Source organism: Coffea arabica, chromosome 1e (genome assembly GCF_036785885.1).
Source record: "Coffea arabica cultivar ET-39 chromosome 1e, Coffea Arabica ET-39 HiFi, whole genome shotgun sequence".
In the NCBI taxonomy this organism is placed as follows: Eukaryota; Viridiplantae; Streptophyta; class Magnoliopsida; order Gentianales; family Rubiaceae; genus Coffea; species Coffea arabica.
This window is the reverse complement of record NC_092311.1, coordinates 9,582,549-9,654,637: the sequence shown is the minus strand read 5'-3', so window position 1 is coordinate 9,654,637 and position 72,089 is coordinate 9,582,549. Positions and strand designations below refer to the sequence as shown.

The following is a 72,089-nucleotide window of genomic DNA, read 5'->3' as shown; positions in this document are numbered from 1 at the left end:
AAAAATACATTTTTTGTAAGTAGAATCCCTCGTTCATCCTTTTGTTCGTTCATCCCTTTTCCGGACGTTGACCGGACTCCACCCATCCGGACATTGGCCGGACTCCACCCATCCGGACGTGGCCGGACTACAAGGTAATACTCGAGTATACCAAATTCACCCAGGATCACCATATCGCCCGACCGAGTCCGCTTCTGGCTCGAGTCGATCGGTAACGAAGGGCAGGGCCCAATTCAGCCAAACGTCTTACATTCATGCGCAACTAGCATTTAATCATTAATCATTGAAACTTTCACATTTATTTAGGTCGAGTGCGATAAAGTACACACTCGCCTAGAAAACTCGTTTTAACAATCATTGAAAGCACTTAACACATTATCAATCAATAATAACAAGCCAATAAGTCAAGGAATATAGCAAACAAGGAACACTCACCTAGTTATGCAAAATAACGTGCAAAATATCCTTCCGGATATTACCCTTAGTCACCAGTGAAACCTAAGATTGAACAAGAGAACACATTACCGTTTATCGAGCAAAACCAAGCTCAAAAGGCTTAAAATCATTCAAGTCATTTAGCTAGGAAAATGACCGGAAAGGAAAGTCAAGCCCTAAAATATTCCAATAAGCACAATAAGACTCGATTACAAGTCATAAACTAATGCCAAATACTACTGAAATAGGGTTCCATAAGCATATACAAGCATTAGGGGAAACCAGAAAATCCGGAAATGACATTAGCTTTAGCCCTGAAAAAAATAGTTTTTGACTTCATTTTGCGGTAATGGCACCAAAGGAACTACAATTATCGGATGAAGGTCCAAGACACACCGTTTCGAAGCTAAGAGATAGGGCTACAATATTACAGAAGGTCACTCAACCCAGTTTCGAGTGTAACTAGGTCAAAAATGCAATCTACTATACCAGAACCGCAAAACCAGATTCACAGAACGCATTCTAGTACAAACATCATCAAACAGCCTACATAAGTCCAAATCCATAAATTCCAAAGCCATCTGAAAGCTAAGAAACAGGGATACATTTTATCAGAAGGCCTCAACAACCAATTCGGAATCATTCCTTACCAAAATAACCAATTACAGAAGCAATTCCCAAATTCGGGTAAAACCAGGACAGCAAGGGTAATTTCGACTTTTCTCAAGCTACGCTACTCCGATTGACCTGAAATTTTTCAGGCACCTCTAAAATATCATTCCCTACAACTTTTATGTTTTAATCCAAGGCTAATTCGGCCGCTAACTATGAGCTACAAAACCGGGCAGAATGTAATTACATAAACCCTAACTTTCCAAAATTTCTTCCAAAACAGAAATTGATTGCAATTATCCACTTTTTCCACCTCCCAGGTCCTTTACACACCCACTAGTGCGAAAAGTTTGGAAAAATTCGGTCAACTAGGTTAAATTTTGGATACTGGATTTAATTTACCGGGTGTTAAGAGATAAGTAGAGGATGTTAAGTGGATTGGTATAAGAGAGACAAAAGTTAGGCAAGCATTAATGAAGGTGACAAGTGTCACCATGGGATTTGGTCTTAAGTAAGACCACTATTCACCTTTTGTCCAATTGACCAAATAAATCACAAAAATCACCAAAAAATCACCATTTTTCTCTTCATCTTGGCCGGCCCTCTCTCTCAAGAAGAAAGAAGGAAACTCTCCAAGTTCTTGATTCCATCTTGCTCCAAATCATCAAAACAACCACTTAATCTTACTTTTGTTGCATAGAAAACCTTAAGTGAGTGTTTGTGTGGGGTTTGGTAGAGTTGTTTGGAAAGCTAAGAGGACTTGTTGCTCTCTCTCTCTTGTTTCTAAGGTGAGTTATGAAGAACCACTCTCCTCCCTCTAATGATGCTTAATTTATGCTTAGTGGTGATATAAGATGCAACTTTATGGATTATATTGTGATTTTTGGTTGAATTGATGAAGTTTTGTAATTATTGGGGATTTTTCTGTTTTAATATGAATATGATTGTGTGGATATACACTTTTAATTTCACATGAACTAACTTATACTAGAAAAATAATTTTAAAACTATATTTTGCTCATAAAAATTATCTGGGGAATTTTCTAATAAAGAAAAGGTATAAAAGTGTGCAATTCAATAAAATAAAGCCTAGAAATTCGGAAAATTTTCGGATCCTCATAAAATCTCAATCTTTCTCCTTTCCACCAACCCAAAACATCCAGATTTGCCCTTGCATCACAAGCATACCTACTTTCCTCTAAATAAACATCTAAATCTGATTTTTCTGGTGAAGCCCTATCAATTTCACTCACATGCATGTGAAACTTTTCTTTGCCAGTTAAAACGGCGGGTGCAGTCATTTTCTGTTTCTTACTAGAAGAAGTAGAACCTTCATTTTGTCTCCTTTTTACAACCTGCCTCTGTTGTTCAGAATGGGAAACAACATGACAATCAACATATTCATTGTAAAGCTCATAAAGAATGTCTCTAATCTCAGCCATGAATCTAGGAGCTGCATCCTCACCATAAATCACCGGAAAAGCATGATTAATAAGGAACATTTTGTATCTCGGATCCAAAATTGCACCCAAAGATAGCAGCACATTACTTTCCCCCCAATACTTATCAAATTTAGCAGACATACTTCCAGCCATTGCCCGAATATGCTCAAAAGGATCAAGAGCTTTTTCATTAAAAAGCTCTTTAATCCTATAGAGCTCCACAAGAAAAATGTTAGATGTTGGATACTCAGACCCGGAAATCATATCAGTGATTTCATGAAATATTTCTAGAAATTTGCACACTTCTTCCACTTTCATCCACTCAAAATCAGTAGGAACATAGTGAAATCCAGGGTCTATGTCTGCATATCTTGGAAAGACATCCTTGAACTCTAAACCTGAAGCTAACATCAAATAGGTGCTATTCCACCTTGTTGGACAGTCCAAAATTAGTTTTCTAGAGGGCAACTGAAGCTGTTTTTTAATTTTGGCAAATTCAAGAAGCCTAGATTCTGAATTGTTCAAGTATTTTATCCCTTCTCTAACAACATCAATCACACCACCAAGTTGACCAAGACCATCTTGCACTAAGAGATTAAGTATATGTGCACAACATCTAACATGAAAAATTTTTCCTCCAATACTTAATCTCTTTCTTAGAGAAAAATCCTCTCTAAGTCTCCTAATGCACACATCATTGTATGAAGCATTATCAACAGTTATGCTAGAAACCTTATTCTCAATCCCCCAATCAATGAAGCACTTACTTAGAGCATCAGCTATAATAACTCCAGTATGAGGAGGAGGAACATTGCAAAAATTCAACACACGTTTTTGAAACACCCAATCAGAATCAATAAAATGACCAGTCACAACCATATATTGAATTTTTTGACCAGATTTCCACAAATCAGTTGTAATACTAATCCTACCAGCACCTTTCAACAATGATTTCAGCTTCCGTTTTTCAATTGTATAAGTACTCATACAATCTTCCTTAACAGTCTGCCGATTAATCTTTTTATAAAACGGAGAAACTGCTTTCATGAATTTGTTGAAAACTACATGCTCCATCATAGAAAAGGGGTACTCATGTGCAAGAATCATGTGTGACGCAAGCTCTCTTACCTTGGCATGATCATACGAGAAATTTGTGATGGAAGTGATACCATCACTTCCACCTTCGGTGAATGAAAGCACTTGTTGCTTTTGTTTGCTTTGCTCCCCAATGGCCATCTTTCTTTGGAGGCAAGAAGTCAGGTGTCTCTTGTGCTGAGATGTGGCTCCGGTTGTACTCTTGGTGAAAAGCTCCTTGCAATGGTTGCACTTCATTTTGACCGTCCCATTATCTAGCACTACTTCAGTCATTTCATCCCATATGCTGGATTTCTTCTTCCTTTGCTTTTTCTCAAAAGGACCAGCTCCTCCATCTCTATCTACTTGCTGTCCTCCTTCATTGCCATCATCTTCTATTATTTCTATTTCTTCTTCACTCATCTCATCAGCTCTTTCTTCGTTGTAATTTAATTGTTCCACATCTTCATTATTTTGCTCCATCGCAGGACTTGATGATGAACCTTGAAATGAGTTGAATGGAGAGCTGTACATTCCTTAATCAAAAACATTTAATAACCAATACAGATTCTGATTAGTTAAAACAGAAATTTAGAATAACATTTCTAAGAAATAAGGTACAAAAGTAATAAAACAGATTTCAAAAAATAATGCCCTCTTCAAGCTAATTTTAACATTTCTTTAACTTGTTCCTATCTCAATTCTCAAGCTTACATTCAGATTAATGAAATAACAGAGAAAAGCTCTTAAAAACTCTTAAAATGGCAATCCAAACAAGGGACAGTGATGAATTCCAGGGAAATACTGAATCCATAGTTCCAATTAGTTTGTGCATGGGGACAGTAATGAAAGGACAGTATAGTGGCATTTCTAGTAGACATTTATATTAAACAAGGAAAGAAATGATATATCCATCTAAGAAATGTCAATTCATCAGCTCAAGAACTCTTAATATGTGTGAAGTTCCCAGGTTGAAGGTTGTCTCTTTCTTTCTGACCTGTGGAGTTGATAGATGGTAAGTTAAAGGGTCAAGTAAGGGATCTTGAATTGGAACCCACAAGAAAGTGATAAATGTATAAATAACCCACAAGAAAGTGATAAAGATAAAATAATATTAGGGTCAAGGATTAAAAAATATTTGCTAATCGAATTATTCCTCAGATTCTGAATTGACAAATGATAAATGAATCTTCCTTTTTTAAGGAGTAAAATTGAAAAGGGCAGAGAATAATCCAGGCGCGAGGTGCCAATCAAATGTTGAAAGAACCTATCTGTTCAACTATCCAAGATGGATGGTAGACATTTATTCACATGCTAAGGCCATAATTAATCATAATAAAAAGGCTTCTAATAGTCAATTTGCTGCATAAAAATCCATCTGCCATGGCTGGATATTTAACCATCACCAGTTTCAAAACAACAATTTGGGCAAGTGATTTAAGGTTCCAGAAGTATGTCTACACCCGTCACAGTAATCGAGTTCCAGAAGTATTTGTTGTTTTCTTTGCTGCCTTGTTCTATGCAAAGTCCCAATCTTTTTTATTTTCTTAAAAAAAAAATCCCATGGGAAGCCTTTGGCTTTGTTAGTAAGTGATAATGAAGAAAAAACTACAAGCAAAATCACAATAAATCTGCAAAATGCATACTCGTGCGGTCTCCGTGGCTGGCAGTTGCTAAGACTTTAAAAATATAATATAATGGATCAGTATACAAAGTCCTGAAATCTTGCAGATTTTGCAAGATATAAAATGTAGGAAAGTGAGCGAAAGTGCAAGAAATGTTTTTGATTTTCCTAGTAAACAAGCGTATATGAAAGAAAAAATAACTAATTTTTCTTTACTTTCTCACATTTTTCCCTGCAACAAACACTACTCCAGAGATCAAGATAGGCACTATGGCGAAAATTTTTTACTGGGGTATGGCCTATTTCAACGGCTCTCACTCAGTGACACAGTAAACATGTGAACAGAAATCAACCACGGCAAATAATTATCAAAACATCAAGGCTACGATAAAAAACCATCAAGGCTACTTACCAGAATGCAGTGAATCGGGGTATGGTAGAGGCCCCTGGCGGCTGGCTCTACCGAGATGGCTCCGTATGGCGCTGCTCCGTATGGTGGCTGCAGCTGTGGAACGGGAAAGAGATGACAGAAAGGGGAAATCAAAAATTAGGGATGGCGCTTGGCGGTGAGAATGGAGGCTGAGGGATGCGGCGTGAGAATGGAGGTTGAGGGATGCGGCGTGCGGTGGTGTGAGAATGGAGGCTGCGGGGTGACGGCTGTGGGAGGAGAAAACGAAAGACCAAAGGACTGAAGGAGGAAAGCATGAATTAGGGCTACAGACGGACAAGAGATGCCTTTGACTAGATTACCACATACACGTGGAAATGACGAAAATGTCCTTATTTTTCGAGCCGACCGGGCTTAAACGAGTCGAGCCCTGCTCGGTTCGTATATTAAACGAGTACCTATGAGAGCTCGAGCTCGGCTCGTTTCTCTCTGTTAACGAGCCGAGCCGAGCTCTTATCGAGCCGGGTCGAGCTCGGCTCGCGAGCTGCCCGGTTCGATTAACAGCTCTACTTAGGAAGGATAAAAGCCTGCACCCAATATAAGAAAACACCATTTAGCATAGATTTTATAAGTTGTATCCTGCCCCCTGTTGGGAGTGGGCCAGCCCATTTGTGGGCCAACCCACTTATGCAAAAGCTTGAGGGCTTCTCAAGCTTTAAATAAAAAGCAGAAGCAGCCGCAAAATGAGAATTCAAGCTTCGGTCCTCGTGCGAGAAAGAGAAAAAAAAGGCCAGCCGCCACCTTTGAGTGAGACAAAGAGAGAGAAAAGGCTAGAGAGAGAGACTTCAAGGTCTTAATTGGAGGGCGATTCGAAACCCGATTGAAACGAAATTTTACCCACGCAATCCTCTTGTCAAGCTCTACTTATCTACCGATTCAAATTTCGGATTTTCTCTTCGTTTGGTAACACCTTTCCAAACTCACTTCTTTGACAGTTATAATTTTTGGGGGGTGATTTTGTAGCAGATTGGTTTGGTTGGTATTGGTGATATTATTGTCATCTGAATATTTCGGATAGACCTGTGTATTCCCATTATTGTAATAGTGGAGATTTTTTGACTGGACTAGGTCCCGTGGTTTTTCCCAATTTGGATTTTCCATGTAAAAATCTTGGTGTCCTGTGCCTTTATTTTTCCTTCCATTTTTATTATCACTATTGGTATTATTACTTGGTGATTTGGTTTATTCCTATTTTAACTGGTACTTGGGAAAGAGAAATTTATCCTGGGCTAACTCTGATATTTTGTGCCTGTACTGGTACCCCTTTCCCAACAAGTGGTATCAGAGCAGTCAGATTAGGCTACTCAATTGTACCTGTTAAAAATAGATTATTCGGATAGTGGTTGCGTGATAAAATTGAATGCTACTAATTATTCGATTTGGAAGTCTAGAATGGAAGACTACCTGTATTATAGAGATTGTTTGAACCTATTTTAGGGGATAAAGGCAGACCCAGTGATATGAGTGATGAAAAATGGGCTAATATGTACAGGAAAACTGTTGGTAATATTAGAAAATGGATTGGTCAAAGTATTTTTCAACATTTTTCTAATGACACCAGAGCTGATATATTATGAAAAAAACTTGAGAGTATGTATGAAAGGAAGACCGGTTTGAACAAAGTTAGTTGTCTGAAGCAGATTACTCGAATGAGATATATGGATGGGGAAGATATGACTGAACACTTGAGTAATTTTCAGAGGTTGATAAACCAGACAACTACATTAAATATGAATCTGGATGATGAAGTGCAGGCTTTATTATTATTCAGTTCACTACCGGATAGTTGGGAAACCATGGTGGTCTCCATCAGTAATTCAGCTCCGAATGGTGTGTTGAACATGGCTATTGCAAAAGAGACCGTGATGAATGAAGAGTTCAGAAGGAAGGAACAAGGAATTGTCTATGAGTCCCAGGCCCTGGTGACAGAAAAGAAAGAAAGAAGAGGGAGAAGCAAAAGTAGAGGACCCCACAACAGGAATGACAAATCCAGAGACAGGTCTGAGTCGCGAAAAAATGTTGCATGCTATTATTATAAAAAAAATGGACATTATATGAAGAAGCGCAGAATCCTAAAACGGGATCAGACTGAGAAAAAGGGTAAGGTGAAGGAAAAAGATGACGAGGACACTACAGCAGTTGTGGCAGCTCATGATGAAATGTTTGTGTTCTGTGATGATGGTCAGGTGAATATTATTCATTATGACAGTGATTGGGTAGTTGATTCAGGTGCATCCTACCATATTACTCCTCATAGGTATTTCTTCTCAACCTACACCGAAGGAGATTTCGGATGTGTTAGGATGGAAAATGAGGTCTCATGCAAAGTTATTGGCATGGGAGATATATACTTGGACACAGATACCGGGTGCCAACTGATATTGAGAAATGTTCGACATGTTCTTGATATTTAACTTAATCTTATCTCTACAGGAAAACTTGACGATGAGGACTATTATAGCTCGCAAGGTGGAGGCAAATGGAAACTCAGCAAAGGAAATCTCGTTGTTGCCAGAGAAAAGAAGCACAGTATCCTCTACGTAATACAAACCAAGTTGAGGAAGGGAGAAGTGAACGCAGTTCGTGATTCCTCAATTGATCTTTGGCATAGGCAACTTGGACACATGGGTGAAAAGGGAATTCAGACACTTGTTCGCAAACAACTCCTACCTGAAATTAGAGGTAATGCACTTAAACCTTGTGTTGACTGCATTTATGGGAAACAACACAGAGTTGCATTCAAAAATTTTCTTCCATCTAGAAAATTGAATCCTTTAGAATTGGTGCGCACTGATGTTTGCTATATGAAAGATAAGTCTCTTGGTGGTGCTGTTTATTTTGTAACTTTTATTGATGACTTTGTTAGAAAGGTTTGGTGTTTTGCTTTGAAATCCAAAGATCAGGTTTTGGATGTGTTTAAACACTTTCATAGCAAAGTTGAAAGAGAAACTGGTAAGCGGTTAAAGTGTGTACGTGCTAATAATGGTGGTGAGTACAGAGGATCATTTGAAATCTATTGCAAGTCCCATGGGATCAGATTGGAGAAGACTGTGCCAAAAACTCCTCAAGAGAATGGAATAGCAGAGAGGATGAACAGATCCATCACTGAGCGGGTCAAATGTATGCTCTCTAATGCTAAACTACCAAAATCCTTTTGGGGTGAGGCAATGAGGACTGCAGTCGATTTGATCAATCTTTTCCCATCAGTTCCTCTAGATGGTGATATTCCAGAGAGGGTATGGACGGAAAAAGATGTGTCCTTTAAACACTTGAGAGTTTTTGGTTGTAGGGCATTTGTTCATATTCCCAAAGATGAAAGGTCAAAACGTGATGTAAAATCAAAGCAGTGTATCTTCTTGGGTTATGGACATGAAGATTTTGGTTATAGGTTATATGATTCTATTGAGAAGAAGGTGATCAGGAGTAGAGATGTTGTCTTCTTTGAAGATCAAACCATTGAGGACATTGATAAAGGTAATAATTCAAAATCTTCAGATGACATTTCTGCTAGTTCAAATTCAGATCCAGATCCAATTCCAGTATCTGTTGATTTTAATCAAGGGGGAGCTGAGACAGAGCAGAGAGAGGATGTCAATGATGATGATAATCCTACTGGTGATGAACCTGAGCATGAGGCACCACCTACACCACCACCACTACCACAAGAAGAGTTTAGAAGATCTACCAGAGAGAGAAGACCTTCTAGCAGATATAATCCTCATGAATATGTGTTGTTAACAAATAGAGGAGAGCCTGAGTCATACTGTGAGGCTTTAGAGCATGAGAACAAAGAAGATTGGTTGCGAGCCATGCAAGAGGAAATGGTGTCCCTACATGAGAATCATACTTATGATTTAGTGAAATTACCTAAGGGTAAGAGAGTTCTGAAGAACAAATGGGTTTACAGGTTGAAGACTCAGGAGCACAGCTCACAATCAAAGTACAAAGCAAGATTGGTTGTGAAGGGATTTAGCCAAAAGAAGGGCGAAGACTTTGAAGAAATTTTTTCTCCTGTGATAAAAATGTTATCAATTCGAGTTGTTCTTGGTATTGCTACCAATTTGAATTTGGAGATCGAACAACTTGATGTGAAGATAGCCTTCCTGCATGGCGACTTGGAAGAGGAGATTTATATGGAGCAACCGGAGGGGTTCAAAGAAAGTGATAAGGAAAATCTTGTATGCCGTCTCAAGAAGAGTTTGTATGGATTAAAACAGGCACCGAGACAGTGGTATAAGAAGTTTGACTCCTTCAGGACAGATCATGAGTACCACAGAACTACATCTGATCACTGTGTTTATGTGAAAATTTTTTCAGATGGTGATTTTGTTATTCTCTTGCTATATGTTGATGACATGTTGATTGTTGGTCGTGATACTGTGAAGATTGACAGGTTGAAAAAGGAGTTAAGTAAATCATTTGCAATGAAGGATTTGGGTCCGGCTAGACAGATACTGGGGATGAAAATCTCACGTGACAGGCAAAATGGGAAGCTCTGGTTGTCTCAAGAAAAATACATTGAGAAAGTACTCAACAGGTTTAACATGAGCAAGGCTAAGGAAGTCTCAACTCCACTTGCAGGTCACTTTAAGTTGAATATCAAACAGTGTCCTACAAGTAAGAAAGATAAAGAAGACATGAAAAAGGTTCCTTATGCTTCGGCTGTTGGTAGTTTGATGTATGTTATGGTTTGCACCAGGCCGGATATTGCTCATGCAATTGGAGTGGTCAGTCGGTATCTCTCTAATCCTGATAAGGAGCATTGGAATGCTGTCAAATGGATTCTCAGGTATCTCAAGGAAACTCCTAGATTGTGTCTATATTTCGGCAATGGTAAAACTATGCTAGATGGATACACTGATGCAGACATGGCAGGTAATCTTGATAATAGGAAGTCCACATCTGGGTACTTGATGATTTTTGCAGGGGGAGCAGTATCATGGCAAAGTAAGTTACAAAAATGTATCGCCCTTTCTAGTATGGAGGCAGAGTATATTGCAACTACTGAAGCATGCAAGGAAACTCTTTGGTTGCAGAAATTCCTTTAGGAGTTGGGTATGAAACAAGACAAGTATAGTCTTTACTGTGACAGTCAGAGCGCTATTCATTTGTGTAAAAACTCTACATTTCACTCTCGATCCAAACACATTGATGTGAGGTATCATTGGATTCGGGAAGTACTAGATTCCAAGTTGTTGACACTTGAGAAGGTGCATACAGATAATAATGGTGCTGACATGTTTACTAAGGCATTGCCTAAAGAGAAACTCTTGTTTTGCAGACAAGAAGCAGGTTTGGTGGAACCCCCCAAATGAGCTGGAGGAGGAGATTGTTGGGAGTGGGCCAGCCCATTTGTGGGCCAACCCACTTATGCAAAAGCTTGAGGGCTTCTCAAGCTTTAAATAAAAAGCAGAAGCAGCCGCAAGATGAGAATTCAAGCTTCGGTCCTCGTGCGAGAAAGAGACAAAAAAGGCCAGCCGCCACCTTTGAGTGAGACGAAGAGAGAGAAAAAGCTAGAGAGAGAGACTTCAAGGTCTTAATTGGAGGGCGATTCGAAACCCGATTGAGACAAAATTTTACCCACGCGATCCTCTTGTCAAGCTCTACTTATCTACCGATTCAGATTTTAGATTTCCTCTTCGTTTGGTAACACCTTTCCAAACTCACTTCTTTGACAGTTGTAATTTTTGGGGGGTGATTTTGTAGCAGATTGGTTTGGTTGGTATTGGTGATATTATTGTCATCCGAATATTTCGGATAGACCTGTGTATTCCCATTATTGTAATAGTGGAGATTTTTTTGACTGGACTAGGTCCCGTGGTTTTTCCCAATTTGGGTTTTTTACGTAAAAATCTTGGTGTCCTGTGCCTTTATTTTTTTTTGCATTTTTATTATCACTATTGGTATTATTATTTGGTGATTTGATTTATTCCTATTTTAACTGGTACTTGGGAAAGAGAAATTTATCTTGGGCTAACTCTGATATTTTGTGCCTGTACTGGTACCCATTTCCCAACACCCCCTAACTCAAGCATTTTGAAGCCCAACTTCGTATTTTGCTCTGTATTCTAAGAAGAATAGTCTGACATTCTATGTGTAAGCCGGGAAGATATCAACGGAAGCCCCAAATATTTCACAGGCAACTCTCCCTGTGGAATGCCCAGTATAGCAGCGAGTTCCAATCTAACAGGATCACCCACTCCTGCCAAAAAAAAAAAAGGCTGAGATTTCGGGAGGTTAGGCCACAACCTAGAGAGTTCACCAAACTCCTGCATGGTCTTGTGAATCACTCTGATAGAGTTAAAGGTAGTCGCAGTCACCACAAATTAATCTTCAGCAAAAGCCAGGTGAGAAAGCTCTAGCTGATGACATTTTGGGTGACAATCAAAACCTTCCTACAAAATATTCCAATGAAACGGAGAAGAAAACATATCCATGGCAATGATGAACAAATAAGGGGAAATTGGGTCCCCTCGCCTGGGCCCCCCTTCACTGCCAAAATATCCTATCAATGAGCCATTTAGATTAATGGAGAAATGCACAGTAGATACACAACATTTAACCCAGTTTATGAACACCTCAGGAAAACCAAGAACTTCCAAAGAAAAATATAAGAACTCCCAGCTAAGCATATCGTATGCCTTCATAATATCCACTTTAGTGACTGCCCTGGGTTTGCCTCCAGTCCTAGTATATCCTCTCACTAAATATGCATTAGTAGAACATTTTCAACAATCTGCCTACCTTTCACAAAAGCAAATTATGAAAGACTAACAAGATCAGAAAGGATAATTTTAGTCTATTAGTGAGTACAGACAGATAATTGCAACATGATATAGGCCTAAACTCCCTCATGCACATAGCATTAGGAATTTTGGGAACTAAAGAAATGGCTGTTCTGTTTAGGGGGAAATACATATAGTTATGCAGTTATGCTCAAAACAATATCTTACATCAAGGCCTACCATATCCTAGTTATCTTTAAAAATTCAGCAGGGAACCAATATGGTCCTAGAGCCTTACTATTTTTCGGACAAAAGACTGCATATTTGATTCTCTCATTTGAGATATAAGCCATAAGAATCCTTTGCTGCTGCTCAGTCAAAGATTTTTGTACAACTTGAGATAATTTACCACGGATATCCAGCGTAGCATCATCTGGCCTACTAAACAGTTTCTGATAGAAAGAAATAACATGTTCCTGCACCATGCCATAATCAATGATAAGATCCCGGTTATCATCCTGCAACTTTAGTATTCTATTATTTGCCATGTGGGATTTAACTTTCCTATGGAAAAAAGATGTGTTCTGATCCAACTTTTAACCACTGTGCTCGACTCTTGTCTTTAAAGAACTGCTCTTCGGCAAGCAATAGATCAGCATACTGAGCTTTCAGCTCCCTCTAATTCCGGATAACAATTATATCATGAGGATGATCCCGTAAGAAAATCGACAACTGAAATAATTTCTCTCCCTTAAGATGTGTAATTCTTCATGTTTTTTCTTCTGTGTTGTGTCCGATTCAGTGTTATCAATTTTGTTTCCTTTTCTCTATTGTGTTTTGCTTGTTTCTGCCATCATTCTCGTGCTGATTATGGCTTCCTCTTCGCTGAACCTATCTGCTAGATCGAAGATTGAACTAAATGAGAGTGAAATTCAATCACCACGGGTTAATTCAGTTGATGTATGTAGAATCCAAATTTTAGGTTCTAATAATAATCAATGCATGTAGGTAACAGAATTGAAGGGATAAAATAAATATTCAAAATATATGTAGGAGAGAAGAAAATATTAAATTCAACTTACAATATTATTGAAATCTCAAACAATGAACAAAGTCACACCACAATAGAAAACCTTACCAACTCTTCGAGACTCTCTTAAGAAAACATCCTAAATAATATCCTATTTATAATCTATCAGACTTGTTAGGAAAGAATTCACTTGCACAAGAAATTATCAAATAAAATACAAATTCCTAAATCACACAACAACTAAAAATCTAATTCCAATAAAACTTATAAATAAATAAGTAAATACTTCTATGCTTGGTTTAGTTTGTTAACATTACCTCTCTTAAATCAAACTCTCTATTAAGACATGTCTAACACCATCTCGAACAATAATTTCTATGCAAATCTCTATCATAGTATAGCTGACATGTAACTCTATCTTGTTACCAGTTATTAACATCATCTATATACGTGGTAGTAGATGCACTTTGTATTTTGCCAAGAATTTCTTATTAATTTATTCTTGATCAAAGTACTCACTCATACAAAACCAATCATCACCAGAATCACCATATTTACTACCCATGTAAGTGCCCAAAAATACAAAATCGTAGATTTGTTTCTTACCAAAATTAAATAACCACTACCACAATCATCCAAAATTTTCATACTATCAATCAACTTTTTCGGAGCAAAATATTTTTGAACTTCGATGAAATCCGTATCAATCAAATCAAACATTCTTCCATTACTTTGAAAAAAGTCCGAACCATTGAATTTTCAACAACAATTTCATCTTCTTCCTCTCTTATCAAATTGAAATTTTCTTCTTCCTTTGTCAAATTACCCTATTGTTTTTCTTCAATAAATTCATTGCTTTTAATTTCTCCAAATAAGGTATGCAAATCAAAACTGTCAATTGATTCAAAATTTTCGATATCACTTATATCATCAACAAATATATCATTCTTAAAATCCACAAATGAATACCAACAACTAGACTTCAATTTGAAAGCATAATTTCTCTCAATTGTTTGCAAAACATAGTAAATATCCTTCCAATATCTCCAAGGTATTTTAGTGTGACGAACAAAAGTTTTGTAAATACTTTCTACCATTGTTTTATATATCACTTAAAAGAATAATCGTACCTTCTTCTTGAAAACATGTTTTACGAACTCACTTGCATCAACCCAACAAAGAATATCATCCAAATTACATTGTTTGATATATTTTTTCACTGTTTAAATCCAACCAAAATATGTATGTCTATTTGTGCTTATAGGAGTCAATATGGCAACACTTTCACCATCAATCACATCTCTATAATATTCTGCCATTATTTAACAATTCATACCTGAATAAATTTCTATCTCCCTTCTGTCAAGTTTTCCTGGCCTTCTTGGTTGATTGACAAATCAATTCCTTCAATTTGACAACCCGCAACAATCAACAAATCTAACAGGATTCCTCTCCAATCTCTGTCTTCATACCCGCAACAATTTAACAATTTTTGGACCAATCTTATGGTCAAAATTTTCACCAACTACACATTTCAGGACTAATTTTGTGGTCTAACTCAATTAATTGAATACTTTTTGGCAACTTTTATGGCTTAATTCTCTGACAGTTGAAACGTTCAAGACTAGCCTCGTAGTCTAGCTCTGATACCAATTATAGAACCCAAATTTTAGGGTTCTAATAATAATCAATGCGTACAGGGTTACAGATTTGAAGGGATAAAACAAACACTCAAAATATATGTGAGAGTGAAGAAAATAAACTCAACTCATAATATTATTGAAATCTCAAACAATGAAAAAGTCACACCATAAAATAAAATCTTATAAATTTTTCTAAACTCTCTCAAGAAAATATCCTAAATAATGTCCTATTCATACTACCAAACTTGCTAGGAAAGATTCACTTGCATAAGAAATTACCAAATAAAATATAATTTTCTAAATCACACAATGACTAAAAACCTAGCTCCAATAAAACTAATATATAAATAAATTGATTTAGTTTGCCAACAATCTGAGCACCGGACGTAGCCTCTCTGTCGTGCTTAATGGAGATGGAGATTTCCCTCTTTGAAATCTAAGGCTGTTGATGTTCCTGAGTCCTTTTTGGAGAAGAATAGGATCCTTATGGAAGCACCAATGCGATGTTGAGCTCAAGTTGTGGGTGCCACACATGGTGGTATGTGATTAAAATTTATCCCCCTGCTACGAACATGGTGACTGTTACATCAAAGGATGTTGCTGAGGGACTGGGTAAATGGCAATACACAGTTGTTAGGTCTTCTTTAGGCTCTTCTGTTCTGCTTTCAGTAATTAAGCGATTTATGGAAAATCGCTGGAAGCACTATAGTCAGATTGAAGCCTACTTTCTAAAGAATAGTATGTTTGTCGTTATCTCTAATGAAGGGAGCAAAGGTCGGGTTCTTGAGCAATCTTTATGGCCAATGGGCAATAAAATGTTATTTTTGAGGCCATGAAGTCTTGAAATGGATCTAAAACATGAGGAGTTTAATTCGGTGCCTATGTGGGTTCGATTTTCGCATTTTAAGCTTAATTATTCTACTGATGATGGCTAGAGTAAGTTTGCTAGTTACATTGGCACAACATTATCTACTGATAAGCAAATTGCTACCCGAGAGAGTGCCTTATGCATGAGTATGTGTGGAGTTAAAAGTGGGCAGCCCTAGGCCTTTGAAAATGTATGGAATGAAGAAATTCAAGAGGTGGAGTATGAATGTATTCCAGCCAGTTTGGGCAGAGTGTATGTCCTTTGCCAAAGGTTCCCACTAAGTAGATTCCAAAGGAGAGTGAAATCTCCGGACCATTGATTCTACTGAAAATGCTAATAAGAATGTGTCTACAAGGAAGCTTCACGATTGGGCATCCTTTGTTTCTTTCTATCAGTTTTATACACATTGTTCTAAGTACAGCTTGGTAAGTACTTTCCTCTATACAATTTTTTCTGGGCTTCATTCTTTCGTGACCTAACTAACAATGGATGCTCTTTGGTGAATAGGTCCTTCCGCAATATGCTAACCTTCGACTACATGAAGACACGACACCAACAGTAATTCTTACATGCGGCTATAAAACCTATTACATTGGTATGAAACTTTCGACAAGATTTGGGCCATTATCTCCGTCAAACATGCTCTTCACCCTGGCGACATATTGCTTTTTATTTCACAATCACCCATCTCTTTTGCTGTTATCGTATTCAATAGAAAAGGCACTAAAAAACTGTATCCATGGCATTTTAATTTCACTATTCATCTAAATTAGTCATACTAAGTTATTAAGAACTGAGATAATCTCTAACAAGAAGTTGTAGTGGATAAGTACTAGAACTAGGCTCTATATCACTTTTGATTATGTATGTTGTTGCTGTGACGCCTCTACTTCTCCCTAAGGCAAACCAAAGGGTATCCGCGGGACGCCTGCCCAACTCTCGCCAGGACTCAAGACAATTCAATTCAAGCTTAACGGTACATAACAATTAATACAAGTCTAATAAAGAAAAGTTGCTTCCATAACCGACTATCTAAATCTTACACCACAAGTTCGAAGTACATCAATTTCCCAGATCTTATATCAGGTTCTCAAAAGATACATCAAATCCCAAAATACAACCATTAAAAGTCGACTAAAAATTTACAACCAATATTTCCAATAGAAAACATAACCTAGTTGGCTTTTCATAATCTTCCAATCCACCTGTTAAGGAAAACAAATCTACGGGGTAAGAGATTGTTCGTGAGGCCAAGAAACACACATGCAAGCACGTTGTCCAAGCAACAATCCCATTTAACAAGTAAAACAGTAATATTCAAGTAAATAACAATTCAAGTGAGAAAATGAAAACAGAAACAATTCAAGGATATAAGAGCTCTCAGGAACTATTTTCCACTTGCACGATCCAGAACCTCCACAAGTTGACACTCCGTCAATCGGGTAGGTTATAATCCGTAGAATTTCACTTACTCGTTCCCCGATCACCATTACATACCCCTGTACCGAGCCTGCTTGTCTTTTATTTAAGGCGATACTACTCAAGTATGCCAACCAAGATCTCTCCATTAGATCAAGCTTATACACGTTTCTCATGGCTCACAAAGCTTCTCGACCGTGCCCATGTTGGCTCGAGTTGCAAGGTCGGCCAATGAGATTTGGGCATCCCCCACTAGTATCACTAGGAGTCGAGGAGATTCACTCCACTCGACTTATGCAGCCATAGCATAATTAATCATTCAAACACTTCACTTAATTCACTTAACAAGTCAATTCAAGCAATTCACTTCAGGTATTTCATGTCAAGTAATTCAAGTACACTTCACTTAAATGAGAACGAGTGCGGTAAAGTATACACTCGACTCAACATTTTCAAAATGCTCAATTATCAATAACAATTAAACATGTAACACGTTTTCACACACTTGACACTCACCTAGACAAAAGGAGAGTGCGTTGCACAGATCAAGTACTTAAGCGTCCCCTGTGAGATCCTCTTGAAGGTCCCCTTGAATGCCTGAGCAAACAATAGTTAACTATTACTTATAAATCCTCTCTTATCAAGAGAGAGATTGTACACTTGTACAATCTAAGAAAATATCACGAAATAGAGTTTTACTTGCTCAAAATTCAAGGTTCGAAGGTGGTGTTTAATAACACAAGGAAAAACTGATTTCCTTTGTGAAAACAAGTCCAAAATGGTCAATTAGTATTGAAGAATAGGGAAGAACTCTAAAACTCAATTTCCTTTAAGCTCGGAAGTTTCAGATTTGAGGCATATTCTTGGAAAAATCATATCTCACTCTTCGTAGGTCCAAAATTGGAAAACTTGGTACCGTTGGAAACTAGTTCCGAAGTACTAAGTTCCTAGAAGACACTTTTCCATGATTCAAAATGGAAGACACTCAAAATTTGGCTTCAAGTCGCTGATTTGGACTCCCAAGACAGATTCGGGGTTGGTTTTTGGCAAACTTTGGAAATTCGGTAAAATTCACAGAATATGAACTAGCCTCTCAAATTTGAAACTCTATTAGAGTTACAATTTAGGTTTAAAAAAAACAAATGGAACAAGAATCGGAGTTTTGAGCGCCAAGATATAGTAGCTCAAAGTTGGTTCAAAATGAAAACCATTGGGCAATTTTCCAGATTTGAAACATAAACTTTGGGACTTCAGTTGGGCATCGAAATAGACTTGGAATGGCACCAAATTTGGTATGATTACACTACCATATAAGTGCTACTCCTCTGTCAAATTTTAGGCAAAAATTCATATGGTAAGTCAGTTAACAAGATCACTAAAGTTCGAGGAATATACAAGGCAATCCCGCCTTAAGCTTCCGTTTTTCCTTTTTCGAACCTTTAGCCAAAGAAATCATCTCAAACATGGTTCATTTATGAAGAAAAGTCTAAGAAACATCCAACATACATTTGGTAGGTGATTAACACCAAAAGTTTCAAAATAACAAGTCCCAATTCGAGCTAAGCCATCGGCTAGCCAAAATTAGGGTTTTCGATCACTGATGTAGTTCTATAATTCGGCCATAACTCAGTCAATTCAACTTGGAATTAGCCATGGTTGGTGGTGTTGGAAACTACATTCATAAGGATATTCATTAGAAGAAATCATTTTGAAATTCAGTCCATAGCTAGCTCAAATTCAAGCAACAAGTCCCGGCACCTCATTGACTCTCTAACACAGGAGTGAAACAGGACAGGTAACTTTGAAGGGCTAGTACAGTTCACTCAAGTTGAATCAGAAGATGCATTTTATACCGTTAGAAAATTGGAAGTGTCTAGTTTCAAATGCCAGAAACAGCACTTGATTTTGACATCGGAGTAAAGAGTTATGGTCATTTAAACTTTGCTGCCAGGTAACCCCTGTTACCCGTTTCCAGCTTTGAAGAATTTTCGAAAATGCAAATTTTGGCCAACCAAATCAAGTGATTTTTGATGAAAACTTTCCACACAACCTATGCAATATATCTACATCAAAATCAAGGCAATTTAATCACAAAAAAATCGAACCAAGGCCTCTGCACAAACAAGGCAGAATCCAGCCCTTCTTCCCTTTGGTTTCCTTTGAGTTTCTTTCCACTTTTTCAACATATAACCACTAGTTTAACACTTAATCAACATAAATAACATCCAAAATCATCATATTAACCCAACAAGTCCATTGTGGGATTTCATAGAGCCCACTCACATGATTTTCAACCAACCAAAGTTACCCACATGAAGCTACAAGCTTCCAAGTCCAATCTAACTTACAAAAATCAAGTTTAGAAGGTTAGATCATTCACTACCTCTTGGGTGTTGAAACTCAGAAATTTTGGTCACTAAGAAGCTCCAAGAAACCGTGGAAATGATGCTCTTCTCCTAGCCCAAGTGAAGCTCCAAGTTGTTTTGAGTTTGTGTGACAAATTTGGAGTGAAATAGATGGATGATTTCAGTGGGATGATGAAGAAATTTTTTGCTCCTTCTTGCCTTGAGGGTTTCGGCTGCTTTGAGAGAGAAAAGAGAGAGATGGTGCTGATGCAAAGCTTCTTGGAGAAGCTTGGTAGGTGTAAACTTTAAGTGCACAAAAGTCAACTCTCCAATAGTGCGCGTACGCGGGCGTTTCGTACCAGTTTCCTCTCGGGTTTGTTTCACTTGTGCACTAAACCTCTAATATACTTCGTTTAACACTATTATTATCCACTCTTAGTAGTCTAACAATAATTTCTAAAATCCTCCAATTAGTCGCGCGCGCGAAAACGCGAACTTCCGACTTGTGCGCGATAAAGCGAAATTTTTAAGAAATTCTTATAACGATAGTATAACTAACTAATACTTGAGTATTTAATCATAAAAATAACCATTTTAGGGTAAACCAATAAATAAGTGAATAAATCGATAAAAAAAATAAAAATATATAAAATAAATTACGAGTCCTCACAGTTGCTCTGTTCAGTTTAGTGCTTTCCTTATATGAAACTTTTTCGACTATGTATCTTGCTCTGTTCGGCACCGAAATACATAAATGTCCTCAGTTATATCCTCCCTACAGTATTTTCCCTTGGCATCATATGCTTGTCTGGGTATTTTCTGTTTCCATACTACTGCGCACCGTGTGGTTTAGTATAACAACGCATAGAAATTTTGTTGAGGGGGATAAATTGATACACCATAATGCACTTGAGTTGTTGCTAAAATGAATTTGGTCCGAATTATTGGGCAAACCATCAAAATATAAGTGTTCGAAGGTAGTTTACCACGAATGTAAATAGAATGTTGATACGTTATTTTATCGTAGAGCATTTTTTTTCCCCTTTCCCCCCTTCCTTTGCGGTTGTTGCTGACAATGAAAGGCACCAATAGAAAGGTATTTCAATATATAGACTTATGTTAGCAGGTTAATTTTGAGCTCATGGGCAAAAAGAAGGGAAAATTGAGGAAGAAATGCTTGACTATAACAAGTCAATAATATTACATATAGTTCAGTCTACATTAATTCCAAGATGTCATCATTTTCTTTAATCTTCTTCTCTCTTCTTTTCAACTTTTAGTTTTTCCATCTATTGGCTTTTTGCTTTGGCGATGGACATGGTAAATAATACCAGGCTTTTGATTAAATATCTCTACAAAAAGTCTCACCAAATGCAATCTAATTGGGTCTTGTATGGGGCTGAAATCAGACTACTAATACCACATCTAGATTCTATTAGTTTCATGGGCCCTCCATCTCCAATTGGAGAAGTAAAAGTAATTTTTTTGGTTGGTCTCGCTTAGCCCAAAATGCATATTCTTTAACGTGTTTGGATACAGTTAAACATCTTGTTTTAAATGTGTATAAACCTATATTAAAGAGAGTTAAATTCCACTTACCTCATATAAGATTCAATATAATTATTAAAATCTCTTATCCAATTTCTATAATTCCCTCTCCCCCCTCTCCACAACTAGGGTAGCCACAATTCAGATTAAATTGAGACTGGACTAGCGATTTATTCAATCGGAATCAGAACCACAACCATGACTAAAAATTCAAAGTCCAGGTTCATTAAAAATATGAATCAGAATCGGAAATGGTAGTATGTAACCAATTCAAACCCTCAAAAAAAATATTTGCTATTTAAATTTATTTGGCTAGTTTAGAGTTCAATATCAATAGTTAGCGCCTGATACTAACAGACTCAATCCTATCCGAGCATGAAATTTTGTATTATTGCGCATGAAATTTTGCATTTTCTCAAAAGTAAGAGAGCTGGTAAGGTAGGTTTCATGGCCCTTAAACTTGATATGTCTAAAGCCTATGATAGAGTGGAGTGGAAATTTCTTGGTAGAATCATGATACAAATGGGTTTTTGCCCCACTTTTGTTCGCTAGATCATGACCTGCATCTCCACGGTTTCTTACTCCTTTAATTTGAATGGGCAAAAAGTGGGTAGTGTGAAACCTTCCAGAGGGATTAGACAAGGAGATCCCCTCTCTCCTTACCTATTTATCATCTGTACTGAAGGACTTTCAAACCTGATCAAGAAAGCTGTGGATAACAAACATCTAACTGGTATTAAAATTTGCAAGGACAGTCCTATGGTTTCTCATTTATTTTTTGCAGATGACTCCCTACTGTGCTGCAAAGCAAGTAAAAAAGAAGCTCAAAAGCTCAAGGAGGTACTCAGGACATATGGACATGCGTCCGGACAGGTTGTTAATTTTGATAAGTCTGCTATGTTTTTTAGTAGGAATTCTCCCAAGAGAATTAGAAGGGATGTTAGTATGGTGCTGGATAATATGAAGGAGGCGCATAGTGGCAAATATCTAGGTCTTCCGATGACGATTGGGAGAGATAAAAACCAGGTTTTTGGATTTCTGATGAACAACATAAACAGTAAGCTTCAAGGTTGGAAACAAAAATTGCTTAGTCAAGGGGGTAAGGAAGTTTTGATCAAAGCAGTTATCATGGCTATGCCAACGTATATTATGTCATGCTTTAAATTACCCAAGGGTCTGTGTAAGGCTGTTAGTGCTAAGATTGCGAGATTCTGGTGGGGTGGTGGGGAACAGGAAAAAAAGGTGCATTGGGTTCGATGGAGTAAGCTGTCTGAGGTGAAAGGGAAAGGAGGCATGGGTTTTAGGGACCTGGAGGCTTCCAATTTGGCTATGCTTGCAAAACAAATTTGGAGAATTGTGATCAATCCAAATTTGTTAGTAAGCAAAGTCTTGAAGGCCAGGTATATGAAGGAGGAGAATTGGTTAGGACAGCAACCCCCTAACAATGCTTCTTGGTGCTGGAAAAGTATGCACAAAGGAGGGGAATTGCTTCAAAAGGGATTATGGAAGAGGGTGGGGGATGGGAGGTCAGTGAGGATTTGGCATGATAGATGGATACCTGGGTTGGTGGATGGTAGAGTTCACACAGCTAAACCCGTAGGATGTCAACTGGAGTTTGTTAGTGAGCTTATAGAGGGAGGGAAGTGGAACTTTGGTCTTTTACAACATTGGTTTCAGGTAGATGTTGTGAATCAGATTACTAATATTCCACTTAGCTTGTATGATAGGAAAGATAGACTATTCTGGAACTTTAGCAACTCTGGAGTCTACACTGTGAAGACCGGATATGTGCTTGCTAAGGAGGAAAAGGAAGAAACAAATCAAAGGCTAGTACCTGATCCGGAAACCAGTTGGGAGATACGAAAGCATACAGTTTAGAAAACTTTGTGGAGCCTAAGCATTAAGCTGAAATTGAAACATTTCTTATGGAGATGTCTACAAAACGGTTTGGCTACTAAGGAGGCTCTTTACAAAAGGTTTGGCATAGGGAACCAGATTTGTCACTGCTGTGGGGAGGACATGGAAACCATTGAACATATCTTTTTCAACTGCCCAACAGCGCAAGTTATATGGAAGATTGCACCTGTTCGGTGGGAAGGGCTAGCTAAACTCCAAGGCAACCTGTGGAGATGGTGGGAAGCGGTGTTGCAGGCAGCAAAAGAGACTCAAGGAGAGGGCAGAATCCAACTTACAGCAAACATCTTATGGCAAATCTGGAAAGCAAGGAACAAGTTTACTTTCCAGCAGGAGATAGCTAATGTAAAGGTTATTGTTGACAAGGCACAACAGGAATGGATCGAGTATGAGGCAGCAAGGGAGTCAGACACAGGATCAAATTCTGAACCAGAAAAGGCAACACCAACCCAGCAGCATTGGGAACCGCCTAAGAAAGGAACAATAAGGATCAATACGGACGCGGCCATCTCGGCTAAAATGGTCAGAACAGGTCTGGGGATTATTGCAAGGAACTGGCGCGGAGAATTAGTGAGAGCAAAAGGAATTACTGCGAGGAGGAAAGGAATTGCAGCCACTGAAGAAGCTCTAGCAATCAGAGGGGCGCTCGAAATGGCTCAGTTTGCAGGATGGACAACTATAGAAGTCCAATCTGACTGCAAGCATGTAGTGAGCCTCATCAACACGGACAATGTACAGGACTGTAATCTGCAAACAATCCTGGATGACATTGACGTTCAGAAGAGAAATTTTGAAAGCTGCACTTTCACCTTTGTACCTAGAACGGTAAATCAATGCAGCCATGAATTAGCACAATTTGCAGCAAAGGCAACTAGAAGCTTTGAATGGGAAGGTTCTTTTCCAATTTGGCTTTCAAGTCTAGTTAGAAAGGATATGGGGGTAGTCACCCCTTTTTGTAATTAACTCTTGTATTTTCAAGTGTTGATATATATATATGAGGTTATCGTTTGTCAAAAAAAAAAAGCATCCCTTCATTGAACAACAACCAAACACAATCATAGGCTTGGTGGGTTTAAAGCAATAATTATGCACCTATGACTCAACAAACGTCTTTTTCATTTTTTTTAGGGTAAAAAACAAAAAAATCCATGTGGTAAACCTAATACAAAGAAAAGTCTCTCATGGTTTCAAAATATACAACATGACACCCCGTACTTTTAACTAAATTGTAAAGGTGACGGAATCCGTTAAACTTAACGGAAATGGACGAAATGACCAAAATGCCCTAATATAATTAAGTAAAAGACAGCTCAAAAAAATCATTTGTTTTATTTTCTAGATAGAGAGAATTGAGGGTTAAGGGGTAGAACAGGTATATTTATTAAAAATTAGGTATAATTTTTTTTTTTTTAGGTTCCATTAAATTTAACGGATTCCGTCACCTTTACAATTTAGTTCAAAGTACGAGGTATTATGTTGTATATTTTGAAATTACGGGAGATTTTCTGTATATTAAATTTATCACAGGGGATTTTTTTGTATTTTACCCTTTTTTTTTAAACCCTTCCGCTCCTCCCCACACAAATGTCTTTTTTTTTTTTACCCTCCTGCTCTTTCCCACACTTTTCATTCTCCAACTACCGGACAAAGGATTTGAACTTTTGATTTGACAATTTGACAGCAGGAAGGATTCTAAAAATCCCCCCCAAGCCACAACTCAACAAACTTCAAGTTGCTTGTTCATCAACAAAGTAAACCACAACGGCAATGGCACAGATATGATTGCATATTGTCAAGCCTATTCAACAGTCGCATTAGAGTTGTATTTCACAAAAGTCAGAAAGTTATTAGCAGCAATTCACAGGATTGACATGCTTATAAAATGAGTTGCAAGGAGATGTGGTAGAAGCATTGCAGAAAAAGGAAAACAACTCGTTTCATTACTACGTTATTCCCGCAAAGGTCGGAGAATATTCAATACCAATACAATAGATAACAACTCCTCCTATTTTTGAAACTTGTGCTAATATATTTAGTAAAATCAAATATAGCAGAAGCATTTAACAAAGATCATTATAACACATTCAACACAAAGTCTTGGACCAAGTTTATCAGCAAATTATTCCAGGCCATGACCATATCAATCAGAAGACTAATGAACTTCTTAGACGAATCGATCAAGGTACTCCTCGACAGTGGTGTACTTGACATCAGGATAAAGCTCTGAAGCCTCTACACGGAAAGATGGCTCAATTGCAAAGTTGGTAGTATCACCGTTTACCAGAATTGCATGGTTAATTGATAATATGACATTGAGCGGAATTGGAGCCTCTGCGAAGAAATGGTCCATTCATACACTAATAATTCATACAATAAAGAATTAAGGAAATTGAAATCAAACTTCTTGTCACCTTGGATGTTCTTCAGGAGTTGTTCCTCAGGAATATATTCTTTCTCCAGAGTTTTACCAATCTTCTTCTCCCATACTGCCACTAACTCATTAAATGATGCACTATTCTTAGGAGGCCTAATGTAGACAACTTTGTTCAATGCTCTTGGATCATCAACAGTTTTGACGGTGAAAGTACCAATGTCATGTTCTTCATTAAAAACAGCTACAATTGAAACATTAAAAAAAAAAAAAAAATTTTAAACACCAGTACAATATTCACGTTCTTACAGGATAAGTTCAGCAGAGGATAAGAAAATGATCAGGTGAAGTGGGTGAAAAAGAATAAAATAGCCAAGTGATATTATATGCCATACCTTTAGCATTTCCATCTCCCAAGATGACAACTTTATCTCGTGGTGGTGCAGTGGCTCCTGGCTGTAACAAGGTTGGAAGAAAATATCCAGCAAAAGCGTTAGACGAGATATAGGTGTAAGGGATCCCTGCTGCCTCAGTAGCCCTACGAATCTGAGACTTTCCTGCAAATGCAGACTTGGCAGGCTCAACTGCATTTTGGCGATCCACATCAACTCCAAACTCTGAAGGGTAGAATTTCTGAGAATTTCACCATATTATGTGTCAGAATTTGGGAACGATAGTAGATAAAAACTGACAGAAATTATACTCTATTTCATTCCAATCTGCAATCTTTTCCTCAAATTCACAGATTGTCAAATCACTGTGGTTTTACACGATGACTAAAAGAACCTCAATTAACTCTGCCCAATAGATAGGCTTAAAATCGACTGAAATTTCAATTAAGCAAATTGGCCAATTAATCTTAGTTGCTTCTCCACTCCGAAAATGTATCATCAAGCTCTACGAACGACACATACAACCTTTAAATACATGAATTTCGTGTGCATTATCAAAATTTACTATATTTCGACAATTAAAAACCTATAATTATCTAAATTGCAGAGCTACAGATCTGCAACATAAGAAAAACAACAAACGTATTCAAATACATTCCCCAGTGAGAATCATTAGTAACAAGACCACATAAACAACACACCTTGACATTTCCAGCTTCTTTAATTGCATCAATGATCTTCCTCTGATCATTCAATTGTCCGTTACCAACAGTTGATATGACCACATCCACCTGTTTTATGGCCTTCACTAAACTTTCATGATCATACAAGTCACCCTGCTCCAAGGAAGAATTCCAATATCGAGATCAAAAACAAGCATCACCAGCTAAAAGGGAAAAAAAGGAATCCCAATTGACAACACTGTCAAATTAAACGCTGCTTACATGAACAAGAGTCGCCCCAGAGTTCTTGAAGCCTTCAACAAGTTTTCCCTTAACAGGATCAGAAACAGTAGATTCTCTAACCAATACAAAGGTGGGATGACCAGCCTTAGTGCTGGCCGCAACTATAAACTTGCCAATGTATCCTGTTCCACCAATGATCAAAATCTTGCTTTTTTCTGCCATTCTTGAATATTCTGAGATATCTAAAACTGAAGGGTTATGGAGAGTTTTTTAAACTGATGTGGAGGATCAGGAAACGAATGAAGTCTGGGGACGATGGCATGCTGAGGAACGCTATTTAAGCAGTTCGAGGTTGGTTTGGAAGGTACTGAAGAGACCTTTCACGTCCCTCACTCAAGCAAAAGGGATCTATTATGTCGAGTTGTATTTGATCCTTGTTAAAGGTTAGGTTCATTATCTGAGTGACCAATGAAAGTAAGAGTAACTTTACTTTGAATCTCCAAACTTGTACTTCTTTCTTGCTTTTGCATCCTAAAATTTCGATTTAAGACACGTTGCACTTTTTTTTTTTTTTTTGGTCAATACAGTGGGGTATCCGGGATTCACCCCGACTAATCCCCACTGCACCCTGAGACCCCGCCCCCCAAGAGCCTCGAAGCGGTAGTGAGCCAGATTCGACCACACGACCCAGGCCCCAACTGGGGTTGTCCCGAAGCCAGCCGATCTGTGCCCAGGGGGCAGACACGTTACACTTTAAAATCCATTTTTAGACGCTTGTACTCCAAACACTAAGTTTGTCTCATTTAATTCCAATAAATGACAAAGTTAGCTAAAATAACAAGATAAAGGGCACTGTAAATTAATAATTATTATTATGCCTTTATTTGTACATATTTTCAATTTATGAACACTTAAAACTTCATCTTAGAGGAGGAGGGGTATATTAGATGGTACAGAAGGAGGGAGTGTAAGTAGAGGTTCCGACTTTGAAATCTCCCATTTACACATAAAAGAAAAAAGAAAAACATCCATATTTGTTTGGTTATAAGTTAGGAGGGATTGTAAGTATGTGATTCAAAGTTCAAAACCTCTTACTTATCAAAAAAAAAAAAAAAAAAAAAACTCCATCTTAAAAGCTTCACAACAATAGGATCAAATAAAATGACAGCTAAGAATTACCCTCCAAAATATTCATTTTTTGTTTCCATACCTCCTTCTCGGGTGAAGAATTTACATGAAACATTTGTCTATGTTTGGATAATAGATTATTTGGAATATGTTTTGAAAAAAAAATACTGTAACACTTTTTTTGATTTGATGTATGTGATATAAAAGGGTAGTTGAAAAATGTATTGATGATGTAAGCAAATAAATACAATCCAAACAAACCAATTATTAAGTTTCTTTATCAAATTAGTGCTCTTCTCCCAAAAATAGAATCCAATTGCAGAGATTTGGTTGGTTTTGTTACTTGAAAACAAATATGGGGAGGCGAGAGAAGAAGCGACTGCAGGACTAGGTTCTACTTATAAATGAATGGAGCCGGCAATGGTGGTCAAATACATCAACGTTAATGAAACTAACTATGGATCAGAAACAAATACTAATACCATTGGTAAACGTTAAAGATCGGCACCCCGAAAAGAGTTGTGACCTGAATTGACAGGAAAATCTTACCAAACATTGCTCAGTTTTCACGCATCATTTATCGCACGAAATTTCTAGATTCCTTCTAGAACTTATCCGCCGAACACTCGAAGAAGACAAAAGGGTTTTAGGTAAAACGGAAAAATAAAATCTAAAATCTGAACACTAAGGAATTCAAATGCTAAAATATTATTTTGGTAAATCTATTAAGTGATACATGTTTCATAATCAGTTGAATTTAAGCATCGAATTGCATGTATATTATATAAGTTTGGTACTAATACAGGTTAGTAAATGAGTCAAGCCGAATTGATTGTTAGGCTTTGAGCTCGATTTAGTGATCTAACAATCAGGAAATAATGGATCCTATAACTTATTATTTCCTTGATGTTGGAAATATGACTTATAAAGAAATTATGAAATTCTTTGCTTGCTTTTGAGTCTAGAAATTAAACTCTTGCATGAAGGTTTTAAGATAGATTAACTATCTTTTACAGTCTATTTTGTGAATATCAATGATAGAAGGGTTTCACAAATATCATGATTGAGAAAAACTCTCATAGCATTACTCCCACTAACCTTAATGTATATTAATTTACTAGAAAAAATTCTTCTAAGATCAAATGAAGAATAAATTAATATATTATTGAGAAGAAACAATTTAAATTGCATTCTTTACAAATGTATTATGGTGACACATGTGTACACCTAGTTATCAAGAGTCACGTTAAGGACATTTGTTTTCATATTTATCTAACGTAGCTCTAATAGTGAGTTACTAGTGTCATAATTACCCTAAATAAAATCTCTCAAAATTTGGTAGAGATTTTGTGGTAATTTGTGACATTATTCCTAAAAATAGAGATTTCTCCATTTGTACCTTATGAAAACATTACCCAATTCATCCTTAAATGATGAATGGTTACCTAATAATGAGATAAATATCTCTCACCAATCAAAAAGGATAGAAAAAAATTCACAAAATTTTAGTGCTATAATAAAACTCTTATGGCATCCATAATGCTTGAATAGTCTGCTTTAATTATGCAGCCTACCTGAAATATTATAGTCAACAAATCTAAAATCTTTAAAGATTTATGATTTATTTATAGAGATATATCTCAATCTCTTATGCCAAAATTTAAGGAGTTTCCCTAGTGTTAAACATACTTGCTGCCAATATAATTACTGTGGTCAAGTGCAGTATATTGCTCAATTCAAAAGATGGTACTGAAAACTTTAGAATTAATAACTTCACTATTTTCAAAATCTACTATTGGATAATGAGGTTCATAATCATACCCAATAGTAATTAATTTGAAAATACAAATTCTAAAGTAATAAGAAAACAAAATTTCTTGAAATGAGCAATAATACATCACTTATCCTTATGTGAATGTTTTTTTTAAAGTTTCTTTATAGAAACTTTTGTTCACTTTTCATATAATCAGAAACTTATTATACTGGCAGCTTAAATTGACAGGTTTAACCAATTCACCAAATATATCACAATTTATAATACTCAACAATTGAGATTTTTCTTTTGAGTTACTTTCTTTCAAGGTAAAGTATCAAATATTATTCTCTTACAAACAACGTTGGTCTTTATTGCTGTTTGACTTAATGAGAACAAAATTACCTTTCTTTCCATTTCTTCTTTCATGAAGGTTAAGTTTCTCTTATTTCTTAACCTCTTTATCCTTTCTTAATACACGTGGTTAAAACAAGTAATTAACCATATATCCTTATATGTATTATGAAGGTTTGAATGGTTAAGAAATTCTGCAAGAAAGAATCAAGAATGAAATGCTATAAAAATAACTCAATCCCAATTTGATGGGACTTTAATTGATGATATAGCAAAATTCTCAACTCTAAGAAATGAGCTAAAATACACTTCAATAGTTAAGTGTCACAAAAGAAAGCCTTCTAATGGTGCTAGTTAAAACTTGCACAATTTCTTTATGGTTTTCATGCAAGATTTAACTATAAATAATTAGGGTTTGAACCCTATTTTATATGAATATGAGACAAAATGAACAAACTATTAAATTGCTCCCAGTTCTCATACTCAACCTCTATATTAGCAAATATATCTACATTATGAGAATGGTTTGTTCATTCTCATGAAAGTGCTAATTTAAAACTTGCACCAAAAACAAAAGAGAATGAATTTAAAAATCAAGCTAATAAGAACCATAAAATCATTGGAATGAAACACTGCATTAACAATCAAGAACTATATCATAAAAAAACTATGAAAATTTGTACCTTGATTTTGAATCAACCTTATGTCAATTTAAATACTAAATTCAAAACTTTCTATGGACAAAGGTTGCAAACATGCATAGAATTTACTTTACTTAATCATAAGACTAGTAATCTAGGACAATGAATTAAAGAAATAATTTGTACTGTGGGCATAAAAATATCTCTTAATTGACTGTCTAATTTACCATCTTATGTCAATTAATCTCACCAAAATAATTACCTCCCTGTGGGGTTGGATAACTATCTCAATGAATTAATTGCAACTTGATGATGTAGATGCCATTTTTTTAATTTCTTTAATCACTCAACAATATGTGAAAAAGAAATACAAAATTTCTCCAAACACCAATATACTTAAGATGCTGTGGCTTCTCCTAAGTATGCGGCTTTATAAGAAAAATTGTCAACTAATCAATATGTTGACTAAAAATTCATAATTTCAATCACCAAACTATATGTGATGAAAAACTTTTCTCATCAAATATTTGGGATGTTGTGGCTACTCCCAAATATATAATGTAAAAGTGAAATTCTTAGCATGGCATCTTGTTATTTGTTAATAGTCAAAAAACTTTTTGTTGATTGAATTTCATTGAATTTTCCTTTTCTTTTATAATCACTTAATCTTATGTGATTAAAGTTATTTACACCATATATTTGAAATGCTGTGGCTACTCCCAAATATACGATGCAAGAAAACCTCTAATGACAATTCGTAGAAAATGAGTAGTCAACTTGTTGACTAGAAATCCTTGATTTTAATCACTAAACTATTTGTGATCAAAATTGTAGTACACCAATGTTTGAGATGCTATGGCTACTCTCAAACATAAAGTGTGCTAGACTTTATAAGGATATTAAAATAGTCAAAAAGTTTGTATTTTAACAAAAGAATTTCATAATTTGCTTTTTTTAATATTCATTTTTAATCACCAACCTTTATGTGATTAAAATACCCCATGCATCAAATAATTGAGATGCAAGACACACTTTATAGAGGAAATTCTCTAAAATTTAAATTTAATCAATCATGCTAATGTTGACATTATAATATGAGATAAATGAACATAAGTGTATAGTGCACAAAACGCTACTTAATTCCAAATAACAACAGGAACATGAAGGCCAACTCATATTGAAATCATGCCTTTAGATATTTATCTTATAATAAGGTAGCAGAGATTCAATAAACCTCTAGATCCATTCAAATAAAGTCAACCAATTATCTTGTATAGATTAATATGATATTAATCTTTTGATTGTTGAATATAACAACTATTTATATGTTTCTCGAATTATTATATTGTATTGATAACAACAATCAATACATATAACCCTTACAATCAGAAATATGCAAGTCCAAGAAACATTCAAATTACTTGCAGCCATACCAGATTATTGGAGGAAATCTGGATGAATTGCATAACCAAATAAAATATCATATGAATGATACATATATATAGGATTAGTCAATAAATCTCAATTATTGAGAAAATGGACCATAGATCCCATGGCAAATTAAATTCGATTTGTTCAAGCTTGATACGACTCTCTAAAACTTTTATCAGATTGCCAATAAACCATGAAATTATAAGCTGAACAACATGGTTAGAGGTTGGCTCTAATACCACATGTTAAACTTACTATGTACATGTGAATGTACTACGCAGCGGAAATCTAAATACACTTACCTCTAACTATTGTTATTAAACACAAGTTGATCTTTGTTGTGTTTTTGACTTCTTCCTGTCTATTCTAACAAAACAAAATATGTAGAAGAAGGAAAAGCAGAAGGAGAATTTAGAATAAGGATCTTCTAACCTATGCCTAACCCAAAAGTGAACAATTGATAGAATACCACAGAATATTTATAGACTAGACTAGGGACCCTTACTAGCAAATACAAAAATTCCTAGGGTTTCCTTCCATCAGGGAAATCTTGCCAAAATTCATAACTAAAAATAACTTTTTCTGACTAATTGATTGATTAACTGATTGAATAAAATATCAATTAATAAAGATATCAATCAATCATTAACAAATGGGAGATTCTAATTAATTATTGATAAAATGTCAATCACTTAATCAGAATGTCAATCATTATCTATTGGGAGATGCTAATTAATTATTGACAATATCATCATCAATTAATTATGATATCAATCACTTTAGAATCAATTATGTGGGTCATAATTGCCTAAAAATGAGGTAAGTCTTACATAAATGAGCCCCCGTTATGCTGTGCACTCACTCCACTTTTTACTCATTCTCCCCTTACTCCCACTACAAACTCATTTACCAGCAAGATTCTACAAATCAAAAGCATAATTCACGAAAAATTTTGCAGTGGAATCATCCAATTTGATCAATTGAAAAAATTGTTCTGATGAAATATTAAAAGCTTTGACACAATATTGGCAATTTGAATGGTGTATGCAATATCAATAGCTCTAATGACTTCTGTCTCTTTTGTTTATTAATTTTGTTTTGCTAGACAAACAAAATGTAATTGAACAATTACAGTGAGTTAATTAATTATAAAAGAGGTATCTAAACAGTTTAAAATTTTTTCTTTTTGGTGACCTAAATTTTCATGGCAAGTAAGACTCAATTTGTTGCATGTATAGATGCGTTTGTGCTATGCCATTATTTTTTTTCAATGTTATTTGATTAAACTTTTATTAGTGTTTTGATAAAGTTTTTCAATATGAAATGAGATGCAGAATCATCCAGGTTCAATAGAATTATACTTTTTAAATATGACCTCTTTGCATTCTTTTGTGTGTTAATGATGGAGCGCATGTGATCCACTACATTTAATTAATTCTTGTGACGCCTCCAGCTTTTCCGAGGGCAAACCCTAGCGTATCAGTGGAACGTTTGTCCAACTCTCGTCAGAACTCACGCACTCATTCAAGCTTAAACGATCCACAGGTCAACCACTGACTTAGGATTAAGAAATACTTCGAATATACAAACCAAATCCTTCTAAGGCTACCATTTACAATTATAATCTAAAATCCCCAAGTACAACAAAATTTACACTTCAATTGTCTCCAATAACATACAAAAGGTTCACTAGTTTCCACCAAAAGCCGCTAGTCTAGAATCCCCAACTTCCACTTCCAAAACCTATTAAGGAAAACAAACTTAAAGGAATGAGCTAATGCTCAGTGAGGCCAAGAAAATCAAGCAACCAAGCAAGGGGCACAAGTTAAATTAAATATCATACTTAAAAGCGGCTTAACACGAAATTTCATTTAAGTGCTCAAATAAGAAATAAAACACAAGTTGAAGGATACAGGAGCTCTCAGGAGCCATTTCCACGTCTCAACCGATTCAAACACTCTGAGGTTGACTCTCCGTCAACTCAAGTAGTAATATGACCGTAGCGCTCCACTTCGGATCCGGAACCAAACAAATATGAGGTGGCAATACTACACGAGTATGCCAAGCAAGATCTTAAAAGATCAAAGTATAAAATTTCCCAAGGTTCACCAAGCTTCTCGACTAAGCCTTTGCCGGCTCGAGTTACGAGATTAGCCAATGGGTTGGGGCGTCTCCCCAAGTATAATTGGTCGACGAGACAACGCTCCAATCGACTTAGAATCTATCATAGCACTGAGTTGATATAAGAGACACCTCCCACCTGAATAGGGTGTGGTACATGCTGCCGCTCAGTGCTCACGAGTTAAACATGTTGGAGTACAAGTGCAAGTCACAAACATTCATGTAACAAGTAACAATTAATCAAGAAAGAGAGGACGAGGGCGGTAAAGTACATCCTCGCCTTGGCAAGTTTACGAATCATATAGCACTTGTACAATTATCATTTCAATCATAGTAACATGAAACATGCACTTGACACTCACCAAAAGTCAAGGGCAAAGCAAGAACAAAAGCAAGAGGTCAAACAAGCTCCTCGGCATCCATGTGACCACCTGAGACATGCACAATTACGATTACCTAGGCATTCAACCAAGGCTAATAAGAAAAATATCCTCTTGCTACCCACACTCAAAAGTCACAAGTTCAAGTCGAATTAAAAGAGACTTTCTCGCTTAATCATTGAAATAATACTCAAGGAGAATTCAAAAGTCATTTTTGAGTCAAGTCATAGCAAGAAATCTCGATTCCAAAAAGAAAGTACCACGCTTAATTTTGTTGGCACGAAAATCGAGAAAAGGGAAAATGGTTTTCATATCCTAAAACTTCTAGTTCTATGCCCAAGTTTTAGAATATAAAGGAGCGTTCATGTTTTCTAAACTTATGGGGTCAAAATCCATCAAAACACTACTTATTTTCATAGTCAATGTTGAAGTTAAAAGTTCCAAGTTTTAAATAGAAAGCTAGTGAAATTCTTCAAGAGTTACTCTAGTTAAAACTCTCCATTTTATGGTTCATTTTCATAAAAACCAAGGGCATAAGACTAGGGGGTGAAATCCATTTTCCAAGTATTAAATGAGGTGCAAATAACCAAGAAAGTTAGGTTTGAAACCTAGAAAATGTTTCCAAGTGACTTTGGAGTGTTGTCACTTTACAAGGAAAAATTCAGTTTTGGCAACCTTTTTTGAAAAATCATAACTTGAGTTTCATAAGTCCAAAATTTGTAAACCATTGGAAAATAGATTCAATGAACTAAAACTCTCTAGAAGAGACTTTTTCCAGATTCAAAGCCGAAATCAGTCAAATCTTAGCTCCAAATCACTGTTTTAGTAAGAATAGAGTAAAATAGTCTTAAATTTCAGTGAAGTTTGAAAATTTGGAAAAATTCATAAGAATCGAACTAGCCCTTGAAATTTATACCACTGAAAAAACTCCAAGTCTAGTTTCAAACACAATAAATGGGACTCAATTTGGATTTTTCTACACCAAGATACAACAGTTTTATGAAAGCTGGTTTTTGAAACCTATTTCACGAAATTCCAGCTTTGGAACATCCGACACAGTTTCAAAATCAGGTCATATCTAAGGCTACACAAGTCCAAAATTAGCATGGTTTATGGCGTTGAAAACTATATTCAAAATTCTAGAAATCACTAGAATAAACTGTCTTCAAATTCATTTTGCAAAGGGAGTGAAAATGAGCTACAAACTGCAACTGTGCTTATTTCTCGGTTAAAACAGTGAGGAAAAACAGTCAACTTTGCCAGTTCACTGCGGCTCATAGAAAACGAATTCGCAGGTGCATTTTATACTATTAGAAAGTGCTTGGAGTCTAGTTTCATATGCTGCAAACAGCACTTGATTTTGACTCTTGCACGAAAAATTATGGGTTGTTGAGTGCTCACTGGACGGCAGCACTAATTAGAAATTTCCAGGTTTGTTTTCCTCTCTTTAACTTAAGTTTAACTCATTCAAATGAAATGATTTTTTTTTATACACACATAACCCAACATGTAGTAAGCATTTTGGCATCAATATAACCACAAAAATTCAAAATTAAAACAAGGAAAATGAACTAGCAAAAATCGGACAGCTTGCTCCACTTTCTCTTCAAATTTTCTCTCCAACTTTTACACCAAAAACCAAGTTACAAATCACTAAAACAACAACCAAACAAGCAATAAATCCTCAAGGCCACTACCTAAGAATCTTCCTCAAGACATCTACCTAAAGTCAAGGTTCATGGAACCCATCAACAACCCAAGCTTATCTAGGCTAAAACTAACTAAAACTAACCATAAGATGGAAGAAAATGAGAGAGCTTTGAGTGTTACCTTTCCTCCAAGAGTAGTAAGCAAAACCACAAGGAAACAAGCTCTAAACCACCAAGAATCTCTCCTTCTCCAAGTCTCCTACTAGTTTGGGGATGATCCAAGAAAATGAGTAAGGTTGGAGCAAGTTTTTGGAGTAAAAATGGAGAAGATGAAGATGAAACTTTTTGGCTAATGGAGGGGATAAGTGTTCGGCCAAGGAGAGGGAAAAAGAGAGGGTTTGGTGAACTTTGAGTGAAGTGATTGGATGAAAAGGAAGATGGGACATAAAGCTACTTTTGGGGTGCAAAAGTCAACAATTGAATATTGACCCATTAGTGCTCCTAATTGAGATTAATTCAACTCACTCACCTCTAATCTCTCAATTAACTTTTCTTAGTTTACAATTGATCATCGTTAATTCTCCCAGACCACTGCACTCTCGGATCAAATATTGTGTCGAAAAACGTGTTTTCACTAATTCTCACTAATCGAGCTACAGAAAAATTAACTTTAAAGACAAATGTATTAAAATATAACTTGAGACAATGTACCATACAAATGCAATTAAAATGAATGAAATAAATTAATTGAAGCAAATGAATAGATAAATAATTAGATAAACCAATGAAATAAATAAATATAAATAAAATAAAAATTCGGGTCCTCACAATTCTTTTCTGCCAGTAGGTAAGAAAAGCACGCTGTTTGGTTGTCTTGCTTATGGTTAAGTGTGTAATTTAATAATACATTGATTTGCAAGATTGTCATGGATGTAAAACTTTTCAGGAGATCCAAAAAGAGACACTTGAATTATGAATTCCATTTTAATAACAAAAAAAGGCAAAATAAATAAACAATTATTGCGCAGTTAGCTAGGTCGGTTCATCTTTTCTTAGCCAACTATATGCTCCGAAACAAGCATTCTAGTAAAGAAAATTATGCATGAATTAAGACACAGAAACACATCAGAAGGCCAAAAGGAAGCTACAATTATGCTATAGATGTTATACACGTATTAGGTTGAATTCCATCGCCCTTTGATTTCATATTATTAAACACTATAAAGATTATTAGAAGAAATTCTTATCTTATACTATATAAAAATGAGTTGAGGTCAAAGGGTGTTTGAATTTCAACTATATGGATAAGAGTTTTTTGGGAATGTGGAATATTGTATAGTTTTTTTAAAATTTTTTGTACAACTGAGGGCAGCGTGTATTTATATATATTTATCGAAATGTCCTCATTTTTGTACATTTAAAGTTTTGATTTATGGAGACATCTGGGTATTTTTTGGAATATGAAATTATTTTGTAACTATTTTTGCAATGAGTACAACTCATATAAATTTATGTGTTGGTATAATTACTGAAATGGTGCTATAAACACATTTAATTGAAGTGTGACTTTTGTTGTACAATAAATATAAAGACATATTAACAGGTTGTGCAATTAACACATTGCTATAACTAGCCATTGGAGGATATTTCTTTATCTGAAACAATTTATGTCTACTCTTGGGTGATTTTCAACTAACATCTGTAGAGGTCTTTTGGAAATGATAAAATTGTAAAAGCAATGATAAAGGAAAGTGTATAAGTGTGTGCTGCAATTAAATTGTACTATTATTGGATTTGTCATATTGAATGACTATTTCTTTTTAAAATATATTATTATTTATCCAATGAAAAACCCTATCTAATCACAGGTACCAAACACCCGCGCCATGCGTGGGCACTCGCCCTAGTCGGTCTTTGATGAAAAGCACCAATGACGGTTCTAAACGTGTTTAGTAGAAAGTCTTCGTGGAAACTAATAGAAAACCATCAACTAAATGTTTGGTGGAAAAGGAGACAAATCGACGAGACGACTTGAAGTCTTCATGGAAACCTGTAAAACATTATGACAGAATTGTTAAGCATGGTTCCAAATATTTGTTGGATAAAGTGACAAATCGACGAGATGACTTGGAAGTCTTCATGGAAACTTGTAACATGAACACAGAATTGTTAAGCACGGTTCTAAATGTTGCTAGAAAAGGTCGCAAATCGACCAAACGACTCGAAGCCTTGGTTGAAGGTTCAAAACTGCAGATCCTATCAATTAAGTTAGAATATGACTTACAACGGCCCATCTCCTACCCCTTTCTTAAGGTCATTAATAGAGGTTTTCAATTGAATAACCCCAATATCAGGGTTAAAAATTCAATACTTCACACATTCAACTGGTAAGATGTGAAACAGTGACTTTGACATAAGCAACAACCTCAATACATTACTAAGACATTAAAAATGACATAGAGTAGAATGGCCATTACCAAGACTAACATTGAGTATGAGATTACGTGTGTTACACGTCCGTCTTAGGTACTATGATTTGTGATACTTATTCAAGTAATCATTCTCTTGAGATCAATTTTAAAAAAATTTAATTGATTAAAAGTGTTGTATTGATATCAATCTTCTTTTTTGATAAATCATGTAAAGTACTTTGTAAGTTAATTTTTTTTTTTAACGAAACTTAATTAATTGTATGTCTTGGAGAGAATCTGAGGGAAAAAAACAATATACATGTAATTTCAAAAATAAAAGAAAAAGAATATACTGAAGAAGGCAAAAAAAAGGAAAAACTTTTCATTACATGCCAATGGATATAACTGTCTAGTCTCTTATTGTTTGATAAAAGAATTTAATAGCCCGTTCAATAACTTAACTATATTTGATCACTAAATTTGATTACCAATAGTCTAAATCGAAATACTTTGCTCATGTCTGACAACATTTTAAGTGTGGACGTGGAAAGCAAATTAGAAACCATGCTCATTTTTGTCCTCCGATTAATTCAATAACAAGGTTCTTTTTTTTTTTCACAGGCATTTTACACTTCATAAAATGCTGAATTCCTCTCATGTAGGTTGTATGACTCTACCAAAATTTAAAATTTAATATAATGCATTGATTTAATATTATGTATGTACTAATTTTAGTTTTTTTTTATCCCCACATTTTTTTTATTAATGAAAAGATATACAAAACATAAACTCCTCTTACATACGTCTAATTTTCCGAATTGAAGGCAACCCTAATCTGTCAAGGCGAATTGCCCCACGAGCTTCCCTTGGAAACGTACTAAAGCTGTCATATACCTTGACTTGTTGTTGTGGGTGAGATACACCCACATTAGACAACGCATCAGCAACTGTGTTAGCCTCTCGATAGCAGTGTAAAAAATGAACAGGTTCCTGCAAGAGCTTCCAAATCTGCCTAACCTCCCTTTGAATGTGCCACGGACATTGAATGCGACGTTGAATGATCCCAACTAAGAGCAATGAATCAGATTGCAAACTTATATTTTCAAATCCCCTATGTTTACATGTTTGAAGAGCAATAAGGAGGGCCCAAGCTTCTGCACGGAGAGATGTAGTTTGTCTAAGATAGGCCGAAAAGGCAATCACTGGTAAACCAGTTGGATCCCGAAGAACTCCTCCACCTCCACCCACTCCTGGATTACCCTTAGAACATCCATCCGTATTAAGTATGAACCGCCATGTCTCCTTTGTCTCCCAGCGAACAAATTTGTATGCAACCGTACCGGCCGACACGTTCGATCGATCATACAACTGACAAAAAGATTGGAGTTGAAACACTTGTTTGAAGTGGATCCCCACCATGGACTGTATTTCCAAGAAAATATGATGACAAATAGCAGACGATTGCATCTGAACACCCTCAAACACTGCTTTATTCCTTGCCTTCCAAATCTGCCAACAAACTATACTAGGTAGAATGCGATCAATAAACCGTCGTGTCTTAGAATCATGTAACCGCAACCACCACCCTACTATGCGGGGCCGCAAAGAAGATCCTGGACAGCTGAATCCACATAAACCTCCAAAATAGTTCCAAATTGCCGACGCTATTTGTCCATTGGCAAATAAATGCACGATAGACTCCGTAGATGCTGAAGAACAACAAAAGCACTTTGAGGGTAGATGAAAACCATGTTTACATAACCTATCCGATAGCGGTAGCCTTCCCAGAAATAGTTGCAACATGAAGAATGAGACTTTCCAAGGAATCCGAGGATGCCAAATCGAAGCAAAAACCGTCGACTTGTGGCGACAAGGTTCAAAGATATTAAGATACAATTTAAAGAGTCATAATGGTTTCTTTTTCTTCTATGGCCCATGTTGCAAAACTTTCTTCCCTATTTCCTATGTGAAATTACTCTACTTTTTATGTATATTTGTCAAAATATAGATTTTCTTCTTGTTCATAAATCTCAAAGTATGCTTTTATAAATGGCTATCTAAATATACTAGAGAAATTTCTAAAATTATGATGATTTTTAAAAAAATTCTACAAAGGGGGCATTTTTTGTATGGAATTCCGTCAAGGGGGTCTTCGCATTCAGCAAATGCGAGCTCCTTGAACTCGCATTTGCTGAATGCGAGGACTCCCTGAATTTTCCTAGCATCCAAATCAAAAAAGAAAAAGAAAAAGAAAAACAGACCTCGCATTTGTTAAATGCGAGGTCATATACCTCGCATTTAACAAATGCGAGGTTCTCGCCCAGGCAACTCAGCTCGCATTTAGCGAGCATTGTGACGAAAGAAGCCCCTGGTCTAGTGAGCATGAGCAAGCTGCAATTTTACATAAAAAGGCTGCTCAAACAATTGACATAAGTTAGAAGCCATGCGTGTTTCATCATGCCAGTGATGAAACTGGAGCCAAAATTCACTATTTACCATCTTCAAATTATTTTCAAGAACATTAATCTAGATTTTGCCATGATTTTTTTTTTGCTTCAGTTCCAATGCAGGCCTTCCCTTGCTTTATGATTTCACTACAAATTATAAAATGATTTACAATTTGCAATGAAAATCTCTACAAATTTTACTACCTAAGGCTGTAAATTCATCAAAATTGGAAAAAAAAAGATCCCATAATATTGCCATCAATACTTGATAATAATTTGGGGCAATAAATCTTAACCGAACTAGTATGCTTTCGACTTTATTGTATCTCACATCCGATAAAAGCGAATTCCTAAAAAATTATATTCAAAATTTTTTTTAATTAGGAGCACACAATCATTTTTGTTTTTGCATTGACATTTATCATAGAGGAATAAATCCTTTTTATTTGAAAACTCACACGAGTTAGAAGTTAACAAATGTGAGGTCTCAGTACAAAATTTGATGTACTAGTAATTCTTTGTATATAAATAACCAAAAAGTTATATTTCTTATAGATTAAAAGATTTGATAATCATACGGTTGAAAACACCTAATTTTATTATTAAATAATTTTGTAAAGAAATAACTATACATGTATAGTTCTTTATGCGGTTGGAAACAAGCTTTGGCTTTGTGTTCAGATTGAGGTCCTCGCATTTGCGAAATGATTATTTATCAAATGATTATTATGTGATTATTTATCTTATAGATTAAAAGATATACTTTCCTATAAATGCAAAAATTATAATCACATAATAATCATTTTCAAATTAAATGAGAAAAAATGTTCCCAAACCACATATATTTATTTCACTAGGATATTTGAAAAACATTTTATTTGTTTATTGTAATTTATTATGATTAAATATATATATAAATTTTTTTGGGAAAAATTTTGACAGAATCTCCCCTTAAAAGTGGACTAAACTCCCTGCCAGCAAACCCAAAATAGACAACATTTAATCCAAGCAATATTTCCAACAACTTGTCAGCCAATAATCACAAACCACTGCAAAAGCACAAGTCTTTAGTAAATTAAAAAACAGAAAAAGTAAAATCAAGTTAAACATCCAACATTCCACAGATTAAAAACAAAATGCAAGCAAATCCATGTACAAATAATATAGTGATCCTAATGGTGCAGCTTCAATCGTCATCTTCATCTGCAGCTCCACCCTGAGGTGGAGTAATGCCTAAATGATCATCTATACGTGCCAAGCGAGTGTCCATTCTCTGCAACTGGAAAAATAAATTAGAATTAGTAGCACAAGACTATGGTACAAATATTTTAGTAGTACAAGCAAATGTGATACATGCTTGTCTTGTATACATATTTTTAGTTAATATTTTAAGTTAATATTCCCTCTAACCCCCTATACATTATTACGCATCATGCCAAAATGTTATTCAAGAATTCCTAATTAAATTGAATATAAGTTTATTAAATACATGCTTATCTTGTTTTATTTAACGTTTCCAAGCACCCCCCTTTCGAGTCCATATTGTAGCCAATTTGTCTTATTATACTCTTAACGCAATCACTAACCAAAAACACCCAAAAATATTTTAAAAAAATTTTGACAGAGTCTCCCCTGTAACTGGCTAAAACTCCCTGCCAACCAACATAGGCACATCGATTTTCAAACAATTGAGAAATATGAGATAATTTAGACCACTACAAATACGGTAGAATAATGTGATATACAATAATTTCTTATAGAAGACAAGCAACTGTGATATTTTGACAAACCTACAATAATAATATAATGTATATAGTAGAAGGTGAAACAACAATAATTTCTTATATTCCCCTGTCCTCCTTGAAACATGCAATTAAAAAATATACTACAGTAGAGGGTCTCACTTTACATTCATGAATTCACCATAAAACGAATCCAAGCAAAGTTCAAAAAATTAGAACATTAATATGACTACAATTAAATCTACTTGTAAACTACATGACTTACCCAATGCGAGTCTAACAGTTTATGCTCTTTACCAATTCCTTCACACATATTAACAACTTAAGAGTTTATATTTATCTCATTATTTGTTCATCCTTTGTAAAACTCTTTTTCCTTTCTCTTGATGCCAAGGAGTAAATCATGATGATTACCTTTTCTTGTTTTTATCTTTTTTTCAACAATTCTATAAAATGCAGATGTAAACAATAAAGTTAAAAAAAATAATATCCTCCATGAAGAAAAATTTGAACGCTAAAATTTCTTATATGAAAGCTTGGTATGATAGAAGAAGAGCTATTGAGCTTGTTTATGGCATTTCGGGTACCAATTTTGTTGAATTACTCAAGTATGTGGAAGCATTTGTCCAATTAAGTAATATTAGTCTATACTTAAAACACCCTTGTTGCAGAGTCTATACTTACAATGTGTCATCAGATGCTACCAGAGAAGCATGAAATTGATTTGATCATGACCAAGGAACTATGCGATTCATAAGTAGAAAATGTCAACACCCTCCTCAGTCTAGGCCTATTGATCAGTGAGATTAAGAATGAAAGCATAAACAATTTGAATTTCTGCTCATGAGCCATGCTAATGACTTGTGAGCAGGAAGTTCCCTGTTATTTGCCTAGCATCATAGCTACATATTGTGCATATATCAATGATTTCAAGTTTGATAATAAGTTGTTCTTTGCACTCTAAGATTCTTGAAAGTAGCCATTCTATCTTGTTGTCTAGAAAATCAGACCTTGTTGCAGCATATAGGTCGGGGACTGCAAGTATAGTCTGTTTTACTACAAAATCTGTAGTACTTGCCTGATTTTTACTAACAACTCTGTGACATAGATATTGTTGCATTCATCCTATGTAACACAGACACTATTGCTGCATGCTATGCACACCATCTTCTTCATTAGTATTCTGATATTGTTGGAGGTGTGGAATAATCACCGGGGAGGACCAAAATTAAATGCTTTGACTGTTTGATTTGTAAATTTATCATTTTTCTAGTAAAACATTTTGCAGTGTTTTGGAAAGTTCAATGCACATACTATTGTATTAGTCCACACTTTTATTTTTCTCCTCCACTGAAGTTATAAGTTGTTAACTAAAACAAGAAGAAGAAGGTGATTGACCACTTTGGTCTGCTTTTGAACACTGACTAGACCAACATCATTCTCTTCCTACAAAAAGACCATTTGCTGGGAAGGAGATGGTTCACTTACTCACCTTGCGTTCTACACAGTATGATTGCTCTGAAAACCGACTTTCATCAACTACAACACCATCCTTCACTTCTCGGTTGTATGCAATTGAGGCCATAGAAGATGTTACTACCACTCTTTTGACAGATGAAACTCTTGCACATGATTGTAGCACATTCAGAGTTCCCTTTACCGCAGGGTCCAACACTTCTGCCTAAGAAATGAAGATAGAAATACTAGTCATTGAAGGCAATTAACTTCAAGGCAACAGTACGTTCTTGCTCCACAACAATCATCATATAAGCATTCATGCTCTTTCACATTCAGTGGAGATCTAAAATTTTTTCCACTCAATTTGATCCCTTCACACGGTAGCTGATATTCAAACCAAATTGAAGATACCCATGAAAGTAATTACTTAAACAAGTTTGAAATTTGGTCTTCGATAGACTATAATTCCATACAAACATCTCTAGAAAAATAAGTACTTTGAACAGAAAAAAAGAGAGAGAAAATAAATGATGAAAACAAAGAAAAGGAGGGATAATCGTATGACTCTGCAAAAAGATTTCAGTTTAAAACAGGAGCGCTCAAAATTGCAGCAAATCACTGAATTGGTTTGGAAAAATTATCCTGTTGAGGTTGTATCCTGTTGAGGTTGTAAAAATGGCAAATTGGGAGGAGGGAGAGAGGGGCAGCTAGCTAGCAGAGATGGGTTCCCAAAGAGGAAGCTCTGCAATGGGCGAGAGCTTCCAATGCTTCCGATGAGAGCTTTGGATGAGAAAGTGCCGCCGCCAGATTTCGCTTGAGGAGAAATGCTGCAGCTCTACAAAATAGAAGAGCTTCCGACGAGAAGGCCGAGAGATTCCGACGACAAAGCTGTGACCAAGATTTCCGATGAGAAAGCGGCGCCCAAGAGAAGAGAAAGTGAGGAGTGAGCTGGACGGAGAGAGTGAAGGGAGAGTGAGACAGACTTGAATGCCGAAATTGGGAACTTTGTTTGTGTTCAGATTGAGTACCTCGCATTCAAGAAATGCGAGGTATCTCAGCTCGCATTCTCCAAATGCGAGCTTAATAAGCTCGCATTTGGAGAATGCGAGCTTATTTTTCTTTTTTTTTGGAAACACTTACCTCGCATTTGTGAAATGCGAGGTATCTGAACTCGCATTTCACAAATGCGAAGATCACATTTGTGGAATTAACTTCACAAATTACCTTCTTTGTAGAATAACTTTTTTTTTTCATCACAATTTAAGAATTTTCTCAAATATACTATGAGAAAATAGTATCCTAATTTTTTGTTAGTAATTCCCCTCTAATTCCTATGAAGAAGGAAAACCAATTTCCAATCAATTCTCCACCCATAAAGAAGTATATATTTCATTTATTTCCAATCAATTCTACACCAAAAAGCAGTATATACTTTATTTCTATCATTGTCATGTATTATGCCACCTGACCAAATTATTGGGTACAATTGATCATAAAAAAGATTTGTAGACATTTTAACTTGTACATCCACTAGCTTATGGAATGTGCACATTCACTTATAAAGCTGAATCTTTTTTGTGAATACGGATGCTAGCAAACCAGGCTTTAATTTCTTGGTACAGTTGTTATAGAAAACTTAAAAAACTTGATTGTTGATAGAATTTGCTATCATGTTTAATTTCCTTAACTAAAGAATATTGACTCATTTAAGAATCATTAGAAAATTCACTATGGATTATTAGGGAATTCAGAGGTCGTTAGTTGGAGCTGAGTGGTCCTTTTTTCTTTAAATATTTTTCCTAAATTATTCTTTTGCCATGATATTACTATTAATAAATAATTACTATTGTTTTGTGTTAATGGCTAGTAGCCCATGTTGTGGACTAGAATAATAACCTTTATATTTCATGCTTCTAATTTGATAAAGTATTTCTTCAACTATGGACCAATGTATATGAATGGGTTCACTAATAGTTAATCTGAAATTAGATTTAATCTGAAATGTATAGGGTATGTTTGGTTCCCTATGAAATTAGGATTTAGAATTGGAATTGGGGTCCTAATTCCAATTCCATTGTTTGGATTCTGCTTCCCTCACATAATTAGAATTGAATCTGAATTCTATAGGAGTCCAATTCTATGAATTGAATTCTTTACTCGATCAAAAGAATTCTAATTCCGATTCCACAACTAAATGGGTTCACACGCGGATCTAGTATGGGTCAAAAATTAAAATCGGGTCAAAGGATATTGGCACCCCTTTCTACCTATCTAACTCACCATTTTCCTCAGCCGCTAGTGCTCTGCTCTCCACCATCACTTCCACCTGCAACCCTAATATCTTACCTTTCCCACCACCGTCTTCCCCCCTGCCTTCCATTTCTCTGGCCACTTCCTCCATCCTTCGCCACTCTCGCCACTCGTCCACCCCAAATTTCAGACACATTTAGGGCTTGTGAGACACCCAGGAAGGATAATGCGAACGCAAAGTTGACCTCCAACAGCAGAGGAACACCTTTTGGTCTCTGAGATTTTGCCGCTACTATTGCCCCGAATCGAAATGGCCTGTGCGGAACTTTGAGCCTAAAGATGTACTAACACATGGCAACCTCGAATAGAGTACCAGTGGTTCGAGCTAAACACCCATCATATTAAGGAAATAACAAGCCAAGTTGGTAAGAGTTGTTTCTTAATTTTTCCAGCATCAAAATAATCTACTATCAGAATAATCTTTTAATCTTTCCAGCATCTTTCTAGCACATAATTATTTTTTGCTTAAAAAAAAATGAAAATTATGATTAGCCAAGAAGGGAAGGGAAGGGAAGGGAAGAGAGGGGGGGTTTGGTTTGGTTGATAACGAAACCAATTCTATAACCTGTTGCCCGCAGAAAGCTATTTCGGACGCCATCTTGAACAACAGGGCAGTTCAGGATCTCTGGGGCTCAATCTCTGCAGGTCATATGCAAGAAATTTATTTGACAAAATTTTCAAAATATATACGTTTATTCCCCTGCCTCCTCTGTATGATTAATCATACAGAGTCATTTACCTCAGCAACAATTCATCCTACTAGGAGTCTTTTAGATAATTTGAAGAATTCTAGGGTGAAGTTTTATAATTCATATCTGTTCATTGCTTAAAATAAAAGCTTTCTAAACCTTGTTTGAACTTCCTGTATTGCCTGACAAAGGCCAGAGACATGTTTAGCTAAAGCTTGCCTGCACTTGTGCTTTACAATGGTTGCTTGTCTTCAATTTATAGAGCACTTTATCTTGTTGTCTTGTTGTTTCTTTTCTTAAAGGAAAAATTTGCTGTCGGGTCAGGGCCTGAAAATTTTTTATGTATCGTCTCAAGGCTGCTAACTTCTCGTCAATGGACATGGAATGTGATGAATGTGTGTTTTGGACTATTTAATGCTGTCATAAATTCTCACACACACTCTCTCTTAACGTACATTTAAATGTGTTTGATTGTTCCTAATATGTTACAGGAAGGCTTGTTTAACCTTGTCCTGCATTAAAGTGAGGTCGGTGCATTCTTCTTGATAGCAAAGTTGCGGGCTGACATGAAGTTGGACATGCTTAAAGGCTGAAGATCGTCACTCCAGTCTTCCTTGTATGTGTGGTATTTATAAAGGTATTTATTTTCAAGTGCTTCGAATGCTGTGAATAGGTTTTTTGATGTGAAAATTATAGCTCTATCTCTGGCTTTCATATTTCAACTATTGAGCCTGGTAATAATGGTTCAATTTTGACACTAACTAGAACAGTTGTCCTGCAGTTCTTTGGTGTATGTTTCTCTATATAATCAATTGTTAAGCATATTTTAAAGCTTATGGTTATCACAGTATTCTTAATGTGGTGTAACATGAATGCGTTATTGGTAGGAAGTGCAATTAATCTCCCAATCTGGCCTTACTCTGACATATTTGTAGCAAAATAGGCAGGAATAATACCAAAGTTTCTGGCTTTTTTTAAGAAGCTTTGGTGTGCTTGTTATCCAGTTGGGCCTTCCCTGCAATTCATTGCTAGTTAGGAAATTGTAAATAGCTATCTTTATCTCACACACACACACATATAGAGGAGTTTCAAGGGGAAGATAATTAATCTTTTGTTTTGTAACTCGCAGAATTGAGTGTAATAGTTTCCCAAGCTTATTTTCCAAGGCAAAGTGGGCAGTACCAAATCGAAACACTAACCTGATCATAGCAATGAATCACAGAAGCTAATAATTATGTTTACCAACAACTTGCACAAACTAATGAATTACAAAATTGTAATACTAAAGCTAATTCCTAAGCGATCTCTAAAGTATTAAAGGTGTATAAGCCAATATATTTGTTTCTGTCAATAGTTGTATTCACAAGCTGTAAATGTAATATTTCACGAAAGGCAAAAATATTATTGCAGATTATTATGTCAGAGGTTTATTTAGCTATCATTTTAGCTTCAATTGACTATGTAGAATTTAACACAGACTCACTTTTTAAAATTTGGTCTTTTGACTTACCTTTTCTTATTGTTGTCGTGATTTTGAATTGCAGAATTTGGATATTGACATCGATAAGGAAGGAGACGAGCAAAAAACAAAAAAGAGAAAAGTGGTAGTTGCAAATTATATGGTAACAGTAGCCACATTAGTAGTTTGGTGGCATGAGAAACATATAGTAAAGGAGCCATATTTGGACTTTAAAGTAGCACATGAAATATATCTAAGGCGTCTTTACTATGGAAACAATAGAGTTTGTGTAGAGCAATTTCGACTCAATAAACATTGTTTTACTATTTTATGTACAAATTTAAGAGAGCATTGTGGGTTGAGGGATACTAGAAATATTACTGTTGAAGAAGCAGTTGCAATGTTTCTCTATGTTCTTGCTCATAACTTTAAGAATCGCACTGTCAATTTTAATTTCATAAGATCAGGTGAGACAGTTAGTCGATACTTTAATATAGTTCTACGTGCTATCATAAAATTGGGGAAACAATATCTTATCCAGCCTGAAACGGAAATGGAAGGTTACGAGCATGAAAAGTGGGAATGGAAGCAATTTTTTATTTAATATAATTTAATTAAAAAAAACAAGAATTTTTTTTTTTTTGCAGAAAAGGAACTTATTTGTTTTTTTTTCTTTAAAGCTTTAGTAACAATTAGTTAAATGCAAGAAAAAATAAATTATTAAAGGCACTAATTGGCTTTTTCCTTAAAGCTTTAGTAACAATTAGCTAAATGTTAAAAAATTATTATATAGTAAAAAAAAAGAAATTTTTTATGTAAGGAAATGTTAGTTGGAAACAATTCTAATTTTTAATGAATTCTTCTCCCATCCAAACAAAGAATTTGGAATTCTAAATGAATTTTGTATCAATTCTATGTATTTCCCAAACAAAAGAATTTCAATGTTTTGGAATTCCAATTCATGGAATTCTAATTCTATAGAATTCCAATTCCAATTCAATTCCAATTCTGTTGAACCAAACGCACCCATAATGTTTTTCAAGCTAAAATTCCCGAGTATAGAGAGAGTGTACATACGTACATATACAGAGGGACCTCTACATTTATCCGTGCATTTGACTAATGCGGTGACGCAAGGCTGAATTCAAAGTTGTAATTTGTAACTTCCATGTGGCATTCATTTATTCTAGAACAAGACCCATTCATAGATCAGATTTTTGGACTGGAAAATGAATCAATCGCTTAACTGATGATTACTTTTGCTCAACTTGACATAATTCATAATACTTCATATAATTAAAGCTCTTTTTCTTATTTCTTTAAAATCAATATCATATAACTAAACCACCTGTTTGATTGATGAGTTTTGCTGGGATGGCAACGGGGCAGGCACCCGCGGGCACCGACCCCGCGGGGGGTCATTGGGGCAGGGGCGGAGGGGAATTTCTTTCCCCCCGTTTAGAAACGGGGCACCCCCGTCCCGCCACCCGTTTGAATATATATATGTACATAATTATATATATAATGATATTATCAATTATACTACTAATTATACATGTTTATTAATAAAAATTATTAATTATTTATACTAAATTTATTAATACATTTATGTTAAATTCTTAACTATACTTAATACAATAACACTTTTTTCTAAAAAAAACACAATAATAATTTAGTGATTGTATTTGTATCAAAAATGAAAACTTGATTATTTTAGTTATATTTGTTTTATCATATTAGATTGTATTCAAATAACCTTTGTTTAATTATTTTTATGAGTTTTAATTATGAAGTTACAATGAATAATAATTTGGTGATGTGTTGATATTTTAGTACTTGATTATTTACTCAAATTTAATTATAATAAAATTATATAATAAAATTTTTTTAGCCCCACTAGTGCCCCGGGGAAAGCGGGGCCAGGGCGGGGGAAGCGGGGGCAGGGGCGGGGGGAATTAAAATGCACCTCCGCCCCATTGCCACCCCTACACCCTTTTTTTTTTTGGTTGCCTGCCACGGTATCCAGGGCTTTGCCCTGACTAATCCGTTGGTCGACCCGGGTCGCACACCTGCCTGTGGTGGGTGAGTCTCCCAACAAGGGTAGCTGCATACGCCAAGTTTCGAACCCGACCCCTACACCCTTTAATGGGAGTGAGAGGGTAACAATTATCATTAATGGTGTTGGGTACATCACTTTGGACTCTTTCATTACCTACTTTTGGGTCTTCCGTTACCCAAAATTCATTACCTACTCGATTGGGCACTTTCACTTCCGTTATCCATCAATCATCATAATAAAAAAACAAAAATAAAAACAAAAAAAACCAAAAATCAGGAAAGCAAGAGAACAATAGCTGCCTCCAGCTTCTCTCATCTTTCCTCCAACTCTCCTACCTCCTCACTTCCCCCTTTTTGTTTCATCCCAAGATCTCTCCTCTCCTTTTTCTCCCTCTTTATCCCATGAAATTTTTCCTCCTTTTCTCTCTCACAAAAAAAAAGTCTTCGTGTGATGAGATTTTTTTTTTTTTTTTTTTACTTTCAGTAAGAATTTTGAAGTCAAAATTTGTTGAAATAGTGTGCAATGCTGGGATTATGGTGGAGGCGGTGAGAGATGGCCGTGCTGTGGTGGCAGTGGCAAAGGGATAAAGAGAACCACCAAAACCCAAAACAAAAAAAAAAAGGAAGAAAGAAAAGGAAAGCAAACATGGGAGATCTGCCAGCAACATGCAAGAAATCAAAGGAAAGGAAGCAAAATAAAAAAAAAAAATGGTGGAAGGAGGAGCCGGGAGGTGACGGTAGGAGCTGCTGGAGATGAAGAGAAAGGAGCAAAGAAAAGATAACAATTTTCCTTCTTCCTTTTTACTATGAAAAGTCATTGTCATTATGGTGACTACCAAACACAAGATTTCATCAAAAGAAATCTTGACGAATTCATCATCATTGAGGGGTCTTCTATAGTGATTGCCATTGCCATTACTTAGTAGCAACCAAACGGGTAGTAAATATGATGGAAGTAACAAACTAATGCGCGTGATGCACATACTCTCATACTTGATGAAATTTTGTAAGGAGACGTTTCATTTTTGTAATTTCTGCTGCATTGAAGTACAATGAATATACCTATGGGATGAAGGGTATGTTAGCCCAACTAATGAAAATTAGGAATTTTTTTTTGTAACATTTAAAATTACCAAGATTTATGATATTTTTTTAGAGAGAGTACAGATCAATTGTTTAATACAACTAATATATTCAACTAATCATGCAAACCTAGCTTTGTTATTTTTCAATTGTCCCTAAATGCTTTAGGTGCATCAACCCTAAATTTTTATAGTTGACGTTGTTTTATAAAATCAAAGGTAACAGACAGTAACAACTGCATTCAGAAGCTAGACAGTAATAATTAGAGATTTTCGTATTAAATTCACGCATCCTAGTATCTTAGGTTAGATACACAAAACCACAAAACTGACCATTCGATGTATATATGATAAGCACTAGAAAACCACCATCACAACAGGATGTTTACATACAGAGAGAATCTTATACATTGGAATAAACCAGAAAAAACAAGAACAAAGAAAAAAGAGGAAAAAACAGCATAAAAACTGTCCTTAGACATCAAATCAATTGACACAAATTAAGCATAATAGAACTAATCTCAGCCAGTGGTGGAAAAAGGATATGGACATGGGGGCACCGTAACTTCCGCAATTCCTTCGAGCATCAGGCTCACCTTCCTCATTGTAGGCCTAAGAGATGAGTTTTCTTGAATACACCAAATACCAACCATCACAAATCTCTCTAGCACCATCATATCGTTTAGAGCTTCTAAATCATTTTCCACAAAAGCATCCAACCTTCCTTCTTGGAAGCAGTCCCAAGCCCAATCAGTCAAAATAAAAAATTCTGCATGACCAATTTCAATGTCCTCCACACATTTGCGGCAAGAAATGATCTCTAGTAACAAGACACCAAAACTATAAACATCAACCTTAGAATTAACTTGAGTACTTCTGAACCATTCAGGAGCTACGTAGCCTTTCGTTCCTCGGATATTTCCAGTGATAGATCGACTCTGATTAATCATCAAGAGTTTTGCCAATCCAAAGTCAGAAATGCGAGCATTGAAGTACTCATCAAGGAGTATATTTTGAGGCTTTATGTCACAATGGATAATCTGAGTACTACATTCTTCATGAAGGTATACCAGCCCCCTTGCAATCCCAATAGCAATCTGAGTCCTTATACTCCAACTAGTTTTGGGATTATTTAACAGCAATCTTGCGAGAGTGCCATGGCTCATATATTCATACACCAATAGACGATGTTGTCCTTCATCACAGAATCCAAGCAGGCCGACCAAATTCTTGTGGTTAGTCTGGCCTATTGTTTCCACTTCAGCACGAAATTCCTTGTCAGCTTCTTGATCCATTCTGTATAACTTTTTCACCGCAACAGTAGTGTTTTTGGATCTGATTTGCAAGTCACCTTTATAAACAGTACCAAAAGATCCCCTGCCCAACTCTTCATTGAATTCATTTGTAGCTTCTGCAAGCTCTTTGTACGCAAAATAACGCAAATTTGTATTCAGTGCACCAGTATTTGGATGAGTTATTACCTTCTTTTTGTAGTATATGAAGTAAAAGCCCAAACAAGCAGTGGCAACGAACACCAAAAAAGAGCTTCCGAGAAGCACAGACCCAACAAGTATCACAGTTCCTCGGTTTTTTGGCTTTGAACCTGCCAGAACTGGAGGAAAAGTTTGAAGTACAGGAGGAGCATCCCTTTTGCGATATTTGATGAAAGCTTTTGACTGAAGGCTAGTGTCCACTCTCCCATTAGAAAGTGGCAGCTTCTTCTTCCAGCAACTGTTGTCTCTGAAAATGGCCACAGCACAGAAACAGTCCTGCAAACAAGCTTCCCCACAAATAGTTTCATTTGAAGGATTTATTTGCTCGAAGTCAGACAGTGGCCAATCTATGTCACTCGCCACCACAAAATCATAAAGGTTTTCTGCGGAGCCCTCCTCTACTTCATCGCAGACAAGAGAAGAGTTTGGCTTGCAGCTCCCGTACTTGTCATTTGTATCAAGCAATACATACCCTTCTGGACACGCACAAACCGGTCTTCGAAGTTCGAGGTGGCAAACGCTGTTAAATCCACAAGCTCCACTCCCTTTTTCTCCTCTAATGTTGGTACATATATTATCTGGTATAGACCAAAGCATTGTCCAGTTTGGGTTGCCAGTAGAAGTCCTAGGATGATAATAATGTGCAAAGACCCCATCAAAATCTATTGTTGCCCTATGATAGTTTTCTGATACTGGTGGTAATGGTATTGAAACTGGATTGAGCGGTGTTCTTTGATCGTTCCTTTTCCTTATGTACATGTCCCCTCTGCCATCAAAAGTAACTTGGTAACCAGAATTCAATGCATCTGTAGAATCAGAAGTACTACTATTGTAGTACTCAGCCTCATCATCCACATTTGTTGGCGCACTTCTGGTAGCAAGCACTAGATTCCCGTCATCAAGAAAACGGAGATAAAATCTTCCTGGGGAGAAGTTTGTTGCTGACTGCCGAGAACGGAGAGAATCGCCAGTTTCCAAGTCTTGATAGGGCAAAATTGTATCAGCAGGATGTCTAAAGCTTTCCCAGAGTGGGCTACCATCACTCCCCTGGAGGACAAAATTGCCTGTATCATTCATAAAACCGTGAACAAGTTGATTAGAACCAACATTAGCACTCCAAAGTTGTATGCCTCGAGGGTCACGGAGTACAAGCCCTGTCTGAGCATCAAGCTTTACAGTCGATCCTCGCAGCACTGGATTTGTTGAATTAACAAACCAAACTACAGTTTTGTCTGGAATTTTGTGATACCATATGGAAAACAAGAAAAGATCCTTATCCTGAACTTGCTGGAATCCGAATGCAAAATCTCCAGAAGGTGAAAGCCAAGGACTGGCAGATTTTTCCCCTGCAGTCAAAGTACTGCCCTCAGGGACAATACCATTTTTCTGAGACAAAGCAGAAATTGGGAAGAGAAATAGGAAGAAGAAGAAGATGAGTTGTATGCATAGGTATGCCATTGCACTAGATAGTTTAGTCGTGGTATGGAGAACATGCACTCCATGTTATGATATATACACGGAACAATAGGTCGCAAGACTTTAGAGTCAACTCTTATCTAGTACTAGTGTTTGCCTCTCTGCCACAATTTCTATCACTAATTACTCCTTTGGAACCGCATCCACATACACAGCTGGAATCTGGTGACTATCTCTGGTGGTCTTGCCCCGTGGTCCAGTTAACAGGTTACAACGACGACCAATGTGGGTTCCTACCCAAAAGTTGAAAAGTGGTAAAATTATTTTGTAATTTAGGTTGCCACTGAATAATCTTTTGTCTTCTGAAAAATGGACTAAATGAACAGTGTAAAGCCGCGGCAATATAATCTAGGAAGAATTTGAGATATAGGGAGACTTTGCGATATGGGAACGAGAAGTTTTCAACTTCATAAGTAGGGGGCAGTTTTTGGATAATATGATTTTAAGATATTTGGCATTGTTCAGGATTATCCCATTTCTCACTTGGACAATGCTTTAGTGATTATAGTTATGGTAACGAAACAGTTTTTATCTAATATAACAGGTTGTTGCACTTTTAGCGACCATTTGATTACTTGTTGGATCTATTCACCTAAATAAAATAACACTTAAAAATAAGAAAGTAAGTTTTCCATCTAAAATAGTAAGTTAACTGTAATAAATTAGTAACTTTTATATCTCAAAAGGTAAATTGGAATAAATATTAAACTTACTTTTTAAATAAATAAATTACTACTTTATATCCCAAACTTACTTTTTAGAGAGTAATTTTAGTTCAAGTAATAGTAAGTTTTTCTACATAAATAGTAATTCTTACTGATAATATGGTAAATTTGATTAATGATCAGAACTTACTGATTTATGGGATACATGTACTATTTTACTTTAAAACTTATCTCAAACTAGTATTAGGATGTTTATTTGAAATAACGATAAGATGTTTCATTAATGATTAATGCTTAGTACCTTAGTTAGTAAGTACTCGTAATATGATTATAGGTATAATTTAAAAAAATTTTGTATTTATATATTTTAAAATACTATGAAAAATAGTTTGACTTATCACATAACCTTGTAAAATATGCAATAAAATTTTGTCGTATTATAAGTTTTTAATCATTTTCAATTTTTAAAAAATTTGAAAGTTTGGATAACAATAACAACAAATCTTCCTAGTTATATATACAATATCACTTGTTTATGTATCACAAATTTTAAAATTTAACACCTATGAATATAATAAGATGATAAAGTTTTAATAAATTTACATATGGGACACAAGAAATAATAAGTTAAAGCCCAAACAAAATGAGAAATAATATAACAATAAAAATGACAAAATTAGTATAACAATTAATATAAGAAAATCAGTGTAATCTGGTCTTTTTTTCTTTGGGAGATTGTTCATAAAAATGTGATCTAACAATTAAATGAAATTCACATGCTGTAGACACCAAATTTTTAATCATTTTTATTTTATTTTTAGTGATAATTATTATCTATTTTTATTTACTAATCTCATGATTTTTGTTTCAGACGTTGTTTTTAGCATTTTTATAGTATTTTAGATTATTATTTATTATTCAAGTTTTTGTCTGTTTTAAAAAAAAAAAAAGAGAAAAAAAAAGCAAAAAAAGAAAAAAAGGGAGCAAGCTCACGGACCCTGAGAAGCACGTGATCCAAGCCTTTGCTCTTCATTTTCATTTGCAAAAAAAATGCAGAAACAAGAAATTTCCAGCTGCTGTTCCACGGGTTTCATTTCTTATGCTCCGTTTGATCATTCCACTTGGCTTTCATCCCTGCCCTAAGAGCATCATAGGACAACAAACCATCCAAGGGTTTATAAAGCAGGAGAAAGATATCAAGTAGGAGGGAACCATCGGATGCTAGGGCTAAAAAATCTTTGGGCTATAAAAGAAAGGGACGGCGGATGGAAAAACGGGGAGGAGCTGGGAGAGTAGATGGGTGGCGGCTGAGTGAAAAAAGGCTAGGTTTCTGAGAGGAATGGAGGGCTGAAACAGGGAGGAAAGAAAGACGCAGCTTGGGAGAGGAAAAAAGGAAAAGCTCACGGCGGGGGGCTCTGGTTGACGGCTGATAAGAAAAAGGAAAAAACAGAAGAAGAAACTAAGAAAGCTACGGGGACGGCTGAGAGAGAGGAGCGACTAGGGTTTTAGAAGAAAAAGAACGCAGCTTTGTGGCGGCTGGAAAAGAGAGAGAGTGAGAGATAGAGAGGGCTTAGGCTGAGGAAGGAAAAGGAAGAAAAAGCTACGGGAACCGAGAGTGAAAAAGAGAGTGGGTGGTGGAGATGAGCTGTGGGCAAGAAACGGAGGAAACCAAAGAAGAGCAAGAAGACTACGGGAGGCTTTGAGAGCTACTGAGAAACCTGGGGAAGATCTAAGAGATCAGGAAAGGCTTCAGAAAAGAGAGAGGACAAGAAAGGCAGCGGTGAGGGGGAAAGTTGAAAAAAGAGGGAACTTGCCGAAAATTCATCACCGGGCGGACGAATCAGCCTCGTTTCGTGGCAATTTCCGAGCAATTCCTTATCTTTTGGAGCGAGTAATATTTTTCTACACTTTCTGTAGACGTCAGGCAACAACTTATGTTCAGTGTCCATTCCTTAAAAACACCTCCAACCCGGCCAGATTGGTGCTCCAAGTTGCGGGTTCTCCCATGCTGAAAGTTCTGCGACGGAAGTTCTCGACAGCGTCTCTGGAATCAGCATGACCTTTGGGGCGATTTCCAAGTTCATTTCAGTCCGCCAGGATTCTGAGGTAACGGTAGTTTCTCTCCTTGTTGCTCTGGCGGGATTTTTCATGAGAATCTAAGTCTGTGGAACGTGAATCTTGGGCTATCTTTGCTGCTGGTTTGGCTTCATGATTTCTACCATGTTTTGCTTCTTGATGTTTCCCTGGCTGCTGTTTGTTTTGTGTCTCTTTACTGCTAAATAAAAGTGCCTGAGTTCAGGGTCTTGTTTTGTTTGGAATTGGTTTTGTATGAGCTTTGGGTTGTTGAGCTACGGAAGTTATGGGAAGTATCAGTATGAAAAGTCGTAGAGAAAGGAAACCAGCAAATAAGAAAGTAAAGCTGTAACACTGCTGCATTTTCCTGTTTGTTGAATGCTTATGGCTATAACTTGCTACATTCAATCTGTGTTTTTGTTGTAAATGGGAAGACAGTACATGAAATTTGACTAGATTTAGGTCCCTTAGCTAAGCTTGTTTGAGGCCTTCATTGCATCTTCGTTGCTGCATTTTCTTTTCTCATGATTCACTGGTTTGTTCAATAGACTGTGTCTTCCAGTTGAGGTTGTGGATCTTTGTTAACATTTTGGGACGATTTTGCTGGGATTTTTGAATGGGTCTTGATATGATTGTTTTACCTTTTGTGATGATAAGTTGGCAAATGTTTGGCTAGTTCAATGGAATAATGTGGCGAACTAAAGAAGACAACAAACTTTGTTGCAGAAAATTTCTTCGTAACTTTGCATGGAAACTTGCATGAAAAACTTCAGAAAAATTGCCCTTTTGACCCCTTGGCTTCTAACTAATGCTGCTATGACCCAATCAATTGAATAATCTCCTCAATTTGGTCCTTGGTAGTTTTAATTTTACAACTTCATTGCTTGTTTGCTTCAATTGACTACTATGCTTGTTTCAATTGCACTTAAATCATGACTTTAGGGGCTTTATGATCAAGTGAGCTTTGTATTTGCGCATTTCTTTTAATTTTTCTCAATTAAAGTGGTACCTTAACCCTTTTATTGTTTTGAAGTTACTTTCCCTTCATTTGCTTACCATTGCGAGGGAGGTACACTCTATCCTTCATTTTTCCTTTTTTAGGATTTTTGCATTTTCGTGCGTATCAACTCACTCACTCACCCATTTGGCGCACGATTGTTTTGATGGATGGATGGTTTATTTATGTGATTCCGCGATTTGCATTGCATTTGGGTGGGGGACATTACCCTAGAGCCTCGCGTTGGTTCTTGATCCCTCCCCTCCAAACGAGCACTAGCATACGTGCATACGCTTTAATTATTTACCCCTCATTTATTTTTCTTTTTAGTGGCTTGTCACGCCACTCCACCCTATTAGGATTAGGCGACCCACTTGGACGTGTGATCGCGACACGACGTGTGCGTAGCATGATCCAAGGGGTCACTCAATCTTCTGCTTTAAGCTTTGGGTTAATAGCCTTTAGCTTTTAGTCAAAGGTTGAGGATTTTTGATAGATTCACTCAGGCATGTAGCCGTGACACGACGTGTGCGTAGCAATGTCTGGGGAATCGCTCGAGCCACCGACAAAGAACCTTGGGATTGATGACCCTTGGTTTCCAAGTCTGAAGGCTCGGGTACCTAAAACCTATCGAGTCTAGATGCATTAGTGAGCCAATACCTCATGCATCCATGATAGCTTGCCTAGGGTAGAATCTGCCTTGCCTTATTAGGGACACTATTCACGAGGGGAGGGATCCAACCCCTCTTTCCCGTTTATTGCTTTATTTCTTTGTATTGATTTTATTGCTTTATCTCGTTGCTACAATGTGTTATGTGTATTTATCTGGCTGAACTAACTTTTCATGGTTTTGTCCCCATTGCATTCACAAACCCTAGCAAATAAGAGATCTAGCATGACCTTTTTTTACGACCTACCCTTGTAGATAGGCTATGGCACGTTTAAGAAATTTTGGTATATTTTGTTCATAAATTAATAATGTCATATCATTTTAGGCTTACCCTGGCAAATAAAGGGTCCCTTAGGGCATATTTCGTTTCAATTGCATACTTACGCGCTTTGATAAAATGGCATCATGCATAAACCCTAGAAAGGGAATGCCATTTAGGGGATCCCACGATAGGAATAAACCGCCATGTGTCTCGGATACTTAATCCAATGAGACTTGCACGTTTGTATTTTTGTACCATCCAAAGGGGTAGTGCGCAAGGTAAGGTAGGATCCGATTCTTTCCATGACCCTGGGGCGATCTTTGGTACATTAGAATATGAGCATCTAACAATCATTCTTTGGCCATTTTTAACATAGTTGGTAAAAATCCCTTGCGAAAAGGACATTAATTTGAAGAAATTCACAAATAATTCCTCGCTATTGAGACAATAAATAAATTGAGGCCAAAATTTGATTTTTAGAAGGCTCATAGACTAATGCATCGCAATAAGTTTTTTGAAATTACCAGTGGATAGATTGATTTTTAAATAAGCTGTCAATTCTATTCAATCCACTGGACTATTTTATTCACCAATTGCATCCAGTCCACTTTATCAATTTGTTCATTTTTAGGGCAAGCTAGTCGATTTTGAATTCATTTGATTAGTTTACCCACTCGTAGGGCAATCTTATCGTTTTTGAATAAATCATCAATTTCGTCCGATCCATTTGACCAATTTGCCTAGTTTTAGGGCAATTCGGTCGATTTTGGATAAATCATCATTTCACCCGATCTGTTTGATCAATTGATTTCATTCAATTTATTTGATTGGTTTAATTCATTTTCAGGGTTATCCATTCAATTTTCAATAAATAATCAAATTTTCATTCAATGCGTTTGACCATTTTACCCCTTTTGGCACATCATGCGTCAATCAAAGCAAACAATCCATTCGGACTTTGTCCTCATTTTTAGAACAAATGTCTCTTCTCACTCCAATTGGTCAAATTTTTCAAATCATTTTTCACCCAATCAGTTGATCGGATTCATCAGGTACGGTATAGTGCCTACTCTAGAGGATTACATTTTCATGCTAGGCCTACCCTTGGCACAAGAAGGGCTCCCCCATAGGACATGCATACCGATTTTACAATTTTGCTTACTAACTCTGCGTATTTTTCTTTTATTTTTTTTCCTTCCCCTGCATTCATAAAAATGTTTCAATAAGGTGAAAATATTTTTCCATATCTGATAACAATTTTGATCTAATAAAGTTTGAAAATAACAAGTATTACTTGATTCTTGGGCAGACCCTATAATGTAAATTTGAAAATTCATCTAAAAGCGCTCATGTAAAACATCTAAGTGATTTCATTGCTCAAAGGGAAAAGGGGGCTATTAAGAGAGAAAAGTGTGTATACATGTGTAAAGAAGTTCTTTAGAATGTTTCTCATATGTATTGCTTTTAAAATTTTTCAAACATTGGTAATAATGAAGCTTTTATTCAGACAATTATTTGTTTTGTATATACTCGTGTACATTTCATTCTTCATTGAGCTCATTAAGAGATTTCATGGTGAATTATAAGAAATAAGCTCAAATTGGGATTTTTTCGACCTCTAGCCTGAAAATTCACAAGTGTCTGCTTTCTAAAATCCTTGTGTACACTAGATTGGTGATCCGAGCTACACAATAAGAGTGCTCAAAATTAAAAGAGGTCACTCAAAAGGCCCCATGAGATACCTTTTCTCCTTCACTTAATCCCAAAATAAAATCAATCACATTGATTGATAAATTGCAAGTTGGGGCAATCTTTGCTTGAGAAATGTCCACTGTGTCTAATTATATTCAATTCACATCTAAGTGAAAGCAAAAATGTGCATTATTCTTGTTTGTTTTGAAAATTTAGAATGATATTTCGAGCATTCGTTTCTCTACCTATACAGATTTTATCATTTGCTCTCCCATTTGAGCCTTTAAAAGAATAATTTCGTTTCAAATAAGTGCCTTGATGATCACTACCCTACATTGGAAAATTTTTCAAATATCAAAAAGGAGAATGGATTATCAATGAGCAATTCGTTTACTTGGTTGTCATGAGGTGTAAGAATGATACTTTGGCTATCGTTTCTACAACCTAAACACTATTTATCTCTTGCATCCTCATTTGAGCTAAAATTGGTGGTTCTTTTCAAAAGCACTTACGATCGCACCCCACATTGGGGAGGGAGATTGGAGAATTTTTCAAAAAGGAGAAAAGCAAAAATGCTAAATTAAAAGAAAAGAGGGAATCACAAATTGGAGAAATTTGTTTTTGCCGGGGTTTCAAAGAAGAAAAGAAAAGAAAAGGAAGAGTTTTGTCCGCGCGGATCGCCTATGTTTCGCAGATATGGATGAACAAGGGTCTTCCTCAGTCAGTTAATTCAGATACATGCAAGAAATTTCTCATTAGTGAAAGTTTCCTTTCAGAGTTAATGTAAGGAACGGAATAAAAGTCAGACCTTCTTCTTTTCCAATCAAACGTTCTATCCCTAGTTATCCCTTTTGAGCCTTCAGAATAAAATACTTCATTTGGCAACCCCTGAGAATCGCAAACCCCACACTGGGGCAAGTTTGGGTTGAAAAAGGAAAAGTTTCAAGAAGTGAAAAGTGATAATGCAACAAAATCAAAAGACAAAAGAAGAGAAGAGAACCTCAGTTCAAAAATAAATTGGGGCAAATTTTGTGAAAAGTTCAAAAGAATGGCAGAAGGCCGAAAAATCAAAAGAAGAAAGAAAATGAAAAAGGAAAAGCCTCAGTTGAGCATAAACTGGGGCAAATTCCGATTTAGCCCTAAAATAGGGTTGTCTCAACAATGCGATCTCGGGTTCTTCAAACCACTCTTGAAATCTGCTTTCAAGCCTTAACTTTTCTAAGCACCCCACCTGACCCCATTACAAAAGTCGAAAGTCCTGATTTCTGTTTTTTGCAATGGCCCTGTCAAGAAAATTTCTGATGCCGGAAAATTTTAGCTGTATTTCTGAATTGCTCGGGTATGGGGTTGACGCTACTCACCATGTGAAAACCCACTAGGTCGAGGAGAAGGAAAAAGAAGCAAAAGCAAAGCAAGAAAAGTAAACGCAAGAAAAATACAGAAAATTTCGACGCTGAAGTCCCTGGTGAATGATGAGAAAAATGCAAACAAAGTCTGAGTTTTTTGAGTTCAAAATAGGGGCAATTTTGGAAATGCGATCTTCAGTGCAATGTCCTTGAAAGACTTATTCTTTAACTATAGTTTCAAGCCACATTTCAAACTCATAAAGTCCATCGTTGACTTATCCTTCATGACGATCCAAAGTGAGGATTATGCTCGTAAGAAATCCATCAATCATTTGTGATCACAAGGGTATAACCAGTTTTCACATGTTTAGCTATCATTTCTGCCCATACGTTACAAGCTTATAAAGCTTATATGTTGACTAAATTTTCTTCAGAAATAAGGGTGACAAACTCTTTGCTTTCACTAAGATGTGGTATTGAAGGGATTACATGCAATTTGGGCACAAGAATAAGACAAATCTTGACCTCCCATTTCCAAATCAGAAATAACGCCCATTTGATTGGTCCTTAAAGATGAGCCAACAAGAAGTGGTGACCCGCTACTCTAAGCACAGATGCTAAAAGTGAGGAAGAAATCTTCTGTAATTTGGTGTTATTTCGAGAATTCATCATGAAATTTTCTGATAGGAAACATAGTTTCTTACTTTGTTCAAACAAATGGAGCGTCATCCAAACAAAGTTTTTGCAAATTAAATGGGGCCCATACTGGGGCAAATTTGTTATTTGTGAGATTTCGAGAAATGAGCCCACATTGGGGCAGATTTTGTAACACATTTGAAGATTTCGTCCAAGAATCAAATCATACATTTTTCAAATCAATCACGCTGCTCTTTTCATGAAATTCAAGTGCATGTCATACTTTGGTAAGCCCCCCGTGCAGGTATTCATAGTTGAAATCGACGAAAGAGCATCTGGTGATGTGGAAGGCCGATGCCGAAGAAAAAGAAGAAAGAAGGGAAAAGGGCCCTACACTAGGGCAAATTATTTTTTGAAAGGATTCTCTCGAAAAATCAGGAAAAGTTAAAAATCAAAAAAAAAGAAAAAAAATCAAGTTTAACTTCTTGTTTCTCGACAAATATTTTTGAAACATCACGTTGGGCCTGGATTTTGTGCCGCTAACTTCACAAATATCACGTTGGGACCGGGTTTTATCCCGCCAACCTCGGCAGGACCGGGTTCAATCCCACTTACCGATTCTTACGGCAGGACCGGGTTTTATCCCGCTGACCGCTTATATCACGTTGGGACCGGGTTTTATCCCGCCAACCTCGGCAGGCTCGGGTGCTATCCCACTGATCGACCAATTTGTCAAAGGCAGGCTCGGGTGTAATCCCACTGACCGATCATCTCGGCAGGCTCGGGTGCTATCCCACTGACCGACCAATTTGTCAAAGGCAGGCTCGGGTGTAATCCCACTGACCGATCACCATGGCAGGCTCGGGTTTAATCCCACTGACCAATTCATCACACTGAGGCAAATCTTTGGATAATTTTTCGAGCAAGTCTTATACTGTTTCTTCATACATACCAGCATTTCATTTTGCATCGCCACTAGCCGCGGGTCAGTCCCACTAGTGAGCATTTCATTTATATCGCCACTAGCCGTGGGTCAGTCCCACTAGTGAGCATTCCATTTTTAAGTTTGTTCGGGTCAGTCCCATAATTTTTTAATTTTATTCGGGTCAGTCACATGATTTTTAATTTTATTCGGGTCAGTCCCATGATTTTAAATTTTGTTCGGGTCAGTCCAATGATTTTTAAACTTTGTTCGGGTCAGTCCCATGATTTTAATTTTGTTCGGGCCAGTCCCATGATTTTAATTTTGTTCGGGTCAGTCCCATGATTTTAATTTTGTTCGGGCCAGTCCCATGATTTTAATTTTGTTCGGGCCAGTCCCATGTTTAAATTTCTCATTCGGGTCAATCCCATGATTAATTTCTAGTTCGGGTCAGTCCCATGATTTCAATTTTTGTTCCGGTCAGTCCCATGATTAAATTTTGTTCGGGTCAGTCCCATGATTTAAATTTCTTATTCGGGTCAGTCCCACTTTAAATTTCTTGTTCGGGTCAGTCCCATGTTTAAATTTCTCATCTGGGTCAGTCTCATTCTTTTAAAATTTTGTTAAAGGGGTCAATCCCCATTTCAGAAAGCGTCAATCATTCGAGTTGTTCGCAGTCGAACAACATGTGAGTATTTGGTGTCTACTTTTTTGTCTCAAGTTTTTCCAAAACTCAGACAAAGAGGGGCAAACTGTAGACACCAAATTTTTAATCATTTTTATTTTATTTTTAGTGATAATTATTATCTATTTTTATTTACTAATCTCATGATTTTTATTTCAGGCGTTGTTTTTAGCATTTTTATAGTATTTTAGATTATTATTTATTATTCTAGTTTTTGTAAAAAAGGGAGCAAGCTCACGGACCCTGAGAAGCACGTGATCCAAGCCTTTGCTCTTCATTTTCATTTGCAAAAAAATGCAGAAACAAGAAATTTCCAGCTGCTGTTCCACGGGTTTCATTTTTTATGCTCCGTTTGATCATTCCACTTGGCTTTCATCCCTGCCCTAAGAGCATCATAGGACAACAAACCATCCAAGGGTTTATAAAGCAGGAGAAAGATATCAAGTAGGGGGGAACCATCGGATGCTAGGGCTAAAAAATCTTTGGGCTATAAAAGAAAGGGACGGCGGATGGAAAAACAGGGGGGGAGCTGGGAGAGTAGATGGGTGGCGGCTGAGTGAAAAAAGGCTAGGTTTCTGAGAGGAATGGAGGGCTGAAACAGGGAGGAAAGAAAGACGCAGCTTGGGAGAGGAAAAAAGGAAAAGCTCACGGCGGGGGGCTCTGGTTGACGGCTGATAAGAAAAAGGAAAAAACAGAAGAAGAAACTAAGAAAGCTACGGGGACGGCTGAGAGAGAGGAGCGACTAGGGTTTTAGAAGAAAAAGAACGCAGCTTTGTGGCGGCTGGAAAAGAGAGAGAGTGAGAGATAGAGAGGGCTTATGCTGAGGAAGGAAAAGGAAGAAAAAGCTACGGGAACCGAGAGTGAAAAAGAGAGTGGGTGGCGGAGATGAGCTGTGGGCAAGAAACGGAGGAAACCAGAGAAGAGCAAGAAGACTACGGGAGGCTTTGAGAGCTACTGAGAAACCTGGGGAAGATCTAAGAGATCAGGAAAGGCTTCAGAAAAGAGAGAGGACAAGAAAGGCAGCGGTGAGGGGGAAAGTTGAAAAAGGAGGGAACTTGCCGAAAATTCATCACCGGGCGGACGAATCAGCCTCGTTTCGTGGCAATTTCCGAGCAATTCCTTATCTTTTGGAGCGAGTAATATTTTTCTACACTTTCTGTAGACGTCAGGCAACAACTTATGTTCAGTGTCCATTCCTTAAAAACACCTCCAACCCGGCCAGATTGGTGCTCCAAGTTGCGGGTTCTCCCATGCTGAAAGTTCTGCGACGGAAGTTCTCGACAGCGTCTCTGGAATCAGCATGACCTTTGGGGCGATTTCCAAGTTCATTTCATTCCGCCAGGATTCTGAGGTAACGGTAGTTTCTCTCCTTGTTGCTCTGGCGGGATTTTTCATGAGAATCTAAGTCTGTGGAACGTGAATCTTGGGCTATCTTTGCTGCTGGTTTGGCTTCATGATTTCTACCATGTTTTGCTTCTTGATGTTTCCCTGGCTGCTGTTTGTTTTGTGTCTCTTTACTGCTAAATAAAAGTGCCTGAGTTTAGGATCTTGTTTTATTTGGAATTGGTTTTGTATGAGCTTTGGGTTGTTGAGCTACGGAAGTTATGGGAAGTATCAGTATGAAAAGTCGTAGAGAAAGGAAACCAGCAAATAAGAAAGTAAAGCTGTAACACTGCTGCATTTTCCTGTTTGTTGAATGCTTATGGCTATAACTTGCTACATTCAATCTGTGTTTTTGTTGTAAATGGGAAGACAGTACATGAAATTTGACTAGATTTAGGTCCCTTAGCTAAGCTTGTTTGAGGCCTTCATTGCATCTTCGTTGCTGCATTTTCTTTTCTCATGATTCACTGGTTTGTTCAATAGACTGTGTCTTCCAGTTGAGGTTGTGGATCTTTGTTAACATTTTGGGACGATTTTGCTGGGATTTTTGAATGGGTCTTGATATGATTGTTTTACCTTTTGTGATGATAAGTTGGCAATTGTTTGGCTAGTTCAATGGAATAATGTGGCGAACTAAAGAAGACAACAAACTTTGTTGCAGAAAATTTCTTCGTAACTTTGCATGGAAACTTGCATGAAAAACTTCAGAAAAATTGCCCTTTTGACCCCTTGGCTTCTAACTAATGCTGCTATGACCCAATCAATTGAATAATCTCCTCAATTTGGTCCTTGGTAGTTTTAATTTTACAACTTCATTGCTTGTTTGCTTCAATTGACTACTATGCTTGTTTCAATTGCACTTAAATCATGACTTTAGGGGCTTTATGATCAAGTGAGCTTTGTATTTGCGCATTTCTTTTAATTTTTCTCAATTAAAGTGGTACCTTGACCCTTTTATTGTTTTGAAGCTACTTTCCCTTCATTTGCTTACCATTGCGAGGGAGGTACACTCTATCCTTTATTTTTGACTTTATTTGACCCTACGTGCGTATATGTGTCTTATATGTGCAATTGCATGACTTTAAGTGTTTATTTCATTTTCACTTTATTTATTTCTTTAGTTGCGTAGTTTTTGCTTCAATTTTAGTTCAATTTTATCATTTGGGAGGCACTTGAATGCCAAGTTGTAATAGTTAGGTTTATTTCATTTATTTTCCGTTTCCCTTTTTAGATTGTAATAGGCCTTCCCCCCTAAAAATGTAATAGTTAGGGCCTTAATTGCCTTATGTGTTTTGCATGTCTATATGCTATGTGTTTAATCACTTTCCTAGGTTTTTGACATCTAGATATGCATGCTTATGTGTTATGTGAATTACGTGCTCACATGTCTACTTGCTTTAATTATGCACATTACTTATATATGTGTATGATGGATGCAAATGCACGTAACCGTGGCTAGTCCAATGCTAGTCATGGTTGTCCCCTCGAGCTCTTGCAAGTCCAATGCTTGTGAGAGAGCGTAGATGTGGGCTAGTCCAATGCTAGCCCTTAGGAACCCTTCGCGCGTTAGATCATGATTGTGTGATCACTTCATCTCATGCATATCTTTACTTTTTAGGGCGTTACCATGTTGCATGACACTTTCTTATATATGTACGTCCTTTATCCCATATTCCTTTCTATTTATATCCCCTATTCCCTAATTTCCCTATCTATATATGCCCCTTTGTATGTTACATAACATTAGACTTGCATTCCATTCTAGATTTAGGATTAGGGTAGTGCATTTGCTTGATTAGATTAGGGAAGCCCCTTGGATATAGGATATGGACGAGTTTGGCTTTTCTAGCCTTAGCACGCTCGTATTCCCTCTATTAAAAGGGAAAATTGAATCACGAATATTAGTCCCCCGTACCCGACATGATGCATTCCTTTAAGACATGTATATTTCTATAATTATTTTATTCTTTTCCTCTTCTTAGAGTCTCATATTTTTGCATTATTCGTGACCTCTCCAAAGAGTCATTATTGGGCATCACAATTAATGTGACTGGCACCATTCAAGCTTTGAAGAGAAATTTTGCCCCCCGATACCTTCCTAGGTCTAGGGTTTGCATTCATATAGTGCATCCAAATGTGATAAATTCTTTGGTTAAAACAAGAAAATCTTTGACTAAATCACGCAACTAGCCTTGGCTAGGTCGAAGGGGTGCCTTGGATTTTTATCCTTGCCTTCCCCTTCGTCAAATGTGACTCCCGAACCTTTTTCATTGGTTTACGTAGATTTGGAGTCGTTTAAAAAGGGTTTTTCCATTTTTTCTTTAAAAAATTCATTTTTAGATGACTTGGTACACCTTAACTCTATACCAAGTGACGACTCCGATTTTTGTTCCAAAAACCCTTTTTAAACTATTATTTTGGGTCAAATCGTCGCATTTTCAAGTCCCATTTAGACCCACTTTCTTTGTAAATCAAAAATCATTTTTCAAATCAAAAATTCACTTTTTAAACCATTTACAATTTATTTATTTATTTTTCTTGTAAAAAATGGGGCGCGACAATACATATATAATCTATTGTATAATTTAAATTAAATTCAATTCACGTATAAAACAATCCTAGAATAATTAGCACACTATAATACAATGTTATTTTAACAACAAAATTTTTGTTATTAAAAGTCTCAAATATCCATGACATACATATGAGGGATATTTTACCATATTTGTATCTCACATCTAACCATTAAAGTTAATTTGAGGAAGAATATTTTTTATAATAGAATTATTTTGAATTTAGTTAACAAGTTGAGATTTTTTAAACAATAAAAGTGAAATATTTTAGGAACTTAGTTTTTTATTTTCCCATAATTAAAAATTGCTATATTTTAGCAATTGTTGCCATTGACTTTTCTTTTTTTTCTTTTTTTTTTTATAAAGAATATAGTTATTTTATTGCCCGTAACACAAACTTACAAACTGAGCATAGACCAGTCACGCAGACGGTCCTTTAAGAGGCCGAAGAGAAAGAAAACCTAATTTGTCCAACCTGACTGCCCCTCTAGCTAGCCGTGGCAGGGTACTAAGTTGGTCATAAACCCTAACCGGGTCATGTAGGTGCAAGAGACCTACATTAGCTAGTATGTCTGGCACTGTGTTTACTTCTATAAAGCAATGAGAGAATTGCCTTGGATCCTCAGCCAACTGTCATATTTGGGTTACCTCTCTAAGAATCTGCCACGGACACTGGAAATGCCGTTGCAATATGCCCACTAACACCAACGACTCTGACTGTACTCTAACCTGTGTTTAGCCTTTCTGACCGCAGAGTCGGAGGCCCTTGAACAGAGCCAAGGCCTCAGCGCGCAAACTTGTATTCACCCCCAGGCAAACTGAATACCCCACCAATACTCGACCATCTAAAGCCCGGAGTACACCACCCCCGCCACTTGTATCTGGGTTGCCTTTAGAGCACCCGTCTGTATTAAGTGTCACTATCCCCGCACCTACTACCTGCCACCAGACAAGCCTACACTGAAGCGGGGCTAAGGGTCGGGAAAGGCTTGCAAAGAACTGACCAAAGGTCGGTAAGAGAGTGAACTTGTTGAACTTGTCCGCAACCATCATAGCGATGTCCTGGAGAATGCCATGGAAAATCTCCCCACACGACAGTCTAACCCCCTCCCAGATCGCTTTATTTCTCGCCTTCCAGATGTGCCAACAGATGAAACTTTGGAGAATAGAAACCACAAGCCGCCTTTGAGCATCAGGCTGCGTGGACAGCCACCACCACTCTGTCACGCAAATGACCTCTAGGCAAAGCTATTCCACAAACGGCCCCAAAGGAACCCCAAATCTCCATCGTTAGTTGTCCCGTCGCAAAAATATGCTCAATAGATTCCCCTGCAGCCGCACGGCAACAAAAGCATTTCAATGGTAATTGGACCCCAAACTTACCCAAGATATCATCGAGCGGAAGCCTCCGCAACAGTAGGCGTAGCATAAAGAATAACACTTTTAGGGGGATCTGGGGATGCCAAATGTGAGAGAAGAGCCACGAGGCTTTCCGAGATTGCCTGACCTCTTGGAAGGCGGATGATAAAGAGAATTGCCCGGATGTCGACGGCATCCACACAACCTCGTCCGGCCGCTCACCCTCTGGGGGTGGCAGCTGTAAGATCATAGCGGTGATGTCCCTTGGGAAATATTGGGCAGGTAACAGTGAATTCCACCCTCCATCTACAAGAAAATCCTTAAATGTCAATGTCCCGTGAACCTGAACTTTGTGGAAGAGAGCCCCATTACCCAGCTAGTTGTCATACCAAAAATCACAAGATCCCGCATTCACCAATCATCGCATGGATAACTCCGCTTGGCAGCTCACATTGACCAGCCGTTTCTAGGTAGCCGATGACGCCGCACTGTACTCCACCTGACAAGGGTGACAATGATGACAATATTTTGCTAGCAGAAATTTGGCCTAGAGAGATGACGCCGTGCGGAATTTGCACCATAACTTCAACGAGAAGGCCATATACACGCCCTGCAGTAGTCGGAATCCCACTCCCCCCTCCTTCATCGGAAACCATAACTGATCCCATCGAATCTAGTGACACCGGGTCCCCACCTCACTCGACCCCCACAAGAAGTTAGGGCAAACCTTCTCGATAACGTTGAAAACTGCAACCGGTATTACCGTGGCCGATAACAAATGCAAAGGGATAGATGATAGGACATGCTTTATGAGAACAAGCTTGCCCCCTTGAGACAAGAGCTTGGACTTCCACGAGAGGATTCTCCCAAGTATGGCCTGACTCACCTCCCCATAATCCGAAACCTTACCCCTTCCTAAGTGAAGTAGGAACCCTAAGTAACGGATAGGCGGTTGCTGTCTTGGGAAACTAGTGATACGCTCGATTACCCTCCACCGGGCTACTGAGGTGGAAGGAAGCCACTCTTTTGCCTGTTCACCAGCTGACCTGAAGATTTTTGGTATAAGTCCAGCACCCGAACAATATTCTGTAAGGCTTGAGTAGATCCATTAGCAAAGATCAGCACATCATCAGCGAAGGCCAGGTGCGTTACTGGAGGGCACCCAAGCAGCACTTTGAACCCTTGAAAGCCAGCTTGTGAAGCAAGGTTGTTTAAAGCTCTAGAGAGAACCTCCGCCCCAATCACAAACAATGCGGGTGATAACGGATCCCCCTGTCGTAGACCCCTCCCTGACTTAAAATAGCCATAGGAAGCCCCATTGATGATGACTGAAAATCCCACATTGGAGATCAGCCTCCACACCATGTCGATAAATCTTTATTCAAACCCGAACAGCAGTAGAACATTCACCAGAAATAGCCACGATACTCTATCATAGGCTTTGGCCATGTCCAACTTTAGCGCAACATTTCCACCCCTCGATGACTTACGTATCCCTGACACTATTTCTTCTGCCAGAAGATAGTTCTCGGTAATGTTTCGTCCCTTAACAAAACCAATTTGCTGAGGCGACACCAGGCTCAGTAAGAGAGAGGCCACTCTATCCACTAAGATCTTGGACAGTACTTTGTTGAAAAAATTACACAGGCTAATCGGTTTGAATTTGAAGAAATCCTGAGGGTTCGGACCCTTTGGGATCAATATAATGGAGGTAGATGCAAGAAATCGAGGAAGCTCAGCCCCGCAGAAAAACTCAAAACTGCATTATAGACATCTAGACCAAGTACCTCCCATGCGAAAGAAAAGAACCTACACGTGAAGCCATCCGGGCCCGCTGCACTATTGCCATCCATTGCAAAAATGACCTTCTTTCACCTCTTCCATGGATGAATCGGCCTCCAAGCGAGCATTCTCCTCTACCGTGACACTGGATGGGATCATATGCAACA

At 36.8% G+C, this 72,089-nt stretch overlaps 4 protein-coding genes and 2 long non-coding RNA genes across 6 annotated transcripts in view; 2 read left to right on the top strand and 4 right to left on the bottom strand.

Annotated features, from left to right (window-relative positions):
• The window catches only part of LOC140016077 (zinc finger BED domain-containing protein RICESLEEPER 1-like), a 4,912-nt gene extending 866 nt beyond the window's left edge, over window positions 1-4,046 (bottom strand). The window contains exon 1 of the mRNA XM_072069080.1: window positions 2,198-4,046. Within this exon, the coding sequence (XP_071925181.1) occupies window positions 2,198-4,046 (1,849 nt within the window). The remainder of the gene's footprint in view (window positions 1-2,197) is intronic.
• A 19,186-nt stretch (window positions 4,047-23,232) lies between these two features.
• Window positions 23,233-24,090, top strand: LOC113691308 (uncharacterized). The gene has a single exon (XM_027209412.1). It carries the CDS (start codon window positions 23,233-23,235, stop codon window positions 24,088-24,090), a length of 858 nt encoding a protein of 285 aa, XP_027065213.1.
• Window positions 24,091-25,038: 948 nt separating this feature from the next.
• LOC113700771 (eugenol synthase 1-like) lies at window positions 25,039-27,201 on the bottom strand. Its single transcript, XM_027221220.2, has 5 exons — window positions 26,835-27,201; window positions 26,592-26,726; window positions 25,894-26,131; window positions 25,539-25,742; window positions 25,039-25,458 (listed from the first exon to the last, which is right to left on the bottom strand). The coding sequence occupies exons 1-5, from the start codon at window positions 27,015-27,017 to the stop codon at window positions 25,292-25,294; spliced, it is 927 nt and encodes a 308-aa protein (XP_027077021.1). The 5' UTR covers window positions 27,018-27,201; the 3' UTR covers window positions 25,039-25,291.
• A 14,907-nt stretch (window positions 27,202-42,108) lies between these two features.
• On the bottom strand, window positions 42,109-45,348 carry LOC113700767 (uncharacterized). The gene is made up of 2 exons (XR_003450749.2): window positions 44,345-45,348; window positions 42,109-42,389 (listed from the first exon to the last, which is right to left on the bottom strand). It is a non-coding gene; the product is annotated as an uncharacterized lncRNA (long non-coding RNA).
• Window positions 45,349-46,595: 1,247 nt separating this feature from the next.
• On the top strand, window positions 46,596-49,179 carry LOC113688831 (uncharacterized). The gene is made up of 3 exons (XR_011825127.1): window positions 46,596-46,985; window positions 47,801-47,946; window positions 48,854-49,179. It is a non-coding gene; the product is annotated as an uncharacterized lncRNA (long non-coding RNA).
• A 3,046-nt stretch (window positions 49,180-52,225) lies between these two features.
• On the bottom strand, window positions 52,226-55,019 carry LOC113700760 (G-type lectin S-receptor-like serine/threonine-protein kinase RLK1). The gene has a single exon (XM_027221210.2). It carries the CDS (start codon window positions 54,857-54,859, stop codon window positions 52,430-52,432), a length of 2,430 nt encoding a protein of 809 aa, XP_027077011.1. The 5' UTR covers window positions 54,860-55,019; the 3' UTR covers window positions 52,226-52,429.
• Window positions 55,020-72,089: the final 17,070 nt, after the last annotated feature.

Coding starts and splice junctions, on each gene's coding strand:
- LOC113700760 (XM_027221210.2), bottom strand. CDS start 54,859: ATGGCATACCTATGCATACAACTCATCTTCTTCTTCTTCCTATTTCTC.
- LOC113700771 (XM_027221220.2), bottom strand. CDS start 27,017: ATGGCAGAAAAAAGCAAGATTTTGATCATTGGTGGAACAGGATACATT. Junction 26,132..26,591: donor AAGAAGCTGGAAATGTCAAG/GTGTGTTGTTTA, acceptor TGAAATTCTCAG/AAATTCTACCCTTCAGAGTT. Junction 25,459..25,538: donor ACTCCTGAAGAACATCCAAG/GTGACAAGAAGT, acceptor ATTTCTTCGCAG/AGGCTCCAATTCCGCTCAAT.
- LOC113691308 (XM_027209412.1), top strand. CDS start 23,233: ATGGAAACCATTGAACATATCTTTTTCAACTGCCCAACAGCGCAAGTT.